The sequence below is a fragment of the Panthera tigris genome, chromosome D3, assembly GCF_018350195.1.
Source record: "Panthera tigris isolate Pti1 chromosome D3, P.tigris_Pti1_mat1.1, whole genome shotgun sequence".
NCBI lineage: Eukaryota > Metazoa > Chordata > Mammalia > Carnivora > Felidae > Panthera > Panthera tigris.
In genome coordinates, this window is record NC_056671.1 from 11450770 (window position 1) to 11520560 (window position 69791).

A 69791-nucleotide genomic window follows, 5' to 3' on the forward strand; every position below is an offset into this window, starting at 1 on the left:
TCTTGGGAAGAAATAAGACTGACTGCCTGCCTTGTACAGTTGGGGAATTAGTTTGGGAAGCTAATTTTTCCAAAGGCAACCTTTTTTTTTTCTTTCTTTCTTTCTTCAGAAGAAATACCTATTTAGAGCACAATCAGAATTTATTCGGCGAAACTTCACTAATTCATTCTCTGCAGGGACACGAAGGCCACGGACCTAGTTTGTCCACTGTACCTAAAAGAAGCTGAATTGTCATTTCTGTACAATTAATTCACGCTTCTTGGGAGTTCTCTGCCTAGGAAAGGTTGGCGGGGGGGTGGGGGGGGGGAGTATGATTAAATGAATAATTTGTAATCAACAATCTAATCGTTCCTGTTTCAAGGGGACGTGATCTCTTTGATGGTTCTTGATCATTTGAAAGGCGCAGGCACGGAAATTATAAACGTTTTTAAACATTGCGCCGTGAATTCACTCGCGAGTCTGTAGCTCTGTTCTGCCTTATAGGTATTCTACAGGAAGAACTCACAAATCCTCAATGTGTGCGTTTTAAATAAATATCCGTGGAAGGCCCACAAGGTCGCTTGCATCGGGACCTCCGGAACACTCGCTTCCAACAATTAAGGTCAAAGAAAGAGATCCTTCCGAAAACTCCAGCACGGGGTGTTCTATGCGGTACGACCGATACTTTTGATCAGCTGGGATTCCTGACGATTTTTCTTGTCCGACGTCGGCACGAATTCAGTGCAAATCAATTAACTCCATTCCAGGGACACAGGCCAGTGGATAAATATATTCACAGCTCCACCACACTCACGTACGAGAACCCACACAGTTCCTGAGAGCAGGAGGACAAAGAAAACGGGACGAAAAACGCACCTGCAAGACAATTTCTTCCTATTTCCTCCACCTAACTTCCCCTCTATTCAATCAGCAGAGAGAACGAGGAAAATAAAAGGGGGATCCAAGTCCCTTATACTTTTTTAAGCACATGGTATTTATTAGGCATTAATTGGCGCACAAATACACGAAATGGTTACTTAATTCTCACCCCACCCCCGTAGCAACATGAAAAGACGTAATCGCATGAAGACACTCACGTACAAACATACACACTCGCTCATACTTGGACATACTTAGCCTCACATATTACCCTGTTCTCTTTATTAGGGTCAGTTTAAAAAAAAAAAAAAACTTTTTTTTTTTTTAATCAAGAAAGCAAAGCACATTCGAAAGAGAAAAAAAAACGCAAACTTGGTTTTGAGTATTCATAAAATTAAAAGCTCTTGGCCAGCTCCCATGCTGGATTTCATTTCATGTTATTACTTAATTAGAATTCCTATTTATAAATAAATAGTACCAGTAAAATATTACATCTGAAGAACCCTGCAATAACATTTTACTTACACGCTTATTTTTTTTTTTTAATACTGTTTTCTGCTTTCAATAACCACAGTTTGGTGTCGGCATCTGGCGTTGGTATGATCGCTTTGGAGAAAACCAATCGGCGAGCACGTCTCGCCCTTTCTCTAGGAACGGCGGGCCTCGCGTGGCGTCCGGGCCGGGTCGATGGTGACGGACATTTGGAAGCTTGGGGCTGGCTTTGTGTTTTATCAGGACGAATATTTGCTTTGGCCTTTTTGCAACGCTTGTCGGCACAGAGCTTGCTCCTGGCTTATCACAGTTCTGCCCGCGTGTAACCCAAGGCTTTTTAAGTTTTTCAAAGCAAGCTTTCCGGTCGGGAAGCTATAGGCCACGTCTTAGCGACAGACGGCTGGAAAGACAGAGCTGGGACGACGGGAGGGCTGAGTAAGATAGGAGGCCAGACGGAGTGCCACGCTATGCTGACCCCGCTGGTAAAGAAGAAGGGCCAAGCTGGGCTCCGCGAGGCCCGGCAAGGTGGGAAAAGTCGGACAAAGGCCAGGACGTAGGGAACTTTCTCGAGAACATCACGTGGCAGAGGTAGGTAATTTCTTAGTCAAGGGCAGGGTGGCGAATCTCCGGTTCCGGCCATGGTGTACGTGAGGGGAACCCCCACAAGTACATATAGGAAACACACTTGCCTCAGACCTCCCCCCCTCCCCCCCCCATAAGGGACTGGGTCCCATTAAGAAAATTGAAAGAAAAAATATATTATTATTTATTATATAACAACGTCAACATTAACACTGAGACAGGAAAGACTCCAGCCACACCTTTAGGCTAAAACCCTCGATAAGGCAAAGGCCTTTTGGAGGCCAAAAGAAGGAATCACGGAGGACTCCCGGAGGTGGCGTGAACATGGCCGGCCGACGCTTGGAGTGGTCGTGGCAGGTGGGGCGCATCTTGGTTTTTTTTTGTTTGTTTGGTTTTTTTGTCTTTTTTTTTTTTTTAAGTGTTGAAACAACAAAGTCACCTTTTCTGAATTGTGGTTTCGAGCTACTGATTAGATCAGCGTCCAGGGCTCTCGAGGGCAGACGTGAACACTGCGGAGGAGAAACGCCTCCCGCGGGGGTCCTCTCTGCTTCCGTCTGTCTCCCGCTCTCTCGCTCGCTCTCTCTCTCTCTCTCTCTCTCTCCCCGGCCAACGTCCGTGACGAAACAGCCCTCCCTTTAGCTGTTCTCGCTCCACTCTGGCACCATGCCGACCCCGTGCACAGGGTGGTACTGATGTGGGGACAGGGTCCTCGGCACGCCGTGAGGATACAGGAACTCGGACGGCTGAAGGCCGCCGGGGGACTGGAGGCCGGTCTGAGGCCCGCACTGCCTGACCGCGGGCTGGTGGGCCGCGGAGGGCTGGTGCTGGAACATTCCCTCTCCGAGCTGCGGGGAGCCGTGGTTGGCCACACCAGCCAGCCGGGGGACCAGGGGCCCCGAGGTGAAGTGAGCGGAGAAGGGCTGGTAAGGTAGCCGGTCCATGGGCTGCACCGTGGTGACCGTGCAGCTGCTGTAGGAAGGCATGCCGGACCACGTGTTGCAGCTGATGTCCTCCAGGCTGGGCACCGGCTCGCTGGGGGGCACGGAACTGGCGTACATGCAGGCGTGCCGCTGGGCCGACTCTGTCCTGTAGGAGGCACTCAGGGCCTGCTGCTGGGGGTAGCCGGAGCGGTAGAAAGGGTCCTCGGGGCTGGGCGACGTCTCCATGTAGGGCTTCTTGTACGGGTGGTCGGTGGTAGAACATTCTTCATCTGCTAAGACAGGAGGAGAGAGACCAGTGAGGCCCTGGGACCAGCCACCCCTCATTCTGAAGGCGGAGGGGGAACCTCGGGCCCAAGGCGCGAAGAATCAAGTCCGGGAGAGTCAGCGCCAACCTCCTCTCTGATTAAAAAAAAAAAAAGAAAGGGGGCGCCTGGGTGGCTCAGTCGGTTAAGTGGCCGACTTCGGCTCAGGTCACGATCTCGCGGTCCGTGAGTTCGAGCCCCGCGTCGGGCTCTGGGCTGACAGCTCAGAGCCTAGAGCCTGTTTCAGATTCTGTGTCTCCCTGTCTCTCTGACCCTCCCCCGTTCATGCTCTATCTCTCTCTGTCACAAAAATAAATAAACGTTAAAAAAAAAAATTAAAAAAAAAAAGAAAGAAAAGAAAAGAAAAGAAAAAGAAAGGAAAGGAAAGGAAAGGAAAGGAAAGGAAAGGAAAGGAAAGGAAAGAAAAGAAAAGGAAAGAAAAGAAAAAAGAAAAGAGGGAGGGGAGGCGCCTGGGTGGCTCAGTCGGTTAAGCGTCCGACTTCGGCTCGGGTCACGATCTCACGGTCTGTGAGTTCGAGCCCCGCGTCGGGCTCTGTGCTGACAGCTCAGAGCCTGGAGCCTGTTTCGGATTCTGTGTCTCCCTCTCTCTCTCTCCCTCTCAAAAATAAATAAACATTAAATAATTTGTTTTAAGTAAATAAGAATGATAAAATAAAATAAAATAAAATAAAACAAAACAAAATAAAATAAAGAGGGTAGAGACCTCGAGCAAACAGGCTGACCTTTCTGAGCTCAGTTTCATCTATAACATGGAAAGGACAGTAACGACATGCTTCTACTTTTCCACTTTTCATGGTGAAGGGAGGTGTTGAGAAGGAGACAGAAAAATACAGATTAAGCAACTTAGTCCAGAGCTTGGTACAAGAAAGAAAAAAGAAAAAAAAAAAAAAACACCCAATAAGTAACAACTATCACTATTTCCTTCCCTCCGCTCCGGCATGTATGTTCCATGAAGGCGGGACAGTGTCCTACCCATCGCGGTATTCCCAGATTCCGGGACATTCTGCGTGCGCAAAGAAGTAATAACACCGTCAACAACAACAGTAAAAACAAACGCCAGCAGCGTTTCCCCTGCCTGGTGCTGTTCCAAGCTGTCTCCGGAAGGTACCCCGTGACGTGGGTTCTGGGATTATCCTCACGCTGCAGATGGCAAAAAGGAAGCACACAGAGGTTCGGAAACTCACCCGAGGCCTCACGCCCGTGGCTGATCAACCGGGGAGCGAGGGTTGCAATTCAAGGGAGCGAATTGCAAGTCTCTGCCCTGCGGTACTACGTTACCCAAAAAGCCATGCACTAAAATACCCGTGCGACAGATGGGAAGGACAGACGGACACGTCGTGCACACACAAGGCTGGGCGCTCGGACGCCTCCCCAGCTCCTCTCCCGATGCCTCCGTGAGCAAGGCTCAGTTAACATCTGCAGAGCTGGTACAACGTAATGTCAGTCCACTCCCTTCCCCAGACACCAGTCCCCGGCGTAGGGCAGTGGAGGTACTTCTGTCCCTGGAAGAGGGTCTCCCTTCGTGACTCTGGGGTCACTGCCTCGTTTGGGCACAAAAGTGCGGGGCTGTGTCCCGGAAAAATCCACTGAAATACAAAGTTTGGAAAACGGCACGTGCCTGGCACAGCTTCGCGTGCAGTTTGCAGAGCTCCCGGATCCCCTAAAATCCAGACCCCGAGTTAAGGAGCGGAGACGTATCTGCGTTTCGATCTCCTTCTTCTGCTTAATGCCTGTGTGACACCAGCAGGGCGTCTGCCCTCTCGGAGACTCGTTTTTTAGCGTCTCTGAATCCGAGTTAATGCTACTTACCTCACCAGGCAGCTAAGAATTAAATAAAATCAAGCATGTAAATCTCCCGATAGCTTTCGTCAAGAGCAGCTCTTGTTGCAACGGTAACACCACCAGTTGGTCCCTCGGCAGACCTGAGGTAGATTAACACGCCTCCAGGTGTTTCCTTTAGGGAGGCAATATTTGAGAATTTCTACCAAGGTGTAAACCCCAACACAGATTCATTCATTCCTTAGCTGGAATTTCAGCCCCCAGCCCGGAGATTTTCCGTCCTCATCTTCCAATCTCTTTCAAATCAATAAATGTTAAGAAATCTGTCTGTCGTGGGGCGCCTGGGCGGCTCAGTCGGTTGAGCGTCCGACTTCGGCTCAGGTCGTGACCTCACGGTTCGTGGGTTCGAGCCCCGCGTCGGGCTCTGTGCTGACAGCTCGGAGCCTGGAGCCTGTTTCGGATTCTGTGTCTCCCTCTCTCTCTCTGTCCTTCCTTGCTCGTGTTCTGTCTCTCTCTCTCTCAAAAATCAATGTTAAAAAAAGAAAGAAAGAAAGAAAGAAAGAAAGAAAGAAAGAAAGAAAGAAAAAGAAAGAGGAAGGAAGGAAGGAAGGAAGGAAGGAAGAAAGAAATATGTCTGTCGTTGGGGGGTGTGAAGAAGAAAGAAATACTGGTACATTCCTCCCCCTCACTGTGATGGCCGACGGCCTGGCGGGGAGGGCGAAGAACAAAATGGGAGGAGATACGAGTTATTATTTATGTAGCACGTCCTAAGTGACCTTACCCTAATCTCCCAGTAATTCTTCAGGGTGGCTGCTCTCCAGCCTGTCTCAGCGGCAGAAACCGAAGCTTGGTGAAGCGACCTTCCCGAGGTCACGCAGGGAAGGGGCAGAGGCTGGACTCGAGGTCAGGTCTGGCTTCCTTGGCCAACCACACCTTGCTTCCAGCGCTCCAGATTTCTCATATCCAAGGCCACTCACCCAGTCATCCAACAGAGATGTACTGAGCCCCTACCAAGTGCCAGGCGGTGGGTGGATAGAGAGGTCAATAAACAGTCATGGTCCTGCTCAGCGCACATGGCGGGGGTCGGGGGGGGGCCCTCTCCAGCCCACCCTGAACAGTGAAGGTGGGAGGCTAACAGCCTGTGAGCCCGTGCACGGGGGGTGGTCCTTGCTAGAAAGCTCCAAGTGACTCATTCACCCCACAGGGAGTCCTTTGGTTTTCCACTGGATTTTAAAACAGCTCCCCAACTCGGATAGGATGGCCTGAGTTTAGGTTCCACCAAACACTTGCCCTGGTATCAAGCTCGGGAGTGACCCTCACAGGTAAGTAAAAAAAAAAAAAAAAAAAAAAAATCTCCCCAATCAAAACACATCTACGCTGGGATCGTACCCGCCTCACAGCAAGCGCGTTAATTGTTAGCTAGACTCTTTCTGGGACACATCTGGGCCCCAGAGGACGCCCACGCCTGTGTCCAAAAGAAAGGGAAAAAATGCGGCCGTTCTTCCAGGTGCTTTATCTACATCATGCCAACCATCCGAATGTTCGAAGCCATCCGGATGAGCCGGTGGCCCCATTTCTCACCTTTCCACGGGGCATCTCTCTGGCATCTTGAAGACATTGTCACACGCAACCTTTTCTGTCCTCCCCACCTCCTCCCTTGGTCCCATCGTGCCTCCATGCTTCCTTCCAACCCCACCCCCACCCCCGCCGCCGGATCCATAAATCTGAATGTTTCCATTGTTGCTAGAATCATAACCTTTGGGTTTTCCATTTAACCAGGGCGTTCCCGTTTTCAATAATAAAAAGTACAGCTGCAGGGTACCCTTGGCAAGAGAAAAAAAAACAAGGCAAACTAACCATTCCCGAGTTTCTGATCCCCTTCCAGATTTGTTACAAGTAAAAAAAAGGAAGAATAATATGAAAAAGGCCGAGGCGCATTTTGGAAAATCGTAAAATTACACATTCCAGTCTTTAATAACCCAAAGATCTGATGCAGAGTCCTAAGGAAAAGCAAAACGCTGGCTTGTTCATGAAAGCGGGTCCTGAACATTCTCACATTCCTCTTGGACCTCATCACATTGTCGAGAAATTCCGAAGCACGGATCCAGATTTCAAGTGGGTCGCGATAAATGGTTTGGATGTGATCCCTGTGTCCTTTTGGGTTACGGCTCGATTTCCTTCTCTTTCTTGGGAGCCTGATAACCAACCGGTCAACTGCAAAGACCTCTTTCCCAGCCAAGCCTACTTTCCACGGCCCGGGAACGCGCTGTAGTCAGGCATCAAGTCTTCCGTGAGACGGGTCCTACAGCTCAGGTTCAGGAAGTTGAAGAACAAGAATGCTCAGTTGTAGTCCACCTGTCCTGAGCCCTGCTGTGTCTCCTGAATTACGGGAAAGCTCTTACGGGATGCTGAGCACCCGTCACCTCACTGCCCCGTGAAAATCCCCGGCCCCTTGCGTCTTTCTAGCAGCTTTTGATGCTGGACCACGTGGCTTTGATGATAAATCCAGACCACAGATTTTAGGGCGCGGTCACATCTCTGACTCTCCCTCAGCTATGTGACCTTGGGCAAACCACTTTACCATCCCAATCTCAGTTTTTGACTATATAGGAGGCTGATACTTAACTTTCTTGTAGGAATGCACGTAAGAAGTGTGCTTTAGTTTCTATCCTCCTTGCCCATCATGTGTTCAAATCTTAGCTGTCCAGGGACGACGGGTCTACTCTCCTTTCCCTCTGGAAGATGGGACAGATGGCCCTGGGAAGGCTGTCCCATGCTGCAGGGTGTCTGGGTGGATTCGAGCCGGAAAACCCACAAGCCTGCTTTGAAATCGCTATTCCCGTTAAGGACATTTGTCACTGTTCCCAAACAGGTCACTTCCCTCGCTGACTGGGTTCACTCGGATGAAAGACCATGGTGACCAGCCACTCCTCGGTGGAGTGACCTTTAGCAAGTCAGAAGCGGAACTATAGTTCAGTCCCTCCGGGTCACAAAACCGTGCTCTTTCAGACAGAGGGCCTAGCCCTTCAGCTTTCACGAAACCCACTGTGTTCAGAAAATACGAAAGGGTGGTAACCTTGACCTGGATGGATGGGTGGGTGGATGGATGGGTATAGATGGGTGGGTGGTTGGACGGATGGATGGACGGATGGATGGACAGATGGATGGATGAAGAATGGTGTGTGTACCCATAATGTTAGCTCTTAGCCCAACGTGGAAAGGACTGGAATGGTACTGTAGGGAGATCCTCAACTGGGAACCAAAAGACCCCAGTCTGCCCCTCACTTAACCACCACCTGAAAATCATAAGTTCATCCACTTGATTACTATCTGTCTCCCCAATGAGAGTACAGGTTTCGGGAGAGCAGGGACCCCGGTCACCTTGCCCCCCCCCCCGGCTTATCCCCCATATTCAGCACAGTGCCCCGGACAAGTAAGTGCTCAACCGATATTTCTTTCACGAATGCGTCCCCGATCTGCCACTCACCAGCCCCGTGACCTTGGGAAGCGAACCCAACCTCTTGGTCCCCTGTTGACCCTGCAAAATGTTGAGCCCCCTCCCCGCTCAGGGGCGACAGCGCGGGTCCAAGGAAGGAAGCGATGTGAAATTCCTCGAAAAAGCACACAGCGCTGACAAAATGCACCCTGCAGGACTATATTCCCCGCCCTTCCTCCCACCTCTGACTTGCCTTTGAAGAGCCAAGGCAGTATATGGCTTTGCTTTAAATCTTTATTTGGGTTGCCTCTGATATCTAAATGTGGGAAGGCGGGGGTGGGGGGGGGGCTGTCAGGGTGGGAGGGGGAACAAGAGACAGACAAGTGTTCTCCCAGGCCCCGGGGTCCTGGATTTGATTGAGTGGCATTGATAAAAGACCTTCCCAGCTCTTTTGGTTCCATCCATCGGGAGAGATAGTTGGGAGACAGCTGGGTCCAAACACAAGAAGCCCTCTGGCCGGCCTGGCCCTTTGACATTTCATTGGGCCTGCCTCCTGGGCTCCTTGGAAAGGAGACAGACAATGAAGGGAAGTCAGATAGTGGGGCAGGCAGGGGGCCGGGGGGGGGGGGGGGGGCGGGGAAAGCCACCCATGGAGTCACCACTTCGCGGGACTCCCAAACTGGAAGGAAACCTGGCTGATTCCTTATCACCTTACAATGGAGGCTGATGATGAATTGCTTTTTGTCGTCTCCGAGGCACGCAGGACAGACAGAGCTTGGCTGGAATGCTGTCCCTGGGAGCTCCCCTTTGGGGGGGGGGGGTGGCGGGGGGTGAGAAGGGCAGAGGTTTCCCGCCCCCCCCCCCCCCCCACCCCCGCGTCACAGGCACCAGCACTTTGCACATCTCCTCTGCAGCATTAGCCCACCGTGGTCATCAGTTATGTCACCACGCGGGACGACATCCGACCCCCTCGCCACCGTGAGCTTCAGAAGCGCAGAGCGGCGGCCAGCTAACGGGCACTGCGCCCTTAGACCATCTCGTTCCATCTCACCGCAACCCTACGGGGGAGGTGCTGTTATCACACTTGTCGTTTTGCAGAAGAGGGAGTTAGGGCTGAGAAAGTGGGGGGCTTGCCCGCAGCCGGAAAGCATCAGCTGCTGTGACCTCCTACCACAGACTGGTCGCCACCCCACTGGCTTCGCCCGTGGCCATCTCAAGCTGACCCTGGGCTCACCCGAGGGCCCCGCCGAGTGCCCTGTGCGGGTCACCTGCTCCCATCACGGGAGGGGGTCCATTCCCCCGGCATTCAAAGCCTTCCGACTCCCCCCGCCGCCTCCAGGAGAAAAAGCATTGACACGGATGCTGCTGTAAATATCGAGCCTTAAAAAAGTGCCTTGATTCTTTTTCACTTCTTCCTCCCCTTCTTCTGGTCTGGCATTAATTTAATCGACCGAACTCCCTAATTCAAACCCGGTGAGCTCTTCATCCGTGTGTCTGACCCAGTCTCGGTCTCGAGACGGGTCTCTAGCGGAGGATGGCGTTTTGAGATCGTCGCTGATACTGCTGACCAGGCATGGGTTCAACTTCTGCCCCCCGGGAGCCTTCGGCACGTGCGTTTACCTTTCTGGGCCTCAGTTTCCCCACCTGTAAAGCGGGTGAATAACCGCACCTACCTAGCAGCGTTGTTGAAAGGTCGCGGTGGAGAGCCTGGGAGGGGCACCCTTACACAGAACACAGAACAGGATCTCCGTGCAGGGTCCTGCGCCCCAGGTGACATCCTCAACCCCTGCTGGGGCCTGAAGAGGCAGACATTTTTGCACGCATCTGGTCTCCAGGCCACGCAGCAGCGGACACGCTGGGAGCCGGGCCAGGGGGTCTGTTGGGGTGATATCATTGTCCCACCCTTTGGGATCCAAGGAGCGTGGATGGGCTTCAGGTTCAGCCTGGAAAACAGCCTCACCCGGATCAGCACCCCAGCCCCGGGCTTGAACCAACGACGGCCTTTCTCTCCGTCAAACTGCGAGATCGGTACACGTCGCATAGTCAAACCGTGCGACTTTCCGCAAGTAACCTCAGCTCAGAGAACACTGCCAAAGCATCTGTTTCCGTCAGTTCTCGTTAGTGAGTTGATACATTTTTTTTTTTAAAGATGTTCCAGACACTGGGCTCTGGAATTCCAAAGGCATTGAGTTGGCTACAGAGTCTGGGAGACACATCAGGCAACACTGGGCCCGCCGGAGCAAACCAGTGACTGCTTATTGGGTCCACCTTGTGCTAAATACGACAAGCACGAGGGGCGCCCGGGTGGCTCAGTCGGTTGAGCGTCCGACTTCGGCTCGGGTCACGATCTCGAAGTCCGTGAGTTCGAGCCCCGCGTCGGGCTCTGTGCTGACAGCCCGGAGCCTGGAGCCTGCTTCCGATTCTATGTCTCCCTCTCTCTCTGCCCCACCTCCACTTGCACGGTCTCTGTCACTCTCAAATAAATAAAATAAAACTTAAACAATATACATATATACGACAAGCCCAATTTCATGACATCTTCACACCAAGCCTAAGGGACAGGTCTAATCGTGAGCCCAAATCTATAGATTAGAAAAAATAAGGCTCAGAACAGTTAAGTAACTTGCCCCTAATCATAAAAATTTGCAACTGGCAAAGGCAGGATTCATCCCAATTGTATGTAGTCCCCTCCGTCCCGTATCTTTCTCGAAGCTTCACTGGGACGGGAGCCTTACCACCTCCCCCTCCACAGACACACTTCCTAGAGCGACAGCCGTAACCAGAGCCAACACCTGCCGGGTGCTCACCGAGTATCAGGTGCTCTCGGGAACTCGGCACCATTTACAAAGCGAGAAACTGAGGCACAGAGACGCCAGGACACCTGGCTAAGGCCACACAAGAAGCTGGCGGCAGAGCTGAGACTCGAGCCTGGGTCCTCCAGCCCCGTTGCCCACGCTATCCCCACCGTGCCTGTCTGCCACTCACATAAGCAACGGTTCCAGTAAAGCTGAACTCAGCCGCACACCCCCCACCCCATGTCAACCACTTTGATTCTGGCTCGAAAAATATGCCACCAGAAATTCCCTTCAGTATGATAGCCCTAGACTCAGATGACTCAGGAAAAGTCCCCATTTCTCATTCGGCCAAGAACACTACGCAGCGTCTCAGACAGAGTTCAAACCAGATTTAAAGACAAAACGCGAAGGAGAGAAAAACACCCCGTTGTGATTTTTCTTTTCTTTCTTTCTTTTTTGGGTGTTGGTTTTGATCTAGAAAGGCAAGAAGACGAGCTCAGAATCCACCCACCCAAGAGAAACCGTAGCACATAAACCAAAGCACATCCAACTGTAAGAAAGCTCCCTGCAGCATGGCTCGCGGGAGACAACGAAAATGCTGGAAACAACCACCGTGTCTGCCAGTGGGGGGTGGAAAAGCAGACGCGGCTTCACCCTTTGGGGGCAACGCTCTCCCTTCGGCAACTAAAAAGCACGAGGCAGCTGTAGGCTCGTGAAAAGATCCTCCGCGGCACAGCCTCAAGTTTAAGAAATGCACGTTGCGATATTCAGACGGCATAATGTCAGCCGTTGAAAGCAAAAACAAAACCGTTTTCGTGTGCTTGCGCGTGCGGGTGCAAACGAATCAAATAAGGCTGGACGTTTCAAATACATTTTCCCCAAGGAAAGGGGCCAGAACTGGAGGAGACATGTCAAGTTCTACAGATAATGGTTTGAGTTTCTTACAACCTCTGTTGAGTTTTTATATTGCTTACGTTTTTTAAATAAACAAATGCAGTTGTGTGTACTTTTCTTCCCCCAAGGAAAGGAAGGAGAAACAGAAAGGCAAGGTGGGCAGGCAGGGAGTATCACACTCACCTTTCCTCTTGGTGCAGTGATAAATCTGGCTGTGCTCCTGGGGCAGTGGGTATGGGTTGGGCGGGGGCAGGAGATCCTGGGAGGGGCCGGATACACCATTCTCGCACTGGTACTGGGACCCCAAGTTGGACGAGGAGGACAGAGCTCGAGGCTCACTGCTGAAAGGACTGTGGTTGGAGGCTACTTTCTGTCTTACTGTGCTCCTGGGAACCACGGGATATTCTTTACTGAAAGAGAGAAGGTGAGAAATACTGTGGATCAGTGCCCCCGATGCAGATCCCCCCCCCTGCTGGCTGAGCCACGGGATCCAAGAATCCACCAGAAATGTGTCACAGCATAAGAAACAAAGGCGTCTTTGATGAGTGAAGCGGTCCACTTGTACTCAAGTGCATCAAATAAACAGACATATATATTTAGGCACTAACTTTTCATGCCTTATACGTTAGGCAAGTGGGTTTACGTATAGTTCTGTATGTATACTGAAAGTTACATGAGCTCCACCGCTGAGGAACCCTCTTCATGATCAATGAACACACAGCATCTTGAAATACTTCAATCTGCTGCGTATGTCTTTGAATTCCCTAATTCAAAAGCTAAAAGAGCTGAGTAGTCGGGGTCACTTAGGCTTAACTCCTGGGTTTCCATCTTTAAAACGGCGCTCAGGTCTTTGGTCAACATTAGGAAAAAGGTAGTTGACCCTCTAGAATAGTCAGGAACGATCCCCGGCTACCCTAATCTGAGCCTTACAATTTCCTTTTGAGCTGTTCTACTGGTCACCACTGACATCATACTTAACTTCTCCTCCGTGCCTGGGTTGTCCCATCTGTGAAACAAGGAGAGTAAAAATCCCCAGTTCAAAGGGTCGTTGAGGGAAAAAAAAGAAATTCATACGTGTGAAAGAGGGAACAGTAGCTGGCACAGAGCGAGCGTTCAACAAACGACGGCCGTCATCATTACTGTGGTCGTTTTGAGAGAGTAAGGAGAGAGAAAGAGAGGAGGGAAGGCAGAACAGGGCCAAAGGAAACAGAGAACGGAGCACAGGATCTAGGACTGGGCAGGCTCAGGTCAGGCCCCGCCTCCAACACTTATAGACTGTGTGCCCCTCTGAGCCTCAGGCGTCACATGGGAAACCGAGCAGAAGAAAATCCACTGACATCCTACGAAGAGCATCCTCCCAGGTGCTCAGAATCTGGTTTCTCACACTCGTCTGGCTCACACGCGCCACATTCCCTTGCCTTCAGCTTTCACACCAGGAATTCCCACTCCTTTCCTCATAAGAGCTTGGGAATTTCACCAGGAACCTCCCCCCGGGAAGGAGGGAGCCCCACAGGAAGCTGGGTGGGTGAGGAGGGTCAGAAGAAGAGTCTGCAGAGGAGTCGGGAGGAGGGGTGGCTCTACGATAAAAGGGAGAATTGAGGGGCACCTGGGCGGCTCAGTCGGTTAAGCGTCCGACCCTTGATTTCAGCTCAGCTCACGATCTCAAGGTTCGTGAGTTCAAGCCCCACCCCGGGGTCCATGCTGACCGCACCGAGCCTGCTTGGGATTCTCTCTCTCCCTCTCTCTGCCCCTCCCCTGCTCATGCTCTCTCTGTCTCTCAAAATAAATAAATAAAACTGTTTTTTTAATTTTAATAAATAAATAATTTTAATTTTTTAATGTTGATTTATTTTTGAGAGAGAGAGAGACAAAGCATGAGCAGGGGAGGGGCAGAGAGAGGGGGAGACACAAAATTCAAAGCAGGCTCCAGGCTCCGAGCTGTCAGCACAGAGCCGGATGCGGGGCTCGAACTCACCAACTGCGAGATCGTGACCCGAGCCGAAGTCGGACGTTTAACCGACTGAGCCACCCAGGCGCCCCGATAATTACTTTCAAAACAGGGAGAACTGAGAGGAGCATCTGTGCTCATAAGAAGATTATAGTCTGACCCCCAACGTGTGCTCATCCATGCAGGGAAGGGGGCTGCTGACATCTGGAGTGGGGAGAGGAAATCGGGGACAGGAAAACCACAATCAGTGTGCAGGCTGATGGAGGGGTGACCCATCCCATCCTTACTGGAAGGCGACTGGATGGCATCCCTTTTTTTTTTTTTTTTTTTTTTTTAATATACAATAATGCAGATCCCGCAATCCAATTACGACGAATTTCCCTAAGAAGTTGACCAGGTCAGTGCGCAAAGACATAAGCCTGAGGCTTTTCCCTGCAGCCCAGGGAAAAACTAGAAATGGCTGAAATGCCCTCATTAATGGCTAAGTAAACTTTGACAGAGCCAAGCAATGGAATATTACACAGAATTGAAAAAGAATGAGGAGGGGCACCTGGGTGGCTCGGTCGGTTAAGCGTCCGGCTTTGGCTTTCAGCTCAGGTCATGATCTCTCGGTCCGTGAGTTTGGGCCCTGCTTCAGCTGAGCTCAAGCCCCACTTCGGGATTTTCTCTCTCTCCGCCCCCCCCCCCCCCGCCCCTCGCTCACTCATGCTCTCTCTTAAAGAATTAATAAATAATAAAAATACTTCCATCACTGTATTTTAACACAACTGGTTTTCTTCTGCAATCCACACAACTGCTACGATGTGTCGAATCGTGTTACTCTGAGAAGTGACACGTCAGTTTCACGAGGCCACCAGAGAGGCCCATGCCACCAAACAGGCTACGACCGCCTCCCGAGAAGAAATACGTATCAGTAAATCCCAAACTCAGCTGTGATTTTTGCCATAAACCAAACTCTTCTTTTACGGATCACGTTTTTCAATCCGTTTTTCGCCGAGTGCGTTTAGCCTCACTCTGAGCGACGAGATCTGCAAAGCGACGGCAACTGTAGAGGAACTGAAATAAATACTCATTGAACTCAAAGAGGGGCGCCTGGGTGGCTCAGTCGGTTAAGAGGCCGACTTCGGCCGACTTCTGTGCCGACAGCTCGGAGCCTGGAGCCTGCTTCCGACTCTGCGTCTCCCGCTCTCTCTCCCCCTCCCCCACTGACACTGTCTCTCTGAAATATGGACAAACATTTAAAACAAATTAAAGGGGCGCCTGGGTGGCTCAGTCGGTTGAGCGTCCGACTTTGGCTCAGGTCACGATCTCACAGTCTGTGAGTTCGAGCCCCGCATCAGGCTCTGTGCTGATGGCTCAGAGCCTGGAGCCTGCTTCCGGTTCTGCGTCTCCCTCTCTCTCTGCCCCTTCCCTGCTCATGCTCTGTCTCTCTCTGTCTCAAAAATAAATAAAAACATTAAGAAAAAAAATTTTTTTAATAAAATAAAAACAAATTAAAAAAAATTTTTTTTAAACTTAAAAAAAAAAATAAATCTACGTTTGAAAAGAGCGCACGTGAAATCATGTCACGTCCAAAGAGTGCTGCATCTAGCACATTCTGAAGGGTGGGCTGCATTGGCCCTCTCCATCCTTTCTGTGACCCTTAGGAAGTAGGGACTGGTTTTGTCCCCACTTTACAGATTAGGAAACCAAGGCCCTGGGAGAAGAAGCAACTTGCCGCCCCTGGTCACAGAGCTAGAAAGACCCACCACCAGGACTCTACCCCAGGCGTCCCCTAACGACTTCTCCGCAGGCTCCTGATGGTGTCTTTCCATTCTCAGAACACAGTATACTTTTAGGAGAGCAGGGACCGGGGCCCAAGATTCCTCTCCCGCTTCTCCCACCCTTCGGGCGCTGGAATGATCTCCACCCTGGCCCCGGACTTTGTTTGTCACGCGAAAGCACGTCAGAGTAGCCAGGCAGGGGACGCAGAGCATCCGCCAAGTTTCCATGAGGGCACAGAACCCTCACGACACCCGGGGGTCCCCTGGCAGAGCTTTCCCGTGCTATGGGCCATCTCAGAACCCAAGCTGGAGCCGTCCTGAGCAGCCACAACACTCAGAACTCCCCCCTGGGGCCAGAGGCCTGAAAGGAATAAAATTAGCTTTACGGTCCTCTCTTTGAGGTTCCAGCTACGTAATGGAAAAAAAAAAAAAGAAGAAGAAGAAGAAGAAGAAAAATTAGAATAATAATAAAACATTATAAAAGTTGTCAACTCTTGCTGGCAATTCTGTTCGGGTCTGCTTAGTTCCAGAGCTGGGCTGCCAGAGCTCCGACAGGAAGGGGGAAATCTCTTTGGGTCGTATGTTCTTAATGGGGAAGGTTATTTTTTTTTTAATTAAAGAAAACAACTCCCAAAAAATGTTGGCCGCGGGATTTTACAAGAGAATGTATCAATGGACTCCGTGGAATTCTCCCCTCCAGTGCTGCCAACTTGCAAAACAACTCTCTGCAAAGGCCAAACCCTGCTTTTGATTACTAACACTCCCAGAAGTGGGAGAGCCACATTATCCCAACAGCCGCTTGTCCCTCACAGCTTGTTTCTCTGCAAGGCGCTTGAGACATCATCCCCACCGTCAGTCAGGAACACCTCCCTCTCGGCGCCTGCCGTGCAACGTCCCCAAGTCCATCTGACAGGTGTCAAAACAGGAGCGTGCAACGGCGAAGCCTCCCCTCCATCGGTACGGGGTCGACACAAAGGGGGGAGAGCGCCGGCAATCGACCAACACGGGGGGGATTTTCCCCGGGCTCCCCAATGCACCAAAGGAACGCCGTCAGTAGCAACAAGACAGCGTCTAACGTCCTTGCAGCGGGGAAGACAAACTGTCTTCCTCTACAGCTCGAGAGCGGCAGTGAGGAATCCAGCGCGCTTGGGGCGCCTGGGTTAGCCTCCGACTGCGGCTCAGGTCACGATCTCGCCGTCCGTGGGTTCGAGCCCCGCGTCGGGCTCTGGGCTGACAGCTCGGAGCCTGGAGCCCGCTTTGGATTCTGCGTCTCCCTCTCTCCCCGCCCCACCCCCACTTGTGCTCTGTCTCTCTCTCTCTCTCTGTATGTCAAAAATAAATAAAATGTAAAAAAAAAAATTAGAAAAAAATCAGGATCAGGAGGGGCGCCTGGGCGGCTCAGTCCATTGAGTGTCTGATTTCAGCTCAGGTCACGATCCCATGGGTTCGAGCCCCGCGTCGGGCTCTGGGCCGACAGCTCGGAGCCTGGAGCCCGCTTCGGATTCCGCGTCTCCCTCTCTCCCCGCCCCACCCCCGCTCACGCTCTGTCTCTGTCTCTCAAAAACCGAATAAACGTTAAAAAAACAAAAAGAAAGAATCCAGGGCACAAAGCGGGTAAAAGTAAAACGATGAAAAGCCCTTGTGCATCTAGGAAGAGGGCAGCAACACAGTGCTGGGGGTTTTGTTTTGTTTTGTTTTGTTTTGTTTTTTTTCCAGCCTTACCCTCATCTTCCGGGCGATGAACTGAAGCTTTACCCTCATTTGATCCGGGCGATATGCCCACCTCACTGGTAGGATTACATGCACTTCAGAGGTAAAGAAGCTGAGGCTCAGAGAGGTCAAGCAACTTTCCCCAGATGGCACAGCACAGGATAAAGCGGAGCTTCGTCCCGGCTCAGTGCTATTCCAAAGCTCTTGCCAGCTCACTTACACTCGATCGCAGGGAACTGTTGCCTTCACAACAACAGCCTGGGCAACACAGCCGCCCTGTTGCATAAGGCATCCTGGTGGCAGCAGCTGGAGATGGGCTGCATCGGGCAACATCAAGTTCTACTGGTCAACCTGTCAATCCTACCGTTTGAGCGGCCTTGAGTTTACCGAAGGGCACCCCCCGCCCCCACCCCTGCTCTCTGCCGGCCGCGGCCACATCCTCAAGGACGGGCTGTGCTCAGTCCGGGCTCGCCCGACACAAGCCGGGGTCCTCAGCCCCTCCGCTCGCCCTGGGTGCCGGCGCCCCGCAGAGCAGCTTCTCCCCGGCTCGGGCCCCCGCTCACATTCTGTTCCACGTGAGCGAGTGCAGTGAATGACGCCATTGTCGCCGGGTCTGGGCTGTAAAACGTTACAAGGGAATACTGCGATCCGCGGCCAAACTGCCCGCCGCCAGCTAATGAACGCCCCCGAGAAGGTCTTCCACTGCAGCCAACTGAATCGGCCTTTTCACGGGAGCAGGTGGCAGGGGTGCTGGGTGCTGGGGGGGAGGGGTGTTGTCGCTCCCCCCCGCCCCCCGCCCCCAACCCCCGCCAAGCCCGGCGAGCCCTTCTCAAACAACCGAAGCGGCTTGCTGGGGCAAGACTGGGATTGCAAAATCCCTGTCCCCGAGGAGCAAATCCCTCCTCTGCTGGTACCTTAATCTGTGATTAAAATTCCCACCATCCCACAAGGGCCTTGGCGATTTATTCACTCTCTAGTACGCTCAGGGACGCTCTTCTGATCTCACGTGCGTGGACGCTTGGGGGGACCGGGGACAGCTCAGCCCAGGCAGGACGGAGCTCAGCGCACAGAGGGCTTTGCCATTATTCTTATGACTCAGTTCATGCCGCACCAGCACGCTGCAGGAGGCACGGTGAGAACCGGGCATGCTAAGAAGTTGGACACCCTCTCCCACCGCTGGTTCGACGACCGGGGCTGCAGGATTCGAGGGGGCACCAAGAAGTTCAAAGGCGCCTCTCCCTCTGTGGCTGTGAGCCCCCACCTTACGGCACTTCGGTTTGAGAACTCGGGGCTCCCCGGCTGAATCTCCGGGTAACTGAATATCAGGGTGGTCGTGTGGAGTCGGGGCTCTCAAGTCAGGCCTCGCGGATGTGCCTCACCAGCCACAAACGTGGCCACGGTGGAGCTGGCTAGCTTCCACCTTTCTCTGAGCCTCAGTTTTCTGTCTGTAAAATGGGAACAGTAAAATCCACTGCCTCGTGGGATTGTAAAACAATACGATGCGTGGAAAGGCTGAGCCCGTCGGCGGGACACACAGCTCGATGAGCACCAGCTTACAAATCGCCCGTTACTCGATTCTGAAGCAGAGATACCTCCCTTGCCCGGGCTCTGATTGGTCTAGGAACCCCCCCTACTCTGCCCAAACATCAGATATTTAGAATTTGTCAATGTTTCCAGGGAGAGGGTCATTCTTGTTATCACCTCCTCAAAAGCGGTCCAGAGACAGCTCTGGGATCACAGAGAAAGCGCGAATAGTTTCATGGACCGCTGAGGACATCAATCTTCGCCTCAGTTTCTCCACTCGCAGAACGGGACTACCAAGGTCCACGTCGCATAGCATAGCTGTGAGCCCCCAAAGTAAGGGCTAGGATGTGAGGCTACAGACAGGAAAGGTCAGTGCAAACGAAACTTTCGATGGGGCTCACGGTAAGGGTACAATCCGCCTCGGTTCAGTCTCCTAAAACTATCAGTTTCAACAAGTTTAACCATGTCTTTGCTTTACTAGCTTTTTTTTTTTTTTTTAATGATTTTAGACGGAGGATGGGAAGGTGGAGGGGACTTTCTGAGGTCCGGCCGCGGTCTTTCTGGAAGCCGGAAGACTGGGAGGGCCCGGACTAACAGATCTTCCTCAAACTGCTTCCTCTACCAGAGGGGATTGTTTTGAGGCTTTTGTTCCGAGGGGACGCACGCGGGGGCCCCTCGGTCATGCAGAAAGAAGTAAGTCAAGGAGCTGCTGGTGACCTTCAGTTCGAACAACGACCTTGGCAAAGCCACCCAAAAGCAACCACTTCTGCAAGAATGCTAAATGGCCTGTGTACTAATATAAAAATCTGTCTCTCCCCCTAAAAACAGACACAAACACCTAGGAGGGAACGGGTCTCCAGGGAGACAAACTTCTAATGTGAGAACATGACTGGGATGGGGCAGCTGAGATACAGGGCTTAGAGTGAGGATGGCTAGAGATTGGAGTGGGTTTCAAGCTTGGCTGCATAGTACTACCACTTGGGAGAATTAAAGGGAAACAAATGTTCACTCCGGGTGAAATAGTTAAAGGAGATTAAGAATGCATTCATTGTGGGGGCGCCTGGGTGGCTCAGTCGGTTGAGCGTCCGACTTCGGCTCAGGTCATGATCTCGCAGCTCGTGGGTTCGAGCCCCGCATCGGGCTCTGTGCTGACAGCTCAGAGCCCGGAGCCTGCTTTGGATTCTGTGTCTCCCTCTCTCTCTGCCCCTCACCCACTCGCATTCTGTCTCTGTCTCTCTCAAAAATAAAAATAAACATTAAAAAAAAATGAATGCACTTATTTTCATGAGCACTGAACAATATATCGAATTGTTGAATCACTATCCTGTACACCTGAAACCAATGGAACACCATGTATTAATTATGCTTCAATTTAAAAAAAGGAAAAATTTCAGCAAAGAAAAGAAATACTGACTCCTGAGTCCACCCCACCCCCCACCCCCGCAAGAGTCTGATGTCATTGTTCCATGGTGCAGCCTGGACTTAGCGATCTTAAAAAGCTCCCCAGGAGAAAGAAGCCTTATGCAAAAGAGTGCACGCTGTAAGCATCCATTTATACCAAATTCTGTAACAGAAAAAACCCACAGTAGAAAGGAAATAAAAGTCGAATTGCTTCTGGTGGGGACGTGGGGGCAGGAATTAATTGGGATGGGGCATGAGGGAAGTTTCTGGGGTGGGGGAATGTTCTATATTACGACGGGGGCTTGGGTTTCACAGGAATGTGCGTTTGTCAAAAAGCGAACGGTGCCCTTATGGTTTGTGCATTTCACTGTATGTAACTTTACCTAAAATAGAGATTTGTGAGCAAAAACGGAGTCTTAGTTAATGATATGCATGAAATATAGAGGAGTGGAATATACTCGTGTCTGCCACTGCCACTCAGTATGAAATGCATAAAAAAATAAAATGGATGGATGGATGGGGTGGTGGATTGATGGACAGATAGATTGGTGGGTGGATGGATGGATGGATGGATGAAAAGACGGACTGGTCAATGAATGGATGGGTGGATGGATGGATGGATGGATGGACTGGTCAATGAATGGATGAGTGGATAGATGGATGGATGGATGGAAGACGGACTGGTCAATGAATGGATGAGTGGATGGATGGATGGATGGATGGAAGACGGACTGGTCAATGAATGGATGAGTGGATGGATGGATGGATGGATGGATAGATGGACTGGTGGATGGTGGATGGATGGATGGATGGATGGATGGATGGAAAGACGGACTGGTCAATGAATGGATGGGTGGATGGATGGATGGATGGATGGATAGATGGACTGGTGGATGGTGGATGGATGGATGGATGGATGGATGGATGGATGGAAAGACGGACTGGTCAATGAATGGATGGGTGGATGGATGGATGGATGGATGGATAGATGGACTGGTGGATGGTAGATGGATGGATGGGTGGATGGGTGGATGGATGGATGGAAAGACGGACTGGTCAATGGATGAATGGGTGGATGGATGGATGGATGGATGGATGGATGGATGGATGGAAAGACGGACTGGTCAATGAATGGATGGGTGGATGGATGGATGGATAGATGGACTCATGGATGGTGGATGGTAGATAGATGGATGGATGGATGGGTGGATAGGTGGATGGGTAGGTGGATAGATGGACTGGCCGACAGATGGATGGATGGATGGAAAGATGGACTGGTCAATGGATTGATGGGAGGATGGGTGGGTGGATGGATGGATGGATGGGTGGGTGGTCAGATGGCTGATAGGGCAAATATGTAACAAAATATTAACTGTAGAATGTAAGCAGTAGATTTGTGGGTGCTCACTGTACCCTTCTTCCACGTTTTCTGTATGTTTTACAGTTTTCATAACAAAACACTGGGGAAGCACTGCGGGTACTTCTCACGTTCAGCCAAAGTTGAGCGCTTACAGCAAAGGGTTAGGTTTTACACAACAGCCCAGCACACGGGATCTATTTCCAGATCTATTTCACACATTTACCTGAACACCCTTGCCCGTTCTGTAGAGCCAGGGGATTACCCAGGTGCAAGCAGGGCACCCCTCCATCAGAAAACATGCCAAAGGGCCGTTTCTGAGCCCTCCCTAGAGCCACCGATTCAGAACCTCCGAGGAGGAAACCCAGAAATCTGCTTTTCTTAACAAGCCCCCCACCCCCAGGTAATTTTGATGTCTGCCAAAAGTCTGAGAAGCGCTACTCGCACGTGAATGAGTGATGTGCCCACAGACACTGTCCCTGAAGAGAAGGTATGCCGGAGGGGGGGGGTGGGGACAGTGCTGCAGATGAGCAAGAAAAGGTCGGGGGGGGGGGTGTTCTCAGCATCCATATCCCTGCCGGTCAACCAGGAGCCAACATGGGACCCCCTTGGGACAAACCTCAATTTCACAACTTAGGCCGGCTTGGCTTCCCAAACACAACCCCCTCTTATTTTCCGTAAGTTCACACTTCTCTGGGGGAAGCCGTGTCCAAAAGTACAGCAAGGAGTGGGGAGTTCATGCCGTCTCTGGAATGTTGTCTTGCAAATTACTCCTCATTAACCGGGCATTCCGATTACCTTTAACCACGAGCATGGGGTTCCAAGAGCACTAAGCTGTTTGAAAGTGACCATTTGAGGTTAAGGGCTCAACATTCATTTAAAATCAGGAAGCCGGGGCTGGAGAAGGAGGGAAGGTGCCAACGGAAGGGCTTTAGCCTTTTAGGGCGGCGGTGGGGGGAGGGGGGGGTGGACCCCTGAATCCTTCGAAATCGTTTGCAAATTTTTTTTTTTTTTTTCTATTTGTATCTTGTGAGTTGTTCAGAGAGTCCCTGGCTTTCATCGGATTTTCAAAAGGGACCCTGATTAAGAAGCCCAGCCCTGGAGAAAAAGATGGAGGGGACTCTAAGGAGCGCAGAGGCAGGTGACAAGGGTTTCCAGCGTGGGTGGGTGGAGACGGCCTGGGAGAGACAACAGGAACCTACTGGGTGGAGCTGGGACATCCTGGGCCCTAAGCTTTCCTAGCCGCTGGCTGGCTGGGGGGCGGGGGGCTCCAAATCCAGGCCAGCAAAGCAGAGCCTCAGGGTGTCCCGGCTCCAGACCGGCTCGGAAGCCACCACCGTCCATCGAGTGTGACAGACCCCAATGACGCTGCATAAATGGCCCTCTGTGCGAGGTGACCCAAGAAGCGTGGGGGAAGCGGTGGGGAGCAAGGGGGAGTCTCTCCACCCTCAAGGGGCCAAGCTCACAGCCAGGCCTCTGCGCCCTGACTCGCCGCGGGGCCCTGGGCTGGTCAAGCCGGCGTCTGGCTTCACGAGGGCACGGACCCCGTCTCAACGTCGGCCTGACATCAATCCAGCCTCAGTCTGGGCCCCATCTCCTGCCAGATGCCTCCGTGCATGTTGGGGTGGGCTTAAAACACACGGACACCCTCTTCGACTCTCCTCCCTAGAGGGGGGATCCCTGCGCCTCAGATCGGGCCCCACCCCCGTGAGTCCCGTGCAAGCCACAGAATGCGGCAGGAGTAACACTATGTGTTTTCAAGACCAGGTAAGCAAGAGTCTCACGGCTCCCTCCTGGTCCTCTTGGGAGCAGCCGGCAGCCCCGGGAGGAGTCTGACTCCGCGGAGTCCTCCACGCAGGGCGGGCCGCACGCACCGGCTGAGGTCCCAGCCGAAAGGCAGCACCAGCTGGCGATCACAGCTGCGTGCCACCCCGGACGCCCGGACGCGTGACTTCAGCTACCTGCCGCCCCAGCCAACACCTGGCTGCAGGCGAGAAGTGCCCAGACGAGCCCTTTCCAAGTTCCCGACCCGCAACTCACGAACGAGACGAGCGGGGTGACTTCCTGCTTCGCCTGGCACACGTGGCGGCCAGCAACGCCTGGTCTTTTCAGCATCAGTGCTACTGACGAGCAGCACCGAGCGGGGGCCAGCAGATGGGCACTCTGAGGTCGCCTGCACTTCCTTGGCCCTTTAGCGGGCCGTGGTGGCACAGAGCAAGCGGGGTCTAGCGCTCCAGCTGTCCCGGATTTAGTCACACACACGGAACAGAAGGCATAGCCTTCCAGCCCGTCCCAGCGAAGCCTGGGCGTCACCTGTTACCTTGCAATAGCAATCAGGATGCGCCCATTATCTCATTCACCCAGGCAACAGCCCCGGAGGTGGGTTCTACAGTCACCCCTCATTTCACAGAGGAGGCGGCCGAGGCTCAGTGGAGTAGGGGAGCCCTGGAGCCACTCCATGCGGTGGCCCCGATCCCAACTCCAGAACTTTCCCCCAGTGGACCCCGTCCCCCGGGAGATTCACCTTTGCATCCTCAGGACCCAGCGTCGAGCGAGCCCTTCACAAATGTGTGTTCGCTGAATAACGGATCGACAGATCAGAAACTGCATGGATTAATGAGTCTCTGGTCCTCAGTTTCCCCTTCTGCAAAAGGGAGAACACTGGGGGACAGGCTGTCTCCTGTGGTCCCTTCTGTGTGGAGCATCCTATGCTTCTTGGAGCAGCTGTGTCCCCTAATGCCACCATGTCACCGGGCCACCCCGGCTGGCTTTCAGAGAGCTTCAGAATGTGACCCCTACTCTGGACCCCAAGACTTGTAGATCACTGCCCACTTCTACCCTGATCCAACCCAGAAAACCCTTGTTCCCAACAGGGCAAACGCCACTCTTCCCACAAAGCCTGACTCCCACCCGCTCCTTCCCCCATCTCCCCTCCCCCCAGGGCCCCCACCTCCTGCCCCAGCGGCCTTGGCCTTGGTCCCCAGCACCTGCTGACTCTTAGGAAGTTCACAACTTGCCTGAACACATCTTAAAGACTGGAGCAAAGTTCAAAGAAAGCCATGTTCTATGGGAAACCAGGCTCTAGATCATTTCAAACAGCAGTGAAGCTCCCACACCTTTCTTGTTAGGATGCGCATTTACGGGTATTTCCCAAATTTCGGCCATTTGCATAGGACCTTGACAAGTTCGACAAACGTTTACTCCAGCTCTACTGCTATGTAGTTAATACTTTCCCTTAAATAGGGGCGCCTGGGTGGCTCAGTCGGTTAAGCGTCCGACTTCGGCTCGGGTCACGATCTCGCGGTCCGTGAGTTCGAGCCCGGCATCAGGCTCTGGGCTGATGGCTCAGAGCCTGGAGCCTGCTTCCGATTCTGTGTCTCCCTCTCTCTCTGCCCCTTCCCCGTTCATGCTCTGTCTCTCTCTGTCTCAAAAATAAATAAACGTTAAAAAAAAAATTAAAAAAAAAATACTTTCCCTTAAATAATCAGCCTTCGCCCTCCCCCTTCCCTCCCCCCTTCCTCCTTCTTTAGAAGCAGCCTCATTCTAAGCAACAGCAACTATAAAATCAGCCTGATGTGCTTGCGTCCGTAGACCTTCTAAAATCATCCATCTGTCACCAGGGGAGGGGTCCTGCAATTGGGGAAATATTGGTTTTTAGGGGAAGATGTTGTTTAAGCCGCAGATTAACCTTGCAGAATAACCTTGGCATTATTTTAATCAGCCTACTAAAAGGCAGGATTTTAAAATAATTGTATCGTCCTCTTTGTGCTTTTCCCACAGCTCTCCCATTTTTTTTATAGTAAGCGGTCTTCTTTCTGGAATTAGAAATCGTACACGGACGTCGCAAAACAACTAAGACCATCTGCGTTTTCAAAAAACACCGAGAGCTGGGTGAGAAGAGACAGCGGGGTGAGTGCCCAGACATTTGCCAAGCGAACGCGGACGATATTTATGCGGGCTAACTGTGAGTCAAGGTCCGGCCCTCTCCCTTCTTCCAACTGCTGGAATTAGAGGAAATGTCATTCCTCCTGCTTTCCCCCCCCCCCCCCCCACCCCAAGCCAGCTGTCACCGGGTGTGCAGGGGACAGGAAACAGGATTACAAGACGAACAGGGAGCCTGCCGTTCCGGCCTGGCTATTATCACAGCCGACTCCGGACAGCCATCTTCCCCACTTGTCACTGGGAGTTGGGACCACAGCCCAGAATAACTGCTTAACGAGGGCAAAACTGGGAGTAACGGAGAGTCTTCCCCCAAATCAGATACGTTATACCGAGCGTGGACTAAGAACCAAGTACCCTGTTGACAGCCTCTCATATAGCACTTACAAGAACCCTGGAAAATGGAAGCTGTATTTATTTACACCCATTTTACAGACGAAGACACTGAGGCTCTGCGAGGTTAAGTCACTTGCCTGAGGTCGCATGCTGATAAATGCAGAGCGAGGATCGAACCCGGGTTCGTCCGACTCCCAAAGCCTTCTGTTGGACCCGCTCTGCCCTACTCTGTCTCCTTCTCAGGGACCACGTCCACAGTACTGGGCCCATGACCGTGTCCACTCTCCCAGCCTGGTTCCCCGGTGCGGCTCCTAACACGCCCACAAAGACGCACGCGGTTCTTGGGCTGAGAGTTCCGATCCAACATGTCAGTTACTGAGTGCCTACTGACTACGGGCCACCCTTTCCCACCTCTTCTGCAAGTGCTTCCCCAAAAAGGACCCTGGGACGACCCCTCGGCGAATCTGCAGTACCTGGGGGATGAAAGGGACAGCCAACCCAGACCAAAGTAGAGTCATCTGCCTAAATATCTAACCAGCTGTGTTTAGAACTTCAGGACAGAGTCCCCTGGGGTCACTGACAGTGAAGCTCTCAGACACCTGTGCTTCCCCACCTGTCTCTCCTTTCACGTCTATCATCCAGCCCATCAGCTTCCAAAGCGCAGGGCCCTGGCCCGACGCAGGAAAGCAGTGAGGGGTCCTGGGGACAGACATACACGGTCTGTGGCCAGGGGACACCTCTTGGAGGAAGGGGCAGCTCCAAGGAGACCTAGTGATGGGCGGGAGAGGGTCAAGTGGGGAGGAAGGGAGAAAGCCTGAGGCAGACCAGACGTGCTGTTCGAGGGGCCAAAAATAATGGGAAGAATACAGGTGTCGAGCATCCCCTTCCGCATGACTGAGACAGAGCGGGGGCACTGGAGGGGGACAGAGCTAGGGAGGAGTGGCCAGGTCGGACAGGAAGGGCGTGGCCCTCCACGAGGAGTCTGGACGACCTCATCCTGAGGGCATCAGGAAGCCTGGGAGTGTTCTAGGCTGTGGAGTAACCTCGTCTGATTCGCGTTTTACACAGATGTCTTTGGCAGCTGCCTGGAGAATGTCCTAGAAGGGTCTAAACAACTCAGGAGGCTGTGGCTGCTGGAACCGACAGCCCGACGGGACCCGGTGACCGGGTGCGTGTGAGGGGGTGATTTGCAACACCTTCAGTCCATCATCCCGTCTGCTCTTGACTTTGTGGGAAGGAGGGAAGATGTGAGGGAAAAACCCCTGGTGTGCAGGCCGGAGCGGGGTGGCTCGCATCCAGTCCCTACCTGCACGGCCTAGAGCCTCACCCGCAGGCCTGAGGTGAGACTCCATCAAAGGCTACAACGCCGTAAAGGAAGCCGACAGGATGGCGAGGGCGTGTGGTCGCCGTGTAAACGACAGCTTGGCGCTGTGAGCCCAGGGCCACAAACAGGTTGACCCCTCCGGGCCTTATGCGGTGCTTACTGTCAACTTTTCCGCTGACCGTGGACTTGACCCACCTCCAATTTCCAAAATGCAGACACTCGACGCCAACGTTTTCTAACAATTTAAGAACTGGGTTCTCTTAGCCACAACCACAAAAAAATCTCACTACCCCCGCGATCGTGAAGGACCCCAATGATAAAGCGGGGTGGACGTGTGCGCATCTGAAGGTATCGGTGTTATTCACTTTCTAAAAGCGTGCAAAATCACAGCAGGCGACCCCACCAGCTAAACACGGTTTCTGTGGCACGTATTTCCAAACGCACGTGAAAACCCCAGCGCTGCGGGTTCTCCCTCTCCCTTTCTTAGATCCCTTCTGTGTCTTTGAATGGGTTTGTCTGTCCATCTGCCTGACTCACCCTTCTCGTGTCTTCCAGAGAGGATAAGGAAAAACTTCCTAAATGACCTCATTTTATTTTGAAACACTAAACCCACCAGAAGGGGTGCGGCGGTGGGGGCGGGGGGGGGGGGGCGGGCGGGGACAGAAACCCCTTCCTGGTCAAAGGAATCAAGATGTATTTCTAATTCTCTCGCCATATGGTAAGTTATTTTGGAAGCGTATCATGAGGTAAGAGAACGTTTGAGAAACTTGGCAAGGCTTGTACAACCCTTTCAAATCAGACCAAATTCCCACTATGTACATTTGCTATAGCCCCTTCTATTCATCATATCAGCGACCGTGACCACAGGATATGTAAAAATACCGAGCAATTTTTATCACCAGCTTCCAATCCCCCCAGTGCCCCGGACCACCACATGGTGTCAGGTTTGTCTGTATTTCACCCCCAGGAAATCAAGTCATTAACTTCCCTTTCATTTTCGGAGAGCTGTTGCCAAAAAGAAAATCATTCATCGGCTGTGACTTATGGGAAGAAAGAGAAAGGACTGACTTCACGGGAAGGTGGGCAACAGCAAAGAAAGAGGGGAGAGAAAGTTCTTGCTTTTGTCCCCCCCCACTCCCCAGGGCAGATGGAGAACATCAAGTTCCCTCGTGCCTCCTCCCCGTCCTGCCCCCCAAGGGGGCACACGCCCCTCCCCCCAGGCTGTCCCATCCTTTAAGGTTTAAGCCGTGGGTGGCCGCTTCTCCCTTTTCTGGGTGGGGACAAAGGAGCCCAGAATTCCAGCTTCTTACCTTTGCATTCTTGACATTCTGTGTAGGTCCATGTCGTCACTGCCCCGGAATCCTTTGGCGAAGGGATTATTCTCAATCTTTAATTGGGTGATCTGAAGGAAGGAGAGAGAGAGAGGGAGGGAGAAACTTGGGTTTTCACTTGATGGCTGGAAACGCAGCCTCTGGCAACCAAAGGCGGCAAATTAAGCCAGTCACGTCAACGGAACCCACCACTTCATTCGAGAGGAGGCTTTGAAAAATGTCCTAGATCAGACCGCTTGGAAAAGGGGAAAAAAACCTGGTTTCGGTTTGCCCATTAAGTGGAGTCATACCCCGCATCACTCCAGCTGTGTTTGTTTTTTAATCCTGCCATGTTGTGCCCCAAACACGATCTAGGCCCCCGACACTCGGTGCGCCGACCCCCCCCCCCCCGACCCCGCCTGGAAAGTTGTGCGCGTTGACACGGTGTCGCTCCCCCCGCAGCGTGGCGGCGATCGCCGTTTGGAAAAACTCGGCTGCTTCCAAAATTCTGTTCTGCCTCATGCCGGGTTCATTCAGCTTCACAGACAAGGGTTATAGCCAGCCCAGGTAGAAGACGGTGTCTAATTAAATCAATACCAAAATACAGAACGGTAACATACATGATACCCATCAGACCGCTCCAAACCCCTTCAATCTTCTAGACAAAGAAGCGCGATCCCTGTTCTTGGAAATTTCGGTTGTAATGTACAATACTCAGTAACAGAACAGGGGAAACAGTCCCACCGTATGGACTTTGCTAGAAGTACTTCTTAAAAGCTGTGTGTGAATCGCATGTTTATGCATCAAATCCCTTTTTTTTTTAAAGGAGACTTTTTTTATGTTTATGTGTTTACTTTTTAAAAAATGTTTTGATTTGTTTTTGAGATAGAGAGACAGAGTGCGAGCGGGAGAGGGAGACACAGAATCCGAAGCAGGCTCCAGGCTCTGAGCTGTCAGCGCAGAGCCCAAAGCGGGGTTCGAACCCAAGAACCGCGAGATCATGACCTGAGCCAAAATCAGATGCTTAACTGAGGCACCCATGCACCCCTATGTTTATCTTTGAGAGAGAGAGTGAGCAGGAGCGGGGAGGGGCAGAGAGAGAGGGAGACACAGAATCCGAAGCAGGCTCCAGGCTCCGAGCTGTCAGCACAGAGCCCGACGCGGGGCTCGAACTCAGGAACTGCGAGATCATGACCTGAGCTGAAGTCGGCCGCTCAACCGACTGAGCCACCCAGGCGCCCTCATCAAATCACCGTTACAGCCAGCAGGGCAGATTCAGGGACACTAGCTTCACCTTCGTTATCATGATTGTACCCTATCTATACGGCACGCGGGTCTGCTTAGTATCGTGATCTCAGTCAAAGCACTTCTTGTTTACATTTATTTTATACATGTAACCTTCTCTACGCGTCAAACCAGAATCACCAGCTATTCAATAAAAGGAAAACTATTGTATCAAATTCTCTCTGCTGGCACCCACAGAAAGTTCTAAATACAAGGCCCGCCCTCACTTTGTTGTGAGGGGAGACGAGGCACTTTTCGAGACGAACTTACACAAATTGGTTCTGTACTCTCTCCCTGATAGATGAATGGAAAGATCATCAAAGCGAGAACACTTTTCTCTTTGTGGTCACATCATATGCCAAGTACACACGAAAAACACCTCATCTACCCCTCCCCCCCCCCGTAGCAGAGCTGCAGACTTTGAGAAACTGAGCAAGTTTCTTTGAGAAACCAGGAGTAATTAGTGAATGCACCCATAATTCATCCGTGGCACATCCAGGGGGGGCAGGCATTCTGGTATGTTCTGTTTTCCAGAAGAGATGGCTTTATAAGGTTTCCTTCCCACCCCAAGACTCTATAATGAGCGTGAAATCACTATATTGTGTATGTGTACACGTGTGTGCGTTTGCGATGAAAAAAAAAACATATAAAATTAACGTTTTTAAGATCTGGTATATGAATCCAACCATAGGACATTTTAGAAAGGCAAAGGTCAATGGTGGCCAGAAGTTGTGTGGGGAGGGACGGATGAAAAGGCAGAGCCCAGAGGACATTCAGTGAAACTATTCTGTGTGATACTTAATGGCGGACACACGTCCTCACATGTTTGTCCAAACCCACAGGATGTACGACACCACAAGTGAACCCTAAATTAGACTCCGGGTGATTACGATGTGTCAATGTGCATTCATCGATTGTAATAATGTCTCACTCTGGTGGGGGATGTTGACGGTGAGGGAGCCTTTGGGAAGGGTGGGGGGCAAGGGGTCTATGGGAACTCTCTGTACTTTCCACTTAACTTTGCTGTAAACCTAAAACTTCTCTTATAAAAACAAAATCTATTTTAAAACTTTTAAAGTAGGTGTGAGTATTTATGTGTATACACATTCCTTCCCCCCTCATTTTTTTTTTTTTAAACCATGCCCATTCCTACAACTTCCTGATCTTGACTTGACTCTTCAGAACGAGTAGAAAAGTCTATAAAATCTCTTAGGAAAACAGTCTTTAACATGTGCACTCCCGAAGCCACTTCTGTTTTGGAGTCCAAAGACCCATCCCCTCCTGGAGCTTTTTTTTTTCCCACTCAGGCTTTGTCACAATAAAATGCAACCCAACTGACCATAAATCACGTTTTTGTTTTTGTTTTTTAAAGGAGGGGGAGAGGGGCGCCTGGGTGGCTCAGTCGGTTAAGCGGCCGACTTCGGCTCAAGTCATGATCTCGCGGTCCGTGAGTTCGAGCCCCGCGTCGGGCTCTGTGCTGACAGCTCAGAGCCTGGAGCCTGTTTCGGATTCTGTGTCTCCCTCTCTCTCTGCCTCTCCCCCGTTCATGCTCTGTCTCTCTCTGTCTCAAAAATAAATAAACGTTAAAAAAAATTTTTTTTAACTAAATTAAAAAAAATAAAAAAATAAAAGGAGGGGGAGAGATTCTCGATATGCTAAGTAAATATTCCATCATTTAAGAAGGGAGGGAGGGAATCCTTGCTGCACTCCACGCCCCCAATCCGCCCCCCGCCTTCAAGTGACTGAAGCCAGTCTCTGGAAATATTGAAGACAGTCAGGGTGTGGTATCGGGGCTGAATTAATGCCTGGTCCATGATGTCACTGTTCCTCCAAGCGCTCAGGACAAACAATTATTATGCGGGGGGGGGGGGGGGGGTAAGGGGCGGAGGAAGTCTTTTATCAGCAAAAATCTTTTTCCCTGACACCACTCCTCACCAAAAGGTTTACTGCTTCCAAAAACCAAAAGGTTTTTGAGCTTCCAAAAGTATGATCGCATAGGACAAACACAATCTGCTACACGTACCCCTAGGTAGGTTGATCTTACACACATCTGGCTTTGTAGACTGAGTCCAGAAGCCCGTAGGTTATTAAGAATTATCACCCTGGAGAAACGTGAACCTACAAGCTTGGCTGAAGGTGGCAAAGTCCACCTTGTTCTGTACAACCGCCTCTAGGATACGTCCTTCCTGACACACCGCCGCGTGCTGTGGCTCGCTCACTCACGGGCACACAGGCTGATAGAGTCAGACGTCTGAGTTCCACTAAAAGGCTCCACTGAAACTGACTTCCCTCCAAAGTCAGCATATAACCGGACATCCGGGGGAGGGGGGGTGGCGGTGGGGAAAAAAAAAAACAAATATAAATGCCAGCTCGGACCAGTGAGACAGAGGTTGTAAAAATTAATGAGAATAATTGTTGGGAATTCTTGCTTTTGAAAAAAAAAAAAAAAAACACCCTCGAGAGGGCCAAAAATCTTAATTATGTCTCTCTATTAGGGGTTCATTTCCTGGTCCCAACCAGAAAGCTCATACCTCATAAATACAGGCTCCTTACACAATGATTTAAGCAGGAAGAAAAAATGCCTCTTAATGGCGAGGTAAGTTAATATCGGGGGGACGGCCGCTTGCAAACACAGCCATTGTTGCGCGAGCAGAGAAATGAAATGCCCACGTGACCTTTTTTTAACACCTAAATATTTCTAGGGATCGCTCTGGACGCTGCTGACAGCTTCAGTGAAAACCTTACAAAAACGTGTTTCACAGAGCAAACGTCGTTCTGGACGAGTCGAGTTTTTAAATATCTTTTCCAAGCTGTCAACCATCTGGGGAAATAACTCCCAAATCCAGCTTGGGGATCACAGCTGGGCTGAGGGAATACGTCGTGTCATTAGGAGCCCGGCGGCGTGCGGGTGCGTGACTGCAGCCCAACGCGTGAACCCTGCCACGCACCTGCCTCCGCCTGGTACCCGCATCCAAGCAGAGAGAGGGCATCGTGAAGGCACCGGGCCGTTGACATCAAAAATCAGCGGCTCGTCAGTGTCCCGAACTGTCCTGGCGATTTAATCACGTGGACGGCTTTTCTGTCCTTGCTCATTTTTCCAAAGCATAATGTGGGGCAAAGAGCCCTTGGATGGATGGCATGTTCGGGGAATGAACCGACTCAACCACAAAGACTAATGTTTGTAGCTGTTGTGCAACCACAGTAAGAGGAACTTCTTTAAAATCTCAGTTTTTCGGAACCTAACGTGGCCAGGGCAGGGCAAAGGGTTTCCGAGCGTGTTCTGGAAGGAGCTGCCCTGTTGCAAACAGATCGGTTGAGCAGTAAGTCAGTGACTTCATCACTAACTGTGCTTACTCTTTGCCAGGCTCAGCACTACGAATTTTCCGAGGATTATCTCGTTTGGTCCTCACAGTGATGAAAACAATGCTTGTGTTCTCCCCATTGTACAGAGGAGGAAAACTGAGTCCAGTAACTATGCCCAATCAAATGGACTTCAACCCAGGCAGCCCGCCTCCAGAGTCCCACCTTAACCTTATGCAACGATGAGTGGCAGCTCAGGTGGCTTCTGCCCAAGAAGTCAGGGGGTCTCAACACCTCGCCCAGGTGGGACCCTAAGGGAGCAAGACAGAGTCCACAAACCGCACGCAGGTTGGCCCTCTCAGTCAAGTCACACGTCATACATCCATGCAGGGAACGTCCGGAGGGGCCCTGGACTGGACTGGACTGGAAAAATGTACTGCTTTAGACTACCTCCTGATAAAAATGAGTGCCTTTGGTACCTTACCACTAAAAAGTGGGGGAAACCTCATATGGGAGAGAGTGACAGCAAGTTCCCTCCGATGGAATCCCTCTTCTGGGTGTCAGGTGGGCTCAAAAACCTTTATGGCCCAACCAATTAAAAAAAAAAACAAAACCCAGGGGCACCTGAGTGGCTCAGCCGGTTAACTGTCCAGCTCTTGATCTCGGTTCAGGTCATGATCTCACGGTTTCTCGAGTTCCAGCCCCACATCGGGCTCTGTGCTGACAGGGTGGGGCCTGCCTGGGATTCTCTCTCCTCTCTCTCTGCCCCTCTCCCACTCATGCTGTGCCCCCCGCTCCCAAAATAAATAAACATTTAAAAAAATTTTTTTTAAAAATTCCCACACGGGAACCCTATCCATCCAGATTCATATTTGGAGACACACATTTTTAGACCCATGAGCATTTAGATACACAATCCCCTAGATTGTGCTCAAACCTCACAAAGTACACACCCCGTTGGGCAGACACTCTTTCACGCGCATGGATCACTAAATATATTCACTGGGGAAGATACCTTTTTAAAAACAGAAATCTGGAAAAAAAAAATTGGAGGCGGGGGGGCGCCTGGGTGGCTCAGTCGGTTCAGCATCCAACTCTTGGTTTCGGCTTGGGTCATCATCTCAGTTGGTGAGTTCGAGCCCTGCATCGCACTGTCAGCACAGTGCATGCTTGGGATTCTCTCTCTCTCTCCCTCTCTCTCTCTGCCCCTCCCCTCCTCATGCTCTCTCTCCCTCCCTCAATATAAATGAACAGACTTAAAAAAAAAGAAAAGAAAAGAAAGAAAGAAATAACAGAAACCTGAGCGTGTCAGGTAGATTCACAAGAGGTCGCGATGACAGTCTTGTGGGTAGAACATACCTGTCAAATTGGCCAAACTGTATGCTTCGTATATCGCAGTTTATTGCTGGGCGGTTATGCCTCAATAAAGCAAAGAAAGAGACGGAAAGAAGGACAGAGACAAGAGTGTGCTCATGTTCCCCAGATCTAGCCAGGCTGGATGGGCCCTAAGATCCTAACTACGCAGAGCTTAGGGATCTCCCCCCCAGGACCTACTCTCCAGCAGGGTGAGTCTAACACTTCCTGTCCTTTCTGTAGGAGCCTGGGCTTTCTTAGAGGAAAAGAAAGAAAGAAAAGAAAAGAAGATCTGATATATCTTTGGACCCTCTGTCTCTGTCAGGTGTGTGTGTGTGTGTGTGTGTGTGTGTGTGTGTGTAGATACGTATGTGTAATACATGGCTGTATGTGCATATGTATGAGAGGGAGGGAGGGAGGGAGGGAGGGAGGGAGGGAGACTGAACGTCCTTGCTACTATTTTTTCCAATTTTTTTCCCCTGTGACTGTCACCGCAAAGTTAAACATAGATTGACAGCAGCCATAGAGGAAACAGGTTTCTAACAGCCAGACTCAAATTAGCCTGAAACAGTTTTGCAATTTTCAGGGTATTTGGCCTTAATGTTTTTTGCTCTTGCTGGTTTGACGAGTCGGGGCTTGGATCCCAGAAAAAAATCCTTCTTCCCCTTTAAAAAGTCATTGCACTTTGGGGAGAGTGAGTTTTCTTTCTGGAGGGAAGCTCTCTCAAGACCTGGGGCCCCGAGGCAGGCCTTGTAGTCTAGAAGGGACCATCCATCACAGCTTGGCCTGGTGACTGACAATCTGAATTTGGAGATTACTATCTTGTAAGTGCCCTGGCTTCACTGGGGCGGGTGGGGGGTCACTTTCTGACACCCGGCACGTACTGGACTGACCTTCCCGGGGTGACCAGAGGCTTTGCTAAACCCACCCTTCACCCTGCCCTGTCCTCTCCCACCTCTTCCCAGTCCCTGTAACTTCCTGCCACCCTTCCTGGCAATGGGGACAGGAGCTGTGGAGAGGGAGGACATTCCCATGCCCCCATCTACTATCTCCTCGTGTTGCCCCAGGGACCTGCCCTCACTGATCCCCTATGGGACCTGCTAATTTCCCCTTTGCCAGTCCTCCAATTAAACCACTACTTAATGCTAACAACCTGCACCCCCACGGTGCCCCCCCCCCCAGATTCTATGTCTTTTCATAAGTAGGTTTAAGAATCATTCAGTCCTGCCCTCCGGCCAGTAAAACGAATCCAGAGGCACTCAAGTGTCTAAAGAACAGAAATGACCCAAGACAAGTCAAGACGAGCCCTTTCCCCTGGGAAAGAATAAAAGATACTCCCCCAACCTGCGGTTATGGGGTGCCCTGTTCACATATCATTGTCCAGCTTGGAAACACCCGAATCGGGGCCTGGATTTTGAACAGCGTGGGGTCTGTCGTTGACAGGACCCATGTGCACCCTTCCCTGTCTACACCACACTGCAGCCGGCTTCCTGAAAACAAGGTATCCCTCCCCTCCCCAAGCGGTGGTTGTGCAGGGTCTTGTCTAACTAGAGAAGGCATCTTGCAAACCCAAGCCCAAGGCTTCTGGCAACTTTGTCCCAATTCAAGTTGAAATGCACCCAAAAGACAGACTGGAGGAGAGACCCCCAACCCTCCCCCACCACCAAAAAAAAAAGCTCCATGAAGGGTACCACCGGGCCCCCACCCAAGAGCAGGGAGCCACGTACAAAAGTGACCTTTCTCCTTGGTGATCACTTCATGAGTCCAGAGAGATGCTTTCTTGTTGCATTTGGACGCATGGGCACCTGCAGTTTGATAAACTTGTGTCTGACTGGTGTGTGTGTGTGTGTGTGTGTGTGTGTGTGTGTGTGACACACAGAGACAGAGACAGACACAGTGATACAAAACATGTGAACATAGTACAAACAGCTGCAGTCCTCGATCTGTAGCTTTGTCCCGCCTCGGCCCGCAGCGAGGGAACGAAGAATCCCTTTAAAGTCTAAAGGTTCCAGCACGAGACCCCTGCACAATTGTTTTCATGCAAACGAACAGACAGTCCCAGAGCTAGCTCCCAGGTTTCAGCTTACCTTGTGGTTCTGGTAGGAAGTCACCGCAATAAAGGCAGTCTCAGGAAAGACGTGGGTGCAGAACGCAGTATTTTTTGAGCCAAATCCATTATTTTCATCTGCTTTCACAATGTGTAATCTGGGCTGGTATTTGTGCATGGAATTTAGAATAATCTAAAAATCATAAAGAAAACGAAATTGTAAGAACAATCAAAACCCCTTTGTTTCCAGATAAAACCCCACTTTCCACCCCTAAAATTCGCCTCCTTGTACAGGCTCTCAAAAAAAAAAAATGTCTGATTTTTTCCCTCCTGTTTTGAAAAGGGGCCAGTGATTTCATTAAAAAGAAACATTTCAAAAATGACAATTTCCAACCAAAAAAGCCCGGGTAATATTCCAGGAATCTACCCAAAGCACACACGGCAGTAAATCAGAATTCTTAATAAAGTTTGCTTAATAAATTAACTCCTGCATAAGGTACTTCCCCCCCCCCACCCAAATGGGAGGAAAGCAAGTCAGGAGCAGGGAACTTGTGCCTGGAGTTGGGGCGGGGGTGGGGGGAGATGTCTAAGCATCAATTTTGGAGTGAAAGGGGAGAAGACACAAACAAACAAACATCCTCCGCCCTGCCCCACCCCCCATAAACCTGCGAGAGATGGAAAAAGAAGAGACCAAGCAGTTTGCAGAACTGGAATAAAAATCACCTTTTGTTTGCAGACTGTGCAAAGGAGCGTCAATGAAAAAAAAAAAAAAGAGGATAATGGAACGGGGGGGGGGGACCTCCACGGATGGCGAGATTGGGGGGAATAAGCAACCCCCTGTCACCCCCCTCCCATCTCACCCCCCAGCAGAGGAGGGCCTGCTTCCTTCCAGGTTCCCTTTCTATAAGGTCAGCAACATTTCAGGATCCACGAGAGCCTGATCTCCAGATTTGGCGGGACACAGAACGGCTGCATCTGCTTTTTGGGGGGAATGCGTTCTTTCTCCTTCCTTTCTACCTTCTTCGTGTTTGGGGAACGCCCCCGGGGAGGGGGGGCACACAGGGTCTTACCTCGGTAGCTGTACCGAGAATCCAGCTACTATATAGTCAGTATGGGGGGGGGGGCTCTGCTGGAACAGGGCTATTCCTAGGAGATGAGCATCTTTACTTGGAAAACCGGCCTGGCTGCTTTGAGGACGCCGGGTTTTTGATGATCTCGGGAGGCTGTGAAAGCCAACGCGCATCAGGGCGATCGCTGCGCTCCACGGGCTGGATGGAACTCGGGCCTGCTTTCTCCCCAGGACAGCCAACTGGAGCGGCCCGAGGCTGTCCCGGTGTCTTGGATTATTTGCGTTGATGACCCTGGGGCAGGGTCCTTGGGCCAACCCTTGAGACCCGCCCGGAAGAGGGGGAGGGGAAGCGGAGAAGGGGCGCGAACCCGGGGCCCCGCGGCTCCCCGACCCCGGGCCGCGCGGCTCTAATCTCCGGCCCGCCGCGGTCCGGCCGCCTCCCTGGCCGATAGCGACGCCGGGCTGGGGCGGCGTGGCGACAGAGAGACGCAGCGGGGCCCCGCGCGCCGCCGCAGCCCCCGGCCGGCGCGGCCATCGTCCCGGCTTAGCCAAATTGCTTTGACGGCCGGGGACAGTGTCGAGACATCAGCGCGAGGGCGATCTAATGACTCCTAATTTCATTAGGGCGGCTCTGGACCCCAAGTCCGGAGTTGGGGGGTGGGGGAGGGCTGCGAAGGGCAGTCCAGGGCAGCCCCGAGCACCCTCCCTCTTCGGTGCCTTCGGGAGGACCAGAAACGCTCCAGGGTGCGGGAGCCTGGCTGCGGGGCTGCGAGCCTTCCCCGGGCGCCCAGCCCATCGCGACCACAGAAGGCACCGCAGGGGAAAAGCTAGGCGCCCACGTGGGGCCGGAGCACGGTCCCGCAGCCGCGCACCAAGGTTCCACGGAGACCCCCCACAAAAGGGTCCCCCGCACCCAGCCCGCGGGAGGCCGCCAGCCAGGCGGGAGTAGCACGCGGGACGCTTACAAAACCGTCCCGCTTCTCCCCAGCGCTTAAGCCAAAGTCTCGGTCCGGTGCCCGCAGGTGCGCGTCACCCTGGCCGGCTGACCGCCCACGCACGCTCCACGGCATTTCTGTGCAGTGCACGCTCCGGCCTACGGGCCGCTGCGGGCAAACTGCCTGGTTGAAACGGAAAGGAGGCCGGGCGTTTTGTCTAGAGACGCCCCTCTGCACCCCCTGCTCCTTCCCACCGCACAGGAAGGGAATGGGCCTGCCTTCTCTCTTCCCCAGCGGCCAGCAGCCAGAGGTGCAAGCACTCAGTGTCCCCTCCCCACCCCAGACCCTGGGGGCTCAGTGTTTTAGCCCTAAGGCCCCACGGGACCAGAGTCTCCCATTTGGACCTTCCCAAACCGTCTCCCCTCTGGATCAAATCCTTGCAAACCCAGCTCCCTCAACTGGGTACCATGTGTTTGTTGATTTTCCCTAAAGAGACCACATGGCAGGACAGAGACCACCCTTGGAATTAGATCAAGCCTCAGATCTCTGCTCCCACATACAAGCTGCATGACCTTGGGCAACTCCCCATCCCTCCCACATTTCTGTCCTCATTTCTAGGCTGCCATGAGGGTCAAGTGTCCTAAGACCTACCAGCCCATTTTATGGTGGAATCAGCAAGCTAAGGGTTTTGAACACTGAATCCGGAGACCGTGTTCTGTCTTGGTGATTAATTATTGCCAATGAAAAGACCTAGAGACATTTCCCCCCAAATCGGCGTTTTGTTCTTCATTTGCTTTTCGTTGGTGAAGAGAAATCTACTCAAAGCTAGAGAATCCACTAAAAGCTACACAATTCTCTTGGAAGGTGGGGAGGGGGGGCAGCACATGCAATGTCCTGCATGCAGATTCAGGGGGTTCACCAAGGCTGCTCTCTCCAACCAGACTCCAGGTTTAGGACCCTGGTCTAGGTGTGCCTGCTGTGGGAATTGGTGCCCAGCCCATCCTGGGAACTGGGGGTGAGGAAGGCTAGAAGTCGTAAAAGGGTATCAGGGTTGGTCTCTGGCAGCTTGGCTTCCCCATCCGTAAAAGAGGGAGCAGGTGGCCTGGGGTCTCCCTCTCAGCCAGAAGGTCTCAATAATAAGGCAAGATCTGGAAGCGAGTAGGGAAGGTGTCTATGGCTCCCACCACGGTCCAGCCTTTGGGCAGCGGGTGCGGGTGCTGCGTACCCACTGGGCTAGAGGGACCGTGTTTTCGGAAGATCTGAAACGGAACCGCCACCCCTAATCACAGATGGGACTGGGGGCCAGGCCAGGGGTGCGCGCTCCCCTCTCCCCAAGAGCCCGGTTCTCCAGTTCCCCGGGAAAGGTGGCCCCAGAGCAAGGAACAGCAGACCACAGAGAAGACCGCACAGGAGAGAGGTGGAGCCAGAGGGGAAGAAGGTGAAAGAAATCAGAGGAAAAGGAAGAGAAGGGAAGGCCGGAGCCTGGAGGAAAAGACTCAGGCGGGTGGAGTGGAGCAAGGGAAGGAGAGGCTGGAAGTGTGACGAGGCAAGAAGAGAGAGAAACCCTGGGAGGAGAGAAGCGGGGACAAGAGAGACACACAGACGGACAGAGAGAGACTGGGAGCAGGGGCGGACCGGAGGAGCCCTCCTGGTACTTACGTGCCCGAATGGGTCCAGGTGGTTGTTGGTGAGCTTGAGTTTCTGGAAGGAGACCAGCTGCCGCATCCAGTGTGCCCCAGTGGCCGGCGAGTCTGGGTGCACGTAAAGGCGGCCCGGCATAGCGGGCTCTGCTTTGCCCGTCACAGACCTAGACCGAGATGGGGCGGAAACCCACCCAGACTTAGCGGCCCCGTGGTGCTGGCGAGGGCAGCTGACTAAGAGAACGATCTGGAAATGTCCTGACCCTCCCCTGGCATCGACAAGCCCAGGCGCCCAGAACGCCTGCAGCCAGGCGAGCCCCCACCCGGCTCTCTTTTCTTCCACCTCGCTCCTTCCCCTGCACCAGGGGCACCGCAGCCTGGCGGCCCTCAGACAATCAGTGGGTTCTGGAAGCCTCTGGACACAAAAAAAAAAAAAAAAAAAAAAAAAAAGTCTAAGAAAAATCCTTGAGGGCTTTCAAACGGGCCTTCCTCTTGGAGCCTCCGTTCGCTGGGCAGCCACGGGGAGCAATCCACCCAAGGAATGGACCTCTCCTCTCTTGCCTGTTTGACTCAAATACCACGGCCCGACTTTGCAATTTCATAAAAAGGCATGTTCAAAGCAGGTAACTCATAAAAAATGACTGTAAATGGTTTTATGCCCCCAGAAATACCTCCAGCGCTTGGAAACAATACCCTTTTGAAAAATCCACAACCCGCGGCTGCAGCAACAGATAACAAGCCCTTTACCTCCCGTGAGCCTCAGTTTTCTTGTCTATAAAATGGGGGCTAAGGGCTGCTGTTTCTTTCTCTCGGGGTGGTCCGGAGGATGCGTGGGGATAGCAGCAAGAGCCTCGAAGGCACAGGAGGAGTTCAGAAGATGTTGCTTCGTTCGGTGCGGGGGAGGGGAGGAGGTTTTTTTCCCCCCACTTTCCTCCCTGCTCCCCCGCAACTGCCCACGCCGGGGCCTACCATTTATTGTCTGCGAACTTGTATCTGTGGTCATCCGCGGGAACGATGTCCATGAGGAGGATGTATTTCGTTTTGGGGTTAAGGCCCGTCACCTTCACTTTGTAACTGGGAAACATCCGCCTAGGGGAGACAAGGGGGGAGACCCAGAAAGTCAGAGACAGAGACAGAGAGAGAAAGAGAAAATTAATGCCAACGTTTTAAAGAGCGCGTCCCCACATTTTAATGGAAGAAGCTACAGTTTGAGAAGCGCTCAGGAGAGAAGTGACCCCCGCTCCGCTCCTGCCAAAATCCACTCCGGGTTTCCCTGCGAGTTCTGGGGAGGAGAAAGGCCCAGAGGTGAGCTGGAGGCTGGTGATTATTTGTAACCGGGAGGAAAATAGAAACCTGGAGGCAAGGGCTTCTAGAGAGAACCAGGGCCTCCATTTCTGCTCTTTGTAAATGCTCTTTTCAGAGCCAGAGACCTGGTTTTTTATCTAGGGGCAGAAGGAGCCTTCTTAGGCGAAAAGCTGGCCTCCTCCGTGCAGGCAGGTGCGTTGGCCGCTATGCACCCACATGCGGGCACCGAGGTGTGTGCACACCCGTGGGCACCCGTGTACCTTCTGTCCGGGCTTTGGTCCCCCACCCCCAGCGTAGAGCTCAACTGGTGACCTTGCCACGAGCCCCCAGCCGACATTTATTCCTCAATCCCACCACTCCCCCGCCCCCCAACTTCTCCAAGGCACCTGGTGCTCTTCCTGGGAGAGTCTAAGCCCTCCGGCCCCCGGCAAAGAAACTCAAAACCCATCCGGGTTTGGTTTTGGAGACACCGGGGCCTGAACCAGGATGGGCTCAGGGGCAGGCGGGTGCTTCGGGGGTCTGCAAGGCGCTGTGCCCCCGCTCCCCTCAGCGCGCACGGGCGGGCTCCAGTTTCCCAGCCCTCCCGCGGAGGGGGATGGAGTGCTCCCCAGAAAGCCAGAAGGCGGGTTCGAGGCTGGCCGGGGCAGAAGGACGGGCTGCTGGATCCTGGCTCACCCAGGGATGGCAGGAAGGGGTGAGTGAAGGGAGGCCTTGGAGCCGAAGCCTGGTGGTGTTTATCTGCCTGAGCTCCGCGCCTGCAGGCAAGCTCGAGGGAGGCTTCCCAGGCCTTTTATAGTTAAATCCCCTCAGCTCAGGCTGAGGGGGAGAGGGGGCCCGGCCGTGTCTTTCCTTCCAGAACAGATTGGGAAGAAGAACTCAGTTCTTCAGTGTAAACAGAACGCGCCTCCTGGTTCACTCAGGCCGAGCGGGGGAGCAAACGTTGTTTAATTTCAAATAATAATAAATGTCACTGTTGTCAGTTTATTGCGGGAGGCTCGGGCTGGAGAACCGGGGGCGTCTGGTGAGGCGGCTCCCCCCTCCCCCCCTTCACACACTCGGTGGCCGGCTTCACGAGCCTGTCCGGGGCTGACTCCGGACTTTCTGCCCTTGGGACACGGAGGGCCCCTGCGGCACCGGGAGGCCTGTGGTGAGGACGTCCCCAGGCCCGGGCTCGTGCACACACAGTCGCCCCTGGGATACAGAGTTGCATGACCCTCCAAATAGCTTCCCCCAGAAGTTTAGCGTTTCTAGCAAAAAAAAAAAAACAAAAACCCTGCGAGCTTTTAAGAGGAACTCTGGGGTGAGTGTCTTGGCCAAACTGCCGTGTTTATCGGTGTCTGTATATATAGAGCCCGGCCGAGCCCCGGTTCAGTTTCAAAGGCTTCTCCCGCTTTCTATAAACAATGAAAGAGGTAGCGAATACATTCAGCGATTCGGAGTTTGGCAATCGGGTGGGACTCTGGAGCCGCTCCAAGGTCAGGGAGGGTGGGACGGAGGGTGGGGGCCAGGAGTCAAGGCTGAGAGCGGGTCTCATCTCCGTGCCGACTCCGCACCTCCCCGGTTCCCCGTTCTCTCTCCCTGCCCGTCCCACTTTCTCCCACGACCAACCCGTCCACTTAGTATGGCCCCCAAAGCTCTGGATTCTTCTCCTATACGAGGTGGGAGAAATGCCCTCTTTCGGAGGTGAATCCAACAGGCGTTTCCTCCACCAGCCATGCAGGTCAATGGAGGAATTCTCCAAGCATCTTTATCCAAAATCGGGTCAAACAAAACACATTCGTTCTCTCTCTCTCTCTCTCTCTGCTCGGCTCTGCTCTGGTCTCTCTTTTCTCTGCCCCCGTCTCTGTCTCTCGCATCTCCGAGACCTTCCCTCCTTTGTCTCCCCCCAAAGTTGCCCAGGCGCCCCCCACCCCACCCACCCCAGCAGAGGTGGCCAGCTCACCTTCCGGCCTTGGTTATGATCATTTCTGTGCCGACTTCGTGAAATTTCAGCCACAGTTCTCTTTCGTGGAGAAACACCTTGATCCCTTCCATGCCCTAGAGAGAGGAGAGAAAAGTCACACGGACCGGCCCCAGGAGCAGTGGGCCTTCCCTTCCCCCCAGCTGCCCCCCAAACACAGACTTCTCCTTCCCTCCGGAGCCTCTGGGCTCTGAGGCTGAGAACTGCCCCCAGCCAGCTCTGGAGCACCAGCAGCCCTGCCCAGGAATCCCTGTACAAGCTCCGTGTACCTCCCCACGATGCCCTGTTGTCTCCTAACGCCACCAACACAAGGCTAGAGAAAAGTCCCCAACCATCAGGGTCCGCTAGTGCGTCCATGAGAACAGACTTTAAAAAACCAAAACAAAAAAAAACAAAAAAACTGGGGCCAATCGCAAACCCTTTTAGCCAAGAGGCAACTAAAAGACAAAAGCAAAAACAAAAACACTCCACCTCAAAAGGCCCACTCAGAACATTCTCACGTAGCCACCCCCATGGGCACCCACAAACACACAGACGTGCAAACAATGCATATATGCGTGTTGAGTCTCGCGGTGGTGCAAATATGGCCGTAAGAGAAAATGTAAACTGAAAAATGTGTAGATCGTATAAGAGGTTCCCACGGTCCAAAAAGTTAATCCTCTGATGCCTCTATTAACAAACCTCCTAGGTTCTCACACCCAACTTCATTCGCTTCGAGCTGTTTTTTGATGACGGGAGCAGCCGAAACCGTTTAACGTTTCCGCTATGCAGCTCGAAGTTATTTTACCGAACCGACGCAGAAAAATTTCTAGACGAAACCTTCGTTTTGCAATCATCCGCAAGTGTCTTAACAAGCAGATTTGCTTTTCCGGAAAGAAAATCGAAGTCCCCCAAACCGTGTACCCACTGTGCTCTACAGCTATTCACACATTTTCCTGAGCCGGGAAAGGGAAAAAGGAGAGTCAATGAGGTAGGCAGGAAGGACGTCCATGGAAATCCCAAAGAAGGGCTTTAGCTACGTGCAAATATCTCTTCGGACCAAGTCACCCCGCTTTGCACCAACTGACACCTTATTTAAAATTATGGGAGGGCTCCAGGGGCCGCCTGGAGCACCCAGAGCGCTGGGGGGAACAGGGCACAGAGCACGCGGCCTAGGAGGCCTCTCACCCTCTAACTGGATGGCCCAGCTTCCATCCAGGGGAGCCTGCGGCTCCCTGCAATCTCTTGGCACGGCCCGGCGCTCCCCTCCACCGGCCAGAGCGAGCCAGCCCTCCAGAGCCCGGCCCAAGACAAATAGTGCAACTCGAGGGTCTGGGCGGCGGCTAGGGGAAGGCGGGCGGAGGCGAAGGCTAAGGAAGATCTGAAGAAGGGTCAAGCCATCGCTCACGCCGGCCTGAAGCAGCCGCTGACCCAGCCCTTAATGAGGTGCTCAGGGCTGAGCCTATACCTAGTGCAGCAGCAAAGGAATGATCTGGGCTATTGTTAGCTGGCCCCAAATAGCCAGATAATGAAGGCTTCTCTATAACAACTTCAATGTATTTCCAAAATCCTCTGGCCATAAAGATTATCGTCACAATAAAGTGGATTGGAATATACTGGTATGGGGTGGGGGATGCAGGGCATAGGAAAGTGGAATGAGTGGAGATAAAAAGGAAAAGGGGACAATTATGAGCAACGGGCAATCCACCCTCCTCCCCTCCCCCACAGGAGGGCCTTTGGTTTTTGCAAAGGGCTTCTAGGCTAGCTGTCTTCTTACCTGCTGGGTGAAGGCGGCCTGCGGGGATGACGGAGACTTGTTGGGGGCCCCTAGCGTGCTCTCGGGCTTGGAGTCACAGGGTAGATCCTTCGAATCAGGTTCCAGGGGAGTGTGTGCCAGGCCAAAGCCCTCGTCTGCGTCGGCCATGGTGTGCCTGGCGCCCTGTGCCCGAGCAGGGTCCTGCTCTGAGGCCAGGAAACACAGAGAGAGAGAGAGAGAGTGAGAGAGAGAGAGAGAGAGAGAGAGGTTGGAGGTACAATTCTAGTGACAGGAGGGCGCAGCTGGGCCCCAGTGTCCAGCTACCAGCACCTCCGTTCTCAGCTGAAGGAGGCTGTGGAAAGTCCCGTTATTATTATCGTTGTTATTACTCTATGACCATGCACAACCTCTTGCAAAAGACCCGGGTCAGGCTGAGAGGAGGCGGCGAGGCTCGCATCTCCCCTGCGCAGGCTCCCCCACGATAAGCCAGCTGCCCGTCAAATTTGTCTGGACTTCTGGAAGGGCCAATAAAGATAAGGCCTGGGTATTTTTGGAAGCCATTGGGCACGAACCAAAAACAAAACAAAAACCTAGTGTCCTTTGGAGAACTGTTTTTCTCCGTCAGACTTACAGAAGGACATCACGGCTCTGTGTATTAAAAGTCACAGGAGGCATATTCTCCTGCAGCAGGCAAAACGTCTACAGTAACCCGCCTCTTGCAAAACCAAGAACCTAGAGGGGGTAAGATACGCAGATCAAGAGACCCAGCCCCAAGGAGAATTCGCGTTCATCCTTTATCAGTTACAGGCCTTAAAATGAAAAGTCCCTTAACAGTAAGAGTCCTCCCCTTTCCCCCCACCTTCAGCAACGGTAAAAATTAAAAGTAGCCGAACAGAAAAGGCAGGAGAGCGGCCGCGCAGCAGTGGGGAGGGAGGCGCGCTGCTGGGCGCGGCAGGCCAGCGCTCTGCAGGCCGCCGGGGCTGCGCGATCTCCAGGCTTTCTCGGCTCTCCAGCCCCGGACGGGCATTTTGACGAGCGGCCAGGCCGAGGGGAGTTTCTCCGAGCTTCAGCCGGGCCTGGCTCGCTGAAAGTGCAGGCCCAAGCTCCGGCCGAGGAGGACAAAACGCGTCCCGGACAAATTCTGCGCGGCAGGCGCTGGATCCAACTCGGAGGTCCGACGCAACGGGGAGAATGGGCCGGGGTTGCAAGCACGTAAAGGAACAGCTGCAGAACTGTTCAAGCCCGGATGAGCCTGCCTCCCCGCTCTGATCGCTTTCCAATCTCCTCCACGTTTCCAAGTAGGGATCTCCTCCCCCCACACCCGGCTGCACTGGGAAGGGGGAGCCAAGGATGCCCCCCCCCAAAGCTTCGCAGCCGCTGAAGCGAAAGGCTGGGTCCCACCCAGGTCTGCGGTGGCCGGAGACCCGGAGGAGTGGGGCCGACGAGGACGGCTCGCGAGGCCCGACTCCCCAGCAGCTCCCCTCACCACACCCTTGGGGCTTGGGCGAGGCGGTGATGGGAGCCCCGCGGCCGGCTGGCAACAAAAGAACGCGGGGCTGGCGTCGCCCACGTGCGCTGCCTTCCGCCGGGGGCCGCGGGGACCGTCCCCTCGCGCGCCCCGGTCGCGGTCGGCGGCAGCTCGGGGGCTGGCGGAGGCAAGCTAGATGCGCTGTGACAGAACCAGGCCGCGCGTCCTGCAAACCTCCCCGCCGCTCGCCGGGCCGCGCGCCTCCCCGCCTGGCTCCACGCGCCGGGGAGCTCCGGGCCGCGCCACATCCCCCGCAACGCCGGGCTCGGCGCAGTCCCGGGCGGGGCCGGAGTCCCGCCGCCGTTTCGCGCCTCCCGGAGCCCGCTCGGCCGGCGGGCTCCCTCCCGAGCCTCCCGGGCCATCTGCAGGGACGGTTACCTCGCTCGGTGAAGCCGGTGCATTCACCACATCCCTTCTTGCTCCTAGCAGGGAAGCTGGCGGCGAGGCGGGGGCGCGGGCATGGTGGCTCCGGGTGGGGGGTGGGGGTCTGTGCCGGGGACGGCTCGCCCACACTAGCGGCTACCGCTGCCTACAAAGGATCGGCCACCGCTGGAGCCTGCCCACCTCCAACACACACCTCCTCCGCTTTGCGCTCGCTCGCTCTCCCTAAAGACTTCCAAGTTGTCCGGCGCCAGAAGGGCTCCAGGGAACGCAAGCGGCAGCCTCCGGGAGCACCCCCGAGGGTAGAACCTCAGGGCCCCCTGCTCACTTGCACCCCTCGGGAGGGAGAGTTGGGAGACCGGAGGGAGCTGGGAAGTTGGGAATGGCCAAGGTCCTTTCTGAGCGCCGCTTTCAGGGTTAAAGTTCTGGAATCCAAAGAAAAAGGGCCTCTCTCCCTCTCTCTCTCTCTCAGAAATACAAGCCGACTCAGCTGAGCTCAGTGACGTTGGGCTGCCTTGATGCTTACAAAGTACTGAAATTGCCTCTCCAACTAGCTCCCATTGCATGCAGCCTGCCTCTGCCTCTTTCCCGCCCCCCCCCACCCTCTCTCTCTCTCCCTCCCTCCCTCCCTCTCTCTTCCCACTCCCTCCCCCAACCACCTTTTCCACTAGATTTCCCGAACACTCAAATCACAGCACTAGTCTCAAACCCAGACCTCGAGATCACCCCTCCTCTCCACCCCCTTCCCAACCTCCATCCATCTCTGCTTCTCTGAGCTCGGCTCGGTGGCTGCAAAAAAATCCTGCACAAATCATGGCAAACCCGGTCGGCTTCTGCCCGGGAAGTAATCTCGGTGACACGGCTGTGCAGAGAACGGAGTCTGAACGCGCTACGCTGCGCACACACACACACACACACACACACACACACACACGCCTTGCGCCTCCTCTGAAGCCTGGCCCGCGTTCTCCCTCCAACGCTGACCTCAAGACAGAGCTGCGTGACCCCGCCTGGCCCGGCTGGCCGCCGACGGCCGCCCTGACATCTCTCCCCCTCCCCACTCACCACCCGGGCTCTCAGCGACTCCAGGGTGAAGGCAGGGTGAAGGTGCATTGGGGATGGGGACTGAGATCAAAGATGCCAAGAAATTGCCTGGGGCTCCCACCCCCGGGGCCACCAGACCTCCCGGGCTGGAGGGCTGGAGATGTACGCGGCAGTACCCAGTTTTATTAAAATAATCAAACAGTCATTGGAGACTGGCTGGGGTTTTCATCTCCACTGGGCCCCTCTCCCTGCCCTCCCCGTCTCTGAAATGTATTATTTTGAGGGTTGAAGAGGTCAATAGAAGCGTAAACACAGCGAGCAGGTCTTAGCCTGAGCAGACCCAGTCTGGAGCACCAACCATTGAGGCTCCGAATAAATGTCAGGGTTCCCTTAGTTTCCCACCCTCGTCTCCTGTACCCCCTCGCCTTATTCTTTTCTGGGGCTCTGGTTCGAGACTTGGGCCTGCAGGCCAAGGTCTGGGGAGAGGCACCGAGAGGGGAGAAATGCCCTGGAGAGATCAGCGGCCATCTGGGTGTAACACATCGTTGCCAAATTACAAAGTGGACTGTCCATCCCTAAAAGTGGGGCTACAAGGGGTTGGGTGGGGGGGAGAGAAGGACCAAGCCCAGCATTTGCTACGGTTCTCACTCCGCCTTCCAGGTTTGTTTGCAAACAACCTTTCACCAAGGCGGTTTATTTATTTATGAACACACCCTCACCCTTCCAAAATGTCAGCTCAGAGGACTTTGGGCTTGCTAAGGAGGGGACCCCTGGCCAAAGATGGAAAACAAACGTGGTTTCAGGATGAGCCTAAATCTCCGCATCTCTGGCAAAAGGAAGGGGAAATATAGAAAGACCTCTCCAATCCCTTTAAATTCTCAGAGATTTGCGGATAAAAGAATTTCCCATAAATAATTCGGAGGCCCCTCCCGGGAGGGCAAATCTGAACTCCCCCAAGTAACTGCCTAGCCAGATTCACTTAGTCGGTGGAGTGCAGTTTGTGCTGGCCACCAAGAGAAACTGGGATTTTGAGACCTCCAAAGGGAATCTGTTCTTGCCAGGTGACACTCCAAGGCAAAATGCAAAGAGTGCATTCTCATTTCCACGGTGAAAAACAGCATCTCTGGGAGGGGGGTTCAGCAGGGCTGAGTTGGGGCGAGAAGGCAGGGGGCCGGAGGCAGGTCAGGTGCTGAGAGAAAACTACCCCCCCCCATAGCTGTCCAAGGGGACACTCACCTCCAAAAATCCCACCTCTTCTTTCCAGCGCAGAAGCCAGCAGTGGCGCCTTGCTGGGGAGTGGGGGGTTCAGGTGAAGACTTTGCAAAGGACCCCCAAAAGAGACCCCTTTTAGGCCAAGCCTTCTTCCAGCGTCTGTCAAGAGTACTAGGTACCTCCCAGCTCGAGGCTGGTTTGTGGTCTTCGACAAATTAAATATTACTATTTATTACCAGGCATACCCCAATAAAATAAAGAGGCAACCAGGCGATACGGACTATCTCACCAGCCGCTGCACCTATAGGACTTGGAGACGTCACGAGTCACGCAACCGGCCCGCGCGCGCTGTCACGCTCGACTGGGGGGCAGCGGCGGGAGGTTAATTTCTGTCCGTCTTCGCCTATCAGCCCCGGGTCTGAGCAGCCACAAGTCCCAGACGCCTGGGCCGCGGGAATAAATAAAGAAATAAACAAACCCAGCGCTCTCTGGGGGAAATGGGGGTGGCGAACATCAGGCACAAATAGAGCCGAGATCGATTTTCTTAGGGAGGGGGAGGGGGGCTCTTGGCGAAGGGAGGTGGGAGCCAATCTCAGCCCACGATTGGGAAGAAATCAAATTGTTCCGAGGTGGAACGAAGTCCCTTGGAGGAGGCACGAGAGTCCTCTTATTATTTAAAAATTATTTTTTTCCGAGGAGGAGCTCTAGGCAAACGAATATCCAGGCGCCGCTCTAGCTGGTTGTGTTTGGGACGCGATAACTCAGTGCCTGCTCGCAGACCTGCATACAAGTAATTACCGGGTTATCGCGCAGGGGAAATGAGACCAGGGCGTTGGAGGGAAGAAAGAGGGTCGTCCGCAATGTATCTTACTGAGAAAAAATTCCATTCTGCGGGAGCACCTCTAGCCGGGTCGGGGACGCAACTCGTCCCAGCGCGGCCCGGCGGGGGCGGGGTGCGAGTAGGTGCAGGGGTCGGGGTAGAGGGGGTGATTCGTGCACAGAAAAAGTACAGCGACCGGGCCTGCAAAGGGTGAGGCGCTCTGTCTTGTTCTGGAATAACGATTATCATTATTCTTGGTCTCCTCAATGGGCATAACGCCTAAGCGCCCCGTGGAGGATATGCGCTCGAGCTTTCGCGCGCAGCTGGAAACGCGCTGGGTGCAGTTGGGAAACGTACTGCGTAGACGCCCCCGGCGGCGCCGAGGGAAGAGCTAGGCCTGCCCGGGAGCGAGCGAGCGAGCGTCGGGCCTTCCGCAAGGGTAAGCTCCCCGCCGCCAAGGGGCCCAGAGGGAAGCGGATGTCGGGATCTGGCCTTGCCCCCAGCTTCGGGGGTTCCATCCCACGTTTCGCTGGCCCCTAGCCCCCCTGGCTTTCCGAAGCGCGGCCTGTCTCCAGGTCCGGTCCGTCTGGGGCTGGAGCGGCAGCGAAAAGTCAGGAACGCAGCTGACCGAGCGGCCCCGGGAGCTAAGGTCAGGCCCGCGGGGAGAACGGGCAGTGGTTTCCAGCGCTGGACGCGGGCGCCCGGGGCCGGCCGGGCCGCAGACTCTGCTGTATCCAGCAAGCAGGACCCGCGTCTCTCCTCTGGGCCAGGCCGCAGTGACTTCCCCCAGATTCTCTTTCGTTTCCCAGATTATTAGCTATTATCTTTTCCCCAGTCCGAGGCCCCTGGGGGCGAAGCGTTTGCTCCCAGTTGCCCAGAGTGCAAGCCGAAACCCTTCGCCCGAGGCCTGCGGATGGGTTCCCATTTGATCTCCAGGCTTAGATGGGCCGGAAACGGAGGCCTGGGCCCCGCCGGAGCTGGAAGGAGAAGGCGAAGCTCTGAGCGGGGCGAGAGTTCCTTTCCTTGTGGCTCCCTTCCCCCGCGCTCCCGGCGCGGGTCCCCGCAGCCCCTCGGACGCGCTCGCAAAGGATCCCGCAGCCGCGGCTTCCGGGACCCGCTGTCCCAGACACTGGGGAGGCCCGGAGCGCGGACCGCATACACTAAAGACCTCCCCCAGTTTTGAGCGTCTCCATTCTTTCCCCCGGTCGTTGGGCGGTTAAGTTCCAAAGAGCAGCCGCCCCAAGCAGCCTCCCTTCCCTCTTCGGGAGGATCCGCGCTTTCCTCGACCTGCTCCCAGCACGGTCTCCACCGCCCCCCCCCCCCCCCCCCAATGCATTTTCCTCAATTTTGCAAAATTCTGGCCCTGTTTTTAATATCACCGTGGGTAGAGGAGTAGAGGGTCCCACTTAAAAAAAAAAAAAAGCCCGAAACAAAACCAAAAAGGGGAGACCGCTGTTGCTCTTTTCTCGATACTGCCTCTCTGTTTTAGGAAAGTTGAGTGTTTCTGAAGGAAAGACAGACCACCGTCTCTTTCCTCTCAAAAAAATGACCTGGCTTACGAAGACACCATCTTTTCCGCTTTTTTTTCCCAACGCGTCCCTGCCTGACTCGGGTCTCGTCTCTACCGGAGTCAAAACAGGAGGGAGAAAGAGCAGAAAAGGCTGGGAAAATGAGGAAGGATTCCAGCAACGACAGATAACGACAAACCAAAGTTGGGCCGACTCATTTTGCAAGAAAGGGAGTCGGTCTACAGGGGAGAAATTCCCTCGTTTTCTCAGGGGGTCATTTCCCCTCTCGCCTAGTTAAATCTGGCTCTGCTGTATTTTTTCCAGGACCTCGCGGTATCTCCCTTCCCCGTGTTTTAGCCCATTCCTGCCTTTCTTCCCTTCTGACCGGAAGCATCTGGGGAGCATACTGGCTATGGCTATTATTTTAATATCCCATATTCTCCTCCAATATTTTCACCGAGAATTATTACTGCCACTGCTCTTATCCAGGTTGTTCTTCCCTGTGCTTTGGAAACATCCCCCCCCCCGCTCCCCCAAATTTGGCGGATGAAGCCCCCCGCCCCACCCCATCAGGGCAATAAAATGAGATCTAGAAGGTGAGATCTCGATGCTAGAGATGTGCAAGCTCCCAAGGAGCAGAGAAGGTGATTGGGGTGTAAACGGGGCATCTTGTTCTGGCCCCTCCAATTTAAGCAGTCTTCAGTGGAGGAGAAGGGTGAGTCTCGAACTGAGGGGGGCCTGGAACCCCCTCTTACCCCAACGGGCTGCACTGCGCCTGAGAACTCCATCTGTACCTGCAGCCTAGAACCTGTAGAAAGCCCCCCACCCCACCCCGTGCAGTCAGCATGTGCCCACAGCCCCAAAAGCCATGGGGGAAATATATACTAAATTCCAGGGCTCTGACCCAGTAAGATAGAGACTCGGGCTAATACCTCCAGGTCTGGCGGGGAGCCTGTCTGGATACCCCCCTCCCTCAACTGGAGGGTGCTGTGGAAACTTGGGAACCCGCTGCTCTCCAGGGCTCTGGAAAGACAAATTTTCTTTGGCAAAGGGAACGGTGTCGTGCTGTCGACAAGGCAGACTATTTTTCTTGTTCCCTCACAAGGGGGGGGGAGAAAAGAAAGCGAGAAAGAAAGGGAAATTAAATCCACACGTGTTAAGCTTGCTCAAAGGGCCGGATTCAAAACCAGAGACGAAACCACGACTCCAGTGCTGGCTGCCCGTGGGCCTCCTTCCAGCCAGCCCGGGCCTCACAGAGCAAGACGTCCACGCCGGAGAGGACTCAGTCTGATGTTTCATAAAGCGCTTTCTTTAAGGGGGAAGGGGCATGGTTCCTGTCTACGCTGCAGAGGCAGAACTCGGGAGCCGCAAAGCAAACAAAGGAGATAGTACTTGGGACACTAACACCACCCCCCACCCCACACACACACCCCTTTAAGAAAGTTCAGCTGGATACCTCCTAGTCAAGCCAGTGATTCAGGCAACATTGACTTTAGAGCCAAAATGAGCCAGGCCGGTGATTTTGGAAATCCCTGAGGTCTGACCCGGCTTTCAGACTTGGACCTACCTGGGTCAAGAGAACCTAAACTGTTGTTTTACTGACCCTGGAACAGCCAGTTTGATCATCTGCATGGCGACACCTCACATCCCTTGCTTCTCTCTTTGGCCGAGAAACTTGCCAGGGCAGCGGCCACAGGCCCAGCCCCGGGAGGAGCTCGGCACCCGGTGCAGGGGAGGTGGGGGTGAAGGACAGAGCGGCCATGCCGCCGGGGAGCTGCGAGTGAAAACTCTAGTAATGACCTTGAGGAGGTGAAGGGACGCGTGTGGGGGTGTGGGGTGACAAGGGGGGCCAGACCCCAAACTGGAAGGATCCGTCACCAAAACGATTGCTTGGTCAAGACCTCTAATTTTTCTTCCCTTTCAGCCCCGGGCCTTGAGCGCCGCAGCGGGTCCCCCCTGGCCTCCTGGTGCTGGGTTTCTGGTCTTTGGGGGCAGCCTCAACAGAAGGATCCGGAAGCAGGGGCCTCCAGACGCCTAGCTGCTGCCGCGCCATCACACCCGGAAAACCCTGGGGTGAAACTGACCACGGCTTGTCGTGGGGTGCAACAGACAGAGGTTGGTGGCAAAGAAAAGTTCCTGGCGACCGTTTTGGGGGGGGGGATGGGCTTGTTCCTGGTCGCCATGGCGATCCAGGAGTCCTGTCCAACACTCTCAACAATGGGGCACCTGCAGGACCATCGGACGTTCCGAGGTCTTCGAGGTTCTTCTCCCACCCATCACTCTGGGGCTCTTGGCTTTCCGGAGCCTCCTCCACAGATTCAACACGGCAGGGATTGAAAAACCACCCCCTTTTGGAAACGGAGGAGAAAATCGAGATTTAGTGCCGTCTCTGCGGGTGGGCTCAGGTCTGGAGCAAAAGCCCCCACTTGGAGTTGACGACCGTGACCTCCGAGGGGTGCGTACAGGGATGCTTTCGCCCAAGCCCGCAACCCCGGATTTTCAGCCAGCGGCCTGGGACCGGGTCAGCGACCAGGAGTGCTGAGTCTCTGTCTCCTCACATATACTATTCACCCCGAACTCTGCTTTCGAGGCTCCCCGCATACATGCACGCCACCCTTTCGCCTGCCTGGATTAACGTCTCAGTGGAAGGAGGAAAGTCAGGAACTAGGAATTTGTGGCTTTCGTGTGGGCAAGGCCTTACTGAGAGAAAGAATACTTTATACTCCTTTTAGAGGGAACATTTTCCATTGTGGGTGTAATATAAACAACATTAAAATAGCACGTTGGCCTGCATTGCTTTCTGCTTGAACCTGCAGCGGGAAATACCCATCCTTCTTCTGGGGGTGGGCAGTGCGCGATACAGGCGACTTTTCCGGCTCCATTTTTCAGGCAGCAAGCTCCGAGAAAGATCCAGGGCACTGACCGGCTTGGAGGCCATGGAGGGAGCCAGAGGGAGAGAGAAGGCCTCAAGGAGAAGGGGGGGGGGGCTGAGACCTAGGGCCTTGGGTTTGGGTCTCAGTGACTCCTCCTCTGGGGTCCTCCCTTCTTGGTTCGCTCTCTGCAGGGGACGCCACCCGTCTCCAGGCTGGTCAGGAAAGACAAAACTTAACTCCTGTCTCTCAGCTTCCACGGGGGGCATCTAATGTCCCCCAAAGCTCCCGGCTGGCTCGTCAGTGCCCCCATCCGCCCCTTTCCAGGCTGAGCCCCAGGCGGCTGCCTCTCTTTCCTCTCCAGCATCTTGTGTTAATATTTTCAGAAAAGTCCTGCTCGAGTCCCCCAACCCCCGCCCCTGTCCCGTAGCCACGATGAGAAAAATGTGGGTATTTGAGGCTCAAAAATCTAGCATTTGAGGTGTTGACAGTAGCTAACATTTACAGCAGGCCAGGAGCTGTCGTAAGGTGGTTTCACTCACACATTATCTCTAAAAAGCTCAGTGAGGAGGTGACTCCTGGGGGTCTGGCCACAGCGTCCCTCTGGTGGGATTTGAACCCAGGCAGTGTGACTCCAGAAGCCGGGAGCAACTCTCTTACTGAGACAGGAGGAAGGGAGGAGGCCCGTTGTGGGAGCATTTTGACGCATCTGAAAACACATTCAGTCAAACTAAGGCGGCTGCGGAAGGCTTAGCCTTTGGGGTAATGGCTCTGATCTCCGGCACGTCTCCACCCTCTCTCCTCCCTCCCTCAGAGGAAGCAGAAGAGGGTCTGTGTGGGCATCAGACCCAGATTCCCCAGAACTGAGCAGGGTGGAAGAGAGAGCACGTAGAGGTGCGGACAGTCTCCTCCTTAAACCTCAGCGCTCTGTTCTCCGTCCTGTTCTGTCCCCAGACCGTGGCCCCGTAGCCTCAAGCCAGGACCCACTGGAGGGAAATAGGGGTGCGCGGGATATGGGGGAGTGGGGAGGGGAAGAGATGAAGCACGACTCCGTTTAAAAAAAAAAAAACGAAAACGAAGAATTAGGTTCAGAGAGGGTGAAGGCTTGCTCGGGTCACACAGCCTTTGCCGAAATGCACTCAGCTCCTCGCCAGTGTCTAGGCTCTGTGCTTTCAGCTGGAGCCCGAAAGGGAACCCCAGTCGCTTCCCCAGTGCACACGAAGCAAAGCGGCGCCCGCGAGTGCGGGGCGGCCAAGGGCGCCCCTCGAAGGCAAGGGCGCGGGGACTGCAGGTGCCTGGGTTCCCCTCCCAGGCGCTCAGCCCTCCCTTCCCTCTATGCGTCTTCCCCACTGCACCTCTGGGCGTCCACAGAGTCCCGCACCTCCGGGGTCCCACCGGCGGGTCTCAGGAAGGTCCCAAGCCCTTTCAGGGGCTCCAGATCCCAGACCCCGAGACCTGATGTCAGTCCTGAGGCCTCCCCAGAGGTGGCCTTTCGCTTTTCCTTCTTCTTCTTGCCACCTGCTTGCCCCTGTGCCCACTCCTCCCAGGCAAGCCCCTGGTGCAGCGCTGGCTGCCCCAAGTTAGGAAGGGAAGGACTTCTCTAGAAGGTAGGGACTCGGAGAGCCAAAGCCTGAGAGGAGCGCCCCAAAGGGAGGCTCAAGGGGTCCCCACTCTCCAGCTGTCACTCTTCAGTTTCCTCCACCTGGCACCTGCCGGCCCCTTGGCCGTCCAGGGACTGAGTCTTCCCGCCCCCCTGCACAATTTGCTGTCTGGGAGATTGCCACCTCTCCAGACCCCCATCTCCCCACCCCAGGATGCTGGCAGACAGACTGGGTCGTTCCCAGTTCCTCCCAGACCACTCGGAGGCCAGGTCCTTGCCACCAACAGCTTTCCCAGGGTCCCCATTTGCGGGCTCCTGGTGCATCTTGGTGAGTGCCCAGGACCCAGGAGTGAGGGCCTGACCCCAGAGCACCTGAATCTGAGCACCAGCCAGGACGGCCAGGACCCAGGACGATCCTCCTGAATTCCCGACCCCCTTCCAAGCTCCACCTCCTGGAGCAAAGCTGGAGGTTCAGGGATCCACCTGGGGGCACGGGCTGTGTGTCTCCCTCCGTGTGACTGAATAGGACGTCACCCTCCAGTCTCTCTGCACGACCGTGTGTCACCTGAGGGGAAAGCGTGTGCATCTCTCTGCTGTTGTGTCAAACATCACGACGGGTCAAGTGGTGTCCTGGGCTCATAACCCAGGTGACGTTCAGCTCCCCTCCATTTTTATTGACCACTTTTATGATTATTATTTTTACCAACAGCTCTAAGTGGAGGCCTGCGGGCCTGGGCCCCCTGGAAGGCAGCTGAAGTTCCGCCATTCAGCCAGGAGGCCAGAGGGGCCCGGCCACAAGGTGGCTGGGCCACCAGAGTCTATATTTGGAAGCAAATCCCACAGGCGTTTCCTGGGAACCGGGCATAGCCCTGCGGACACCGGGGCAGACTGGAAAGGGTGGCAGGGTAGCTTGCCCAAACCCTCCCGGGCCTGGGGGCCTGGGGGCCTGGGGGCCTAGGGGCCTGGGGCGGGAGCACAGCGCTCAGCTCACCGGGGCTGCTGAGCCAGGCCTTCTAACGGCCCCATCCCCCTCCAGCCCTAAACGTAGTTTCTGGCCCTAAAAGCCACTTCTGCTCCATGGTGCCCGGGGGGGGGATTCAGCTTTCCCCCGAGCCCAGTGGCCTGGCCCCTCAGTGATGCCACTCACTGGCAGGGTATGCCGTCTTCAAGAGGTCACGCGTAAGGTGTCCCAGGCCCGGCCACTTGGGAGTCACTCACAGCACACACACACACACACACACACACACACACACACACACGGCCTTGCACGGCCAGTTACTGCGGGTATAGGTAAGGCCGTTCTCTCCCGCGCGCACACACACTCACACGATCACGGCGGACAGAGCCATCCGCCTCGCACCTGGGGCCAGTGACTGTCGCACACATGGCCCTCGTCATATCTGCCATCACACATTCACGTGCACATCCTCACCGGTTCTATCTCACACGCGCGCACACACACACACGCCTGTTCCGTCACACGGGCCCAGTCTCCCGCTCGTTGCCACGCACAGACACACGCTCGTGGTCGGTCACCCACCACCCCCCGCGAGCGCACGTCTGCCCCTGCGCGGACGTGAACTCAGCCGCACGTACGACGGCAAACGGGGCCCACGGTCGCGCCCAGAAAGCCACACACGCGATGGCAGTCCTTCCCCCTGAGTCACACACACCAGCCCGCGGGGCCGGGGCGCGCCCGCTCTCACCCACAGACGCATTTTACCTCCGCTCGCCCAGGATTGGCACCCGGTTCCCACGTCCACAGCCCACCCCGCTTTCCCCGCCCCGCAGCCTGGACCCTCGCGTCTCCTCTACTGCGGTCGGTCTCAGTCTCGAAAACGGGAGCGCTCAGAGGCTGCCCCCCACCCCCGCCCCCCACCTCCAGCCGGAAGACATACTTGGGTGGGCACCACCATGGATCATTCTCCGAGGCCTGGGGAGGCTCCACTGGAGGGAGCCCTTGATGCAACAGCCCCACCCAAGCTGCGGTCACCAGTTCCGGAGGAGGAAGGACGGTCAGGTCTTGAAGTAGGTGGGGGGGGGGGAGAAAGGAGAAACCCATCTGCAACCCCCTCTTTCCCAGCCACCCTCCGCAGAGCCCCCAAGGGCTCTGCCACAGACCCATCACGGTCCCGCCCTCTGGACCCTCTCTAGTGGGCCCTTCCTGCTAACTAGTCCAGTGCTAACTTTACACGTGGGGAAACCGAGGATCGGGGCTCCAGGGTGGCTCAGTCAGTTAAGCGTCCGACTTCGGCTCAGGTCACGATCTCACGGTTTGAGAGTCCGAGCCCCGCGTCGGGCTCTCTGCCGGCAGCTTGGAGCCCACTTCAGATCCTCTGTCCGCCCCCCCTCTTTCTCTCTGCCCCTCTCCACTTGCACACGGACGCTCTCGCTCTCTCTCTCAAAAACAAATAAACATTAAAAGAAAGTCTGAGGATAAAACACCAACTCCTCATATATTTAAGGCCTTGCACGAGCCTACCCCTGCCTGCCCCTCTCACCTCACCTCCTGGCCCCCTTTCTTCCTCCACATTCCATCCCCCTTCTTCTTTGTTCTTCATTTGTACCAACCTTTGTTTCCACCACAGGGCCTTTGCACATACTATTCCCTCAGGGCCTTTGCACACACTATTCCCTCTGCCCCCAGCTGGCTCAAGGTTATGCCTCCTATCATTTTTGTTATGTGCCTGTTCATTATCTGTCTTCACCTTAGACTCTAAGCTGCTGAGGACAGAGATCATGGCGCCCACCCCATTCACATAGTCGATGCTAGATAAATACTTGCTGAGTAAAGTATATGAAGGTATTAAGCAGACCCAGAGTCAAAGATGTGGAGGCATAGACAGAAAATATACAAGGTATCAGTGAAGGGCACAGGACTGTCTGCTCCGTGCCATAAAATAAGGATGGGGCGCCTGAGTGGCTCAGTGGGTTGAGCATCCGACTTCGGCTCGGGTCACGATCTCGCGATCTGTGAGTTCGAGCCCCGCGTCGGGCTCTGGGCTGACAGCTCGGAGCCTGGAGCCTGCTTGGGATTCTGTGTCTCCCGCTCTCTCTGCCCCTCCCCCACTTGCGCTCTGTCTCTCTCTCTATCAAAAAACGAATAAACGTTAAAAAAATTTTTCAAATAAGGATAGATGTCTGAAGGGTGGTAAGTTTACAGGTGGAATAAAGCCTGCAACATATTCTTGGCTTTTTCTGAGCCTTGAAGCCCCGAAATGCTTCTTCTCCCCGCCGCTCCAAGTGCCCCCCACACCGACCCATCCCTCCCTTGTCCTCTGGGCCTTCCTTTTGTCCACCCTTCTATCTGTTCCCAGGAGCCTGGAGAAGGAGCCAGTAGAGTGAAAGTGGTCTTTTTATAGGCTGATAAAAACCAGGCTTATCTAGAAAGCTTTGTCCTGTCTCCCCAAGTGTCCCTAATTGGTCCCCAATGCCCTCCCCACTGGGGCTGCAGACACCCTCCCTGCCTTCTGGCCTCTGCCCCGCTCCCCACTGCCCTTCCCTTCAGTGAGGGATGCCTCACAGGAGACCTCTGTCAGGAGGACTTTTGTGGGATCAGGGGGTGGGCGAGAGGAGATGGGGACCAGGGATGCTGTCGGGGGAGGGGTCCGGACTTCTCCAAGTGGGTTTGCTATGCCACTATTTAATGATGCCAAATATATTAAATCCTATACTCTAGCAGCCTCTTAAATCCGTTTACAGCCCATGCTAGACCCTGGGCTATAATAATAATAAAAATAAAAGAAAGGATTTATGTAGCCAGGGTGCGGGGCCGTCACCGACAGAAAAGAAAGAACCGTTTCTAGCTGATCTTGCTGGCTGGTCGCCCACCCTCTGACCTCCTGTTTTTCAGGGCAGGGCGGTGACAGGGGTGGGGAGGCTCCCAGGGACAGGGAGGAGGAGAGCCAGGGTCCTCGTGGGACAGCGTGAGGAAGCCGAGGGAAATGTCCACTTAAAAGAAACATATGCCGGGCTTCTCTCAGACCCATGTTTCCAGACCCATCTCTCCATTTCTCTCTTGGGCTCCTGGAGAAGGACTTTCTCGTGTTATAGAACAAGGAGGAACAGGGACTGGAGTTGAGGAGACAGCAAAGATCTGGGGTGGAAAAGGCCTCCAGAGGTCCCGACCCTGCCTCTTTGAAGTCGTGTGAACTGAGCAAGCCCCTTCGCCTCCCCCAGCCTCAGTGTCTCCGACTGTGCAATGGGTCTCATAAGAATACCAGCCTCGGTGGTTGTTAGGAGGGAAAAAGAAATGATATAGAGAAACGTCTGGAGGACACTGAGGTTTCTGGGGCACAGGACGCAGGGCCAGGGCAGGGGAACGAGGTAAGGACGGCTCAGGGCCTGGTCTGAAGGGCCCAGAGAGCCCTGGCCTCAGTCCCCGGGGGGAGGGGAGGGGAAAGACAGCAGTCGTTCTTTGGTGACTTGAGTATTCGTGAGGCGGGGGCCCTCCCTGTGCTACTCCAGCACCCCCTGTAACTCTGCTAAGGACCCCCGTCGTAACCATTGACTTCCAGGCCCGGTTCCCCTAGGAGAGAGCCTTTCTGTTCATCCCCCAGCTCCCAGAACAGGAAGAAACGTCCACTGTGAACGGCCGAGAGACTGGATGCAGCCGGACCCTCTGGCTTTGTGGTCCTAGTCTGGGTGTTGATGAAGACCAGGGCCCTGGGGCTGGGATTGAGGGCGTCCCGCTTCTCGGATAGCTGGGGTACAATGCTTGCTTCCTGGGAGCCCCCTCATCAGGAAACTAGAAGTGATTGGGAGCTTATGGAAGCTTGATTGCTTTAATGACCCAACGTATTTTTATTTTTTTTAATGTTTATTTTGCAGAGAGCGCGAGGGAGGGAGGGGCAGAGAGAGAGGGAGACGCAGAATCCGAAGCAGGCTCCAGGCTCCGGGCTGTCAGCCCAGAGCCCGACGCGGGGCTCGAACCCACGAACTATGAGATCATGACCCGAGCTGCAGTCAGACGCCCAACCCACTGAGCCACGCAGGCGCCCCAATCACCCAATTTAGCGCACCGTCCTGTATTCACACCTTTGCATGGCTGCCTCCCGCACCGGCTCCGGGCGTGGCCTCTGCAACCTGCTGAGGCCAATGGCACAGCAACACAACGGACACCTTGTGGGTTTCTGCTCTCTTGTCCCCCTGCCATCTCCGTGCAAAGGCAGGGCTCGCCTGATGGAGGATGAGACGCACCGCTAAGTTAGCCAGCTGTCCCAGCCGGGGCCCTACATAAGTAAGACAACCCAGCCCAGACCAGGAAAGCCACCTCGTCGGCTGCCACTGACCACAAACACCTGCACGAGCCCCACCCGGCAGACCACCCAGAGTCACAGCTAACCCAGAGTCACAGAAGCCTCCGGTGTGGTGCTCCCTTGTTACGTGGCATTATCGTGGCAATAGGTACCTGATACACAGCCCCGATCTGAATCCAGCCCCGACTATCCCCACCTTCCCGTTTTTGCCCAGGAAAGGAGTTTTAAGGTTCCGGCTGCACGGTTTCAGGTCCCGGGTTCAACGCCCAGGGGTGGTTATTTAAAGCATCAGAAATAGATTGGCGCTTCTGGTTTCAAACCAGGGAGACTGGTGTGGACAAAGAGTGAGGGAGAATTGCTTAAGGCCAGGTGGAGATCGAACCAACTTCCTGGTTCATCAAAAACACACAGACCTGGGGCGCCTGGGTGGCTCTGCCGGTTAAGCGTCCGACTTCGGCTCAGGTCATGATCTCACGCTCCGTGAGTTCGAGCCCCGCGTCGGGCTCTGTGCTGACAGCTCAGAGCCTGGAGCCCATTTCAGATTCTGTGTCTCCTCCTCTCTGTGACCCTCCCCCGTTCATGCTCTGTCTCTCTCTGTCTCAAAAATAAATAAACGTTTAAAATAAATAAATAAACACACAGACCTGGGCTGAGTGAGGCAGCAGCCGTGAGCTGCTTCGGAGAAAAACAACGGCAGGTGCTCCCTAGCACAGCTTGCTGGGCCACAGAGAGCGGCATCCCCCTCCTCTGGCTCCAGGCCCCTGGATTTCTCTGGGAAATAACCCCCTTCTTCACGCCTCTTACCCCAGAGGCGGCCAATCAGCATCTTCCATCCGTCAACCACAATGATTGGTTCAGCAACAGGCACGTGTCCAAATTCTATCCAATCAGAGGGCTTTTGCCGGAAAGACAGGGAAGAGGCCTTTTTCTACCCACCGGCAGGTGCGAGGGTGGTACCCTACTGGCCGCGATCACCACCAGACAAGAGCCTGCCCAGAGGGGTAAGTGCCCTGACATCTCCGGGCCCCCGTTTTCTCGCGTGTGAAAAGCGGATAATTATTGCGTCCCCTCATGGAATTGTTGCGAGGGGTTAGGGAGATCCTCGATGAAAAGCACCAGGCGAGGGATCTGGAAACGTTAGCTGTTGTGATTACTTTGGTGCAGTCACTGGGCCCGATCAGGGTCTGATATTTAACCAGTAACGAAAAATGAGCAGATACCTAGACGTGTCTCTATGATGCTTTTCATGCGCACGCGGATGCCGGTAACCGTCTTGTACAGCGTTTCCTCCCAGAAGCGCCAGTAAAAACGCAAGGCGGTCTTTCCAAGCCAAGAGAACCCCGACCCTCATCAGGCGTGTTCTTTGGCTGGCTCTCGGGACGGGAGTTTGAAATGAGTCACCCTGAACTCTCCCTGGCCACCAAAGGCACACATGTGGTCCCTGAAGGAGTCACTGCCCTTGACCCTTCTCCAAGGCTGGATTAGTTTCCTACGGCTCCTGTAACAAAGCACCACAGGCTGAGTGGCTCAAACAACCGAAATTTATCATTTCCCAGTTCTGGAGGCTTCTCTGAAATCAAGGTGCCAGCAATGGTGTTTGCCTTCTGTGGTGTTTCTGTGTCCAAATTTCCCCTTTTTGTATGGATATCAGTCATATTGCATTAGGGCCCGCCCTAATGACCTCTTTTAACTTAATTACCACCATAAAGACCTCCCTCCAGGGCCTCCTGGGTGGCTGTCAGTTAAGCATCCGAATGGGGGTTGGGGAACCAAGGTCACAATCTCAGGGTTTGTGGGTTCGGGTCCCCCCCCCCCCCCCCCGACGGGCTCTGTGCTGACAAGCTCAGAACCCGGAGCCTGCTTCGGAGTCTGTGTCTCCCTCTCTCTCTGCCCCTCCCCTCCTCACGCTCGCTCTCTCTCTCTCTCTCAAAAATAAATAAACATTTAAAAAATTTTAGAAAAAAAGTAATTTCAGGATTCCCCTTATCATATTAAGGAGATAGTTAAATGACTATCTAAATAATATGTGTCACCTACAGGGGCACCAGGGTGCCTCGTTCAGTTAAGCATCTGACTCTTGATTTCAGCTCAGGTCATGATCTCACAGTTTGTGAGATCAAGCCCCACCTAGGGCTCTGCACTGACAGCATGGAGCCATCTTGGGATTCTCTCTCTCTCTCTCTCTCTCTCTCTTCCTGCCCCTCCCCCCCAACAATAAAATTTTAAAAATATGTGTCACCTGCTCACAGCTAAGTAATACATATCACCCACATTCCCTGAACCCACTGAATGCTCAATATTCGTGATTCCTGTCGCCCCATCTTTCCCCCTTCAGGCTTCCTTCAATCTCAGTTTTGCACAACAGCTTATGTACACGTCCACTATGGCATCCATGCTCAGAGCCCCGTTGCACAGGGCAAATTACCCAAAATTTGTTGCAGGCCGCTCGACTCCAGTCTCGAGGGAACAGTTGGACACACTTCTTTGGAAGGCGGTGACTTCCAGACGAGACATCAGCTCGTGCAGCATTCCCAAAGGAAGTGTCTGTAAAGGGGCGGTGAACCAAGCTGAGAGTGTAAAATGTCAAAGCCCAAAAGCGAGGGTGTGGGTTCAACAAACACCCGGAGGTACCTAGGTGCCGTTTAATGACACCACAGCTACGTGCTGCCCCGGTTGAGCTGTTCTATCACCCCCCCACCCCCACTCCCGTGCCTCGATTTATATGAGGAGACAGTGAGTGAATCTGCGCTGACCCATCTCCCGTGAGACATCCGTAATGCGCTGGGAGCAACTTACATTTTAACGAAAGAAGATGTTTGTGCAGCCTGCATAGGTCACAAGGACAACATCCTCTTTTCCCCAGATATTAAATGTCTCTGTTTATTTCTATCAAAGCGCTCTATCCTCTTCCACACCCCTAAAAAGAAAGCAAACGGTAGAGGGGTCCAGTAGACCAAGAGGCCCCCAGGAGGCTAATGAGCAGGAAGGGGGCAGCCTTGCTCGGAGCTGACTTCACGGTTCTTCTCCCGCCGGATTATGAAGGCAGATCGAAGCGTGGCCCGAGAGCCAAAGCGGCTCGCTTCACGGTGGGGAAATCTGACATGGGGCTGGGTGGCCAGAGGGTCGAGCTGGGAGTCAGTCGCTCACACCAGCCACAGCCCGATTTCCACATCTCAGTAGCCCTGGACGGTTGCCTGGAAGGCGCATTCACGTGACCACTCATGGATTCAGCGGACATTTCTTTAGACTCCAATATGGCAACGCTTCCATGCGCTACCTAATGTCTCCTTTCATGGACATTAAGGAAGAGGGATAGCAAGAGGTTGATGTGAAAACAACCCAAGGACCTCCTGGCCAAGGGCTCGTTGAAGGATGGCAGGGGCGGGAAAAAGACTCTTAATGCCAAAGCATGTTTGCAAGAGAGCTCAGTAGTCAGATCCCCTGTGAAAGGCATTCATGTGCCGTGGTCCAGAGCATAGACAGGCCGACTTGGGTGACCACGGGTAAGTTACTAAACTTCTCTGTGCCTCAGTTTCCTCTTCTGCAAAATAGACACGCTAATACCTCCCTTCCAGGACTGCCAAGTGGATTAAATAAGATATTCATGTATAACACTTAACACACCATTGACAGAGGGTTACCAGATGTAACAAAATTACCGTCCTTCCTCTCTGTGGTCCATGTGTAGAATTGAGAAAACCTGCTTCCCTTAACCCACAACAACGTGGTCTGGCCTCGAAGAGGAAAAGAAAACCGATACTGAATAGGTTGTTCCTCAGCCTCCACGACTTTATCTGAGATGAAGCAGGGAATATCCCGCTTGTAGGGCTAATGCAGGGGTTACACGTAAGGCTGTGTGAGTGCCTGGCATCTCGGATGAGCACAATCGCTACAAAATTGGGTATAATCGAAATCCCAAGTGGCGAATCAGACCAAGGAGTCTATGGGACTGAATTTACCAAGCCTTACTTCATGGCTGTTCTTTAACACCCGCCCCCCCCCATTTTTAATTAGTTAATTTATTTTCCATAACACCTCCCCACCTTTAGCTGAAAGGTTGGCACTCAGTTGTTGTCCCACAGGTGTAAGGCTGAGAGTTTTCTTTTCCATCCATTTCTCTGGACCCACCAAAAGACATTTCATAGATGTACATCTGAGCTGTACTTGGAACTCATTTAAAGTTCTAACCCCACATTATTCTAAACTCAACCTCCAAGGCCACCCAACAGGGGCTTGTAAACTTTTTTTTAATGTTTATTTATTTATTTGGGGGGGGGGGCAGGGGCAGAGAGAGGGAGAGAGAATCCCAAGCAGACTCTGCACTGCCAGCTCAGAGCCCGACGTGGGACTCGATCTCACGAACTGTGAGATCATGACCTGGACCGGAATCCAGAGTGGGACGCTTAACCAACTGAGCCCCCCAGGGCCCCCCAGGGGCTTGTGATTTAAATAAATATCGGCTGAGTGCCTACTGTGTGCCCAGCACTATTCTTGGAGCTGATGTTACAGCAGTGACCCAAATCCCTAAGCATCTCTGTCCTCAAGAAGCTCATTGTCATGCCGATCTGCCACAAACGACTGGGGGGCTTGCACAACTCAGTGTCAACCACATCATCGCCAGCTCTCTCTCACTTGATCTTAGCGAAAAGGCCGAGAAGTGATACCAGCTCTCTCTCAAATGCCGGTCTGGAAAGGAACCTTCAGGTCCTTCTTTTCAAAGGAAAGGGTGGAATCTACCCACATGGAGAGGTAAATAGAGGTACATACGAATACATCGTTGGGGATACCAAAACCTATTTGAGCACGGACGCATTACTGAGGTCCTTGATCCACATCTGCCTGAAACCGACATGCCCTCGAACTTCCCAGTTTAATGGGCCAATGAAATACGCCCCTTTTAAATGTGTTTGCTTATGCCAGCCATTAAGCGAAGTGAGTGGCGAATCACACGGGTCCCGACAATTAATGCTACGTCATAGCGTATGACCACTCTGTTGCGGGCTCCATGCTGGGCAACAGGTATACAGCAGGGGGTGAGACCCAGCCCCCAGTCTTAATGGTCTCACGATGGTCTAATAAAACGGACAGGTGACAGTCACGATACAATGCCGTCTGATTTTTCCCAACCTCTCCTCCCATCCAAATTCTCATCTCACCGTGGCCCGAAGGGGCCAAGTGCACCCTCCTTCATTGGCGACGGTTTCCATGGGGATCACGCCCAGACGCATCCACCTGGGTGAGGAAAGGTATACGCCAACTGCATACCCTAGCTCGCCAACTGCATACCCTAGCTTGCCAGCTGCATACCCTAGCTCGCCAGCTGCATACTCTAGCTTGCCAACTGCATACCCTAGCTTGTGGGGGCTGGGGTGTGTTAACACTGGTACGTGATAATCATCAGTAAACGTTTCGGGACTTCATTAAATCATATAAGTAGTCTCGTCGGCGACGGGAAAGGCATATGGTGGTGAGCGGGGGGCTGAGTGACGCGCACCAAGACAGAATAGCTGGAAAGACATTCTTAGATGAGCATCCCTTCCGCGGGCCTGTGAGGCCATTGGAAACATCTGACAACACACACGGAGTCTCGAACCGTACATCTGGGCCAGAAGCCCCTTAGCACGCGTCACCCTGATGAAAAATGATTGCGGTTCACCGAGGCCTAGGATCTATACCTAGAGATCACAGGGGGTTCGAATCCCTGGAGCTTAGTCACCCTCCTCGTGCGATAACCACATTCCTGGATGACAGCATTCCGAAGAAAGTGCCAAGAAGGCGCAGCCTCACTCTAGTTCCCGCTATTATTTCTTGTGGTTTGCGTCATCACCTTGAATCGAAATAGAGCCATGCGTGTAGATGACTAACCGCCGGGACCATTTGTATTCTGTGCGTTTGTATTCTGTCTGCTTGAGACTTGTAGGCCAGAGCCACCCTAACGACCTACTGTAGGACTGAAACGGCAGAAGTTTATTTTCCCACAGCTCTGGAGGCTGGAAGGCCAAGGCCAAGGTGCTGGCAAGCTTTGGTTCGTTCTGAGTCCTCTCTCCTTGGCTTGTGGATGGTCTCCCTCTCCCTGGTCGTCGTGGGGTCGCCCCTGTCCGTGTGTTTGTGCCTATGTCCTCACCTCTTCTTCCGGGGCACCAGGCATCACGCCCTGGGCCCACCTGAACAATCTCATTTTACCTGAATTACCTCCTTGAAAGACTTATCTCTGGGGCACCCGGGGCGGTGCAGTCGGTTAAGCCTCCGACTTTGGCTCAGGTCATGAGCTCACCGGCTCATGAGTTTGAGCCCTGCGTCAGGCTCTATGCTGACGGCTCAGAGCCTGGAGCCTGTTTCAGATTCTGTGTCTCCCTCTCTCTCTGCCCCTCCCCCACTTGCTTTCTCTCTCTCTCTCTCTCTCTCTCTCAAAAATAAATACAATGTTTTTAAAAAATGATTATTATTGAAAAAAAAATAGACCAACCCACCAAACTCGTGATTGCTTAGGATGAGACCAAAGTGGATATTCAGGTTTAGAAAAGTGGAGAAGAAAGAAAGAAAGAAAGAAAGAAAGAAAGAAAGAAAGAAAGAAAGAAAGAAAGAAAGAAAGAAAATTGAATGGACGGTGCTTGAAAATGGCAAAAATCCCAAGTGAGTTTGACAATGACCGAACTTTGGGAAGGAGTGACTTCCGTGATCTGCAAATTCATACAAGCACATCACAGAGCCACCCCCTGTCAGCTGGACACCCATACACGCATCTCCGTAAAACATATCTTAAAACCACTCTGAGCCTCAGTTGCCTCATCAGTGCCTGGCCCGTGAGGTTCTTGACAAGTAAGCAAAAGCCTGTTCTGGGCGAAATTGTATCCTCCAAAAATACCCACCACAATAACAATAACAATAACAATAACAATAACCTATGTAGTGCCCCACCCCCCGCCCCGCCCCGCCCCCCGCCCAGAGTCATTTGTGTTTCAAGGACACCCATTCTCCATTCTTCTCCCAGCTGATTTATGCAAGCAAAACACTTGTATTCCCTCGTCCTCCTTGCTTTCGATCTCTCTCTCTCTCTCTCTCTCTCACCCACCCCCTGTCTCTTTGCAGCCCTGTTTTTCCCACACCATCCTCCTGGAGCAGTAAGGTAGCCAGCACGCTACTCGCCCTTGGCTGGGAGTGCACCTCTGGCTCTCTGGGTGAGTTTCCTTCTGACCCTCTCCCTTCCCCGGGGGGTGCGCTGTACCGTTTCCCAGCAACCAGCAGCAGCCAGGATCTTTCATCCGCTTCTTCACCGTGGTTTCTGGGGCTTTATTAGCAAATGAAAATGGCCTCACTCCAACCAACGTCAATGCCGTCCCAGCTAGGAACAGGGCCGGAGCGTTTCCTGTGGCTCGAAGACTCAGACAAACCAGTTTGAAGAGGTGCCAGTTGGCTTTACTCAAGCTACCAGTGAGCTATTTTTGACATAAAAAAGAAGCTGAATTTAGCTGATAACCGATTGAAGAAATCTTAAACACGACGAGGTGGGGGGGGGCCGGGTAACGTCCTCGCCGAGGGGGCGGGAAGACAAGGGACTCAATCTCAATTCCATCAGCGACCTGGTTTGGAAAACTAATTGAATTCCATCAATTGTTGGCAAAACAACCGACTGAGCTGCGGTCTGGGTACCTTCTCCTCCCCAGCATCTTTCCGCCACCTCAGTGTAAGTGGGGAGACAAAGCCTTAACGGTTTCCTGAGCCAGAGGTTGGTACGGCAATGAGAAGAAACTCCATAGCACACGAATCTAATGTATTCTCTCTATCTCCTAAGGAAAACGAATTTCGGAAGTGAAGATAACATTTTCTGAAACGTTTTAGATACGTACGCAACAGGAAAATGGCTTCTGGAGGCCCGGCCAAACCTAAGGTACAGAAAATAATGTCTTTAAATATACTCCAGGGATGCCTGGTTGGCTTAGTCGTTTAGCATCCGACTCTTGATTTCAGCTCAGTTTGTGATCCCAGGGTCATGGGATCGGGGCCTGCATGGGGCTCTGTGCTGGACGTGGAACCTGCTTAAGATCCTCTCTCTCTCTCTCTCTCTCTCTTTCTCTCAGATCATAATCTCACAGTTCATGGGTTCAAACCCCACATCGGGCTCTGTGCTGACAGCCCAGAGCTTGGAGCCTGCTTCATATCCTGTGTCTTCCTCTCTCTCTGCCCTTTTCCCGCTTGTGCTCTCTCTCTCTCTCTCTCAAAAATAAATAAG

General features: G+C 53.6%; 2 protein-coding genes and 1 long non-coding RNA gene across 8 annotated transcripts in view; 2 read left to right on the forward strand and 1 right to left on the reverse strand.

The window, feature by feature from the left end:
• Window positions 1-934: 934 nt before the first annotated feature.
• On the reverse strand, window positions 935-49703 carry TBX5 (T-box transcription factor 5). Of its 6 annotated transcripts, none has more exons than XM_042962640.1 (10): window positions 48001-48163; window positions 47247-47397; window positions 45362-45546; window positions 43588-43682; window positions 41310-41429; window positions 40360-40507; window positions 36737-36889; window positions 28713-28804; window positions 12284-12510; window positions 935-3145 (listed from the first exon to the last, which is right to left on the reverse strand). In XM_042962640.1, exons 1-10 carry the CDS (start codon window positions 48004-48006, stop codon window positions 2568-2570), a joined length of 1755 nt encoding a protein of 584 aa, XP_042818574.1. In that variant the 5' UTR covers window positions 48007-48163; the 3' UTR covers window positions 935-2567. The 6 variants fall into 6 exon arrangements, with proteins under 6 accessions (XP_042818574.1, XP_042818575.1, XP_015391941.1 ...); XM_042962641.1 differs by having other exon boundaries at window positions 935-3142; window positions 48001-48161; XM_015536455.2 differs by lacking the exons at window positions 47247-47397; window positions 48001-48163 and adding an exon at window positions 49530-49703.
• LOC102955400 lies at window positions 48454-54611 on the forward strand. Its single transcript, XM_042962824.1, has 5 exons — window positions 48454-48465; window positions 50054-50295; window positions 50610-50764; window positions 53758-53948; window positions 54066-54611. Exons 1-5 carry the CDS (start codon window positions 48454-48456, stop codon window positions 54168-54170), a joined length of 705 nt encoding a protein of 234 aa, XP_042818758.1. The 3' UTR covers window positions 54171-54611.
• A 7799-nt stretch (window positions 54612-62410) lies between these two features.
• Window positions 62411-69791, forward strand: part of LOC107179386 — a 7877-nt gene continuing 496 nt past the window's right edge. The window contains exons 1-3 of the long non-coding RNA XR_001510007.2: window positions 62411-62562; window positions 68651-68739; window positions 69354-69449. This is a non-coding gene — a long non-coding RNA (uncharacterized LOC107179386). The remainder of the gene's footprint in view (window positions 62563-68650; window positions 68740-69353; window positions 69450-69791) is intronic.

Coding starts and splice junctions, on each gene's coding strand:
- TBX5 (XM_042962640.1), bottom strand. Junction 36,890..40,359: donor ACCTGGACCCATTCGGGCAC/GTAAGTACCAGG, acceptor TATGATTTTTAG/ATTATTCTAAATTCCATGCA. Junction 28,805..36,736: donor CTTCCTACCAGAACCACAAG/GTAAGCTGAAAC, acceptor TCCTTCCTTCAG/ATCACCCAATTAAAGATTGA.
- LOC102955400 (XM_042962824.1), top strand. Junction 50,296..50,609: donor GCTCGCAGACCTGCATACAA/GTAATTACCGGG, acceptor ATAACGCCTAAG/CGCCCCGTGGAGGATATGCG. Junction 53,949..54,065: donor GTGGGGTGCAACAGACAGAG/GTTGGTGGCAAA, acceptor GGGCACCTGCAG/GACCATCGGACGTTCCGAGG.